Genomic DNA, 72,089 nt, shown 5'->3' with positions numbered 1-72,089 from the left:
TTGGGATCTTTAACGCTTTGGGGATTCTGAATCGAATCGGTCGTTTGCTTAGATATCTAACTATCCTACCTGCTACATCGTCCAATCGCTCGAATACATATCTCTGAACATATTTTTCGCTGATTTTACTCTAAGGTAACATTCGTTAAATAAAGCTCAGTATTGGCTCTGTAGCAAGATCCTATGTTTTTTTGTCTTCCCTCTCATTGCTAATACATTGATGGGCTTCTCCATCGCTAATCTCTTTCGTTCCCTCTTCAAATCTAGGCTAATTCTTGCGCTTAGAAACCTCTTGTCCCTGCATCACATTTTTCCGATAATATCTAAGTGCTGCACAATTAAAGAGGAAGAGCACAATACAAAGCCGATTTCATTTTGTCCCCCAGTTATGGCATTTACATGCATAATTCCGGTTCTTCAGTTTGTGGAAGCATGTTTTCGCGATCCTTAAGTTACTGTGCTCTGGAAACTTAATGCATAAATCCCATCTTCTCTGCTATTCCCAGAAGCAATGCCAATGTGAACCACTGCCTGGTCTCCTACCTAATTGGTTATCCCGACATCCAATCCGCCCGTCAGTACAGTACCCTTCGTTTTTGCGTTTTCTAATGCCGATCATATATATTCGTAGAAGCTTTTGACCGACTGACCCTCATCACCTAGCATAAGGCATATACAACCATAACTCTATGCAGTTTTCTAATTTCTATTACGATGGCTGCTAGCCACTCATTAAGGCTATGAAATTCATCTATGCTGCCCGATATATGCATATTGACAATGAACTGTACTCATAGAGTCAGATACAGGATATGAAAAAAACAAAACAGCATTCAAATGACCCCCCTCCAGCCAATAACATCGCTTCAAATATGTGACGCCGCGGCACACACGGGGAACGAAAAAAAAACAACACAATGTGTTCTTCTGAGCTCTCGGTCTCGCGGACTTTTACAAAAATTGCCGCCTGCGGTTGTCGCGTCCGTCCGTCGTTGTGGCCAGATAGATGTTCAGGTATTCCAACGTTAGTGCTGTGTAGGAATATCAGAGCCACATAGGGCTGTAGTAGCTGTAACTACTGTTGCCAAATGCACACTGTTCATCAATATCTCGCAGCAACACATTTACCATCCATGCTTTTCAGAATTTAAGCTATAGGTTCAAACGTACATTTTAACGCCGTGGGAAAAGTAAAAGCTAAAATCCTAGGCTAAGACATCAAACAGGCGTTTCACATAATGAGCCCTGGAGTCAGCGATTCATCATTTATGGAGGCTGTTACGTTTTCCAAAGATTTGCCGCGACTTGCATCCTAGAGTCCAGGTGTGATGGTTATTCACGCTGCGACATAAGGAGTACGTAGCGGAACTTAACTGCACAGAAGTGTTGTAGAGTGCGCACAGTATCAATGTGGCTCTGGTTTTCGAGCAAGGGTACGGAAGGAAAAATACTGCTGTGGTGCTCATTCGAACGTTATTAAAACTAATTTAAAGTGATTCGAGAACTATGTATCATATTTGATTTTGTTGCACTTAATGTGTAAACGGACAAATTCCTTCGAATAATCGGTGGCAAGGACATCTAGTTCCTATACAAGGGTTCCACAGATCAGCTCACATTAACATAAAAGTGATCAACCTGATAAGGCAGTAGACATAAGAGACGGCGAATGGGTTGTTCACACCTGCCTCACGCAGGTGTGAACAACAACCGTGCCCATGCACGTTTCGAAAGTTACGCTTGTGAGGTGAACTACTGCTTTATGTGGGCCTACCTAGGGCACATGTACAAGCAAAAAAGCCCATATAAAGCTCCGCTTTTATCAAGCCTTATGATCCTGCCTGCGTAGCATAGGCGAATTACTGCGATTGTATTTTTCGGAAAAAAAAACCACCATCGTTTCCTAACAATTGCGTAAACAAATGTACCTCTAATGGATTACTACATGCGCCATGAGTGGGGTAAATAGGAGGAGGAGGAGCAAGATGAGGAGGAAAGGCAGGAAGGGTAACCCGTAATGTCGCTGCAAAACGCTATGGCCACCCAGGCATCGCAGCCTACCCGCTCTGTCGCCGCGTGCCTCTATAGGTCACACGTAATCATATGACTTCCAAGCAATCATCTATTGCCTTGAAGCCTACCGGATGGAGCGATCCAGTAGCATTTAACCATCTCTCGTGGGGACGGCGTGCACCGCTGGAAATGGCTCACGGTTCTCTTTTCATACGCCTTGGAGGCCTTCTATTGTGACTTTTCTTTCATGTTTTGCTTGTCACCCATGCCATCCTAGCCAATACGACGGGGTGTGCCGCTCCGGATTGAACAAACCGCACGGATAGAGGCAAACTACTTTATTCAATACCGTGCAGAATATTTGTGGTTCCCCGCCATCTTTAATGGCTGCTATGCATTTGTTGCGAAAATCTCATTTGCAGAGGCGTAAGAATATGTCAAGTAACAGCTTATTACTTTGTTGCTTCTAAAATGACATGCAGAATATAATGCATTAGAAAGTAGAATACCGCATTGCAATTTGTAACATTACAACGCCGAGCGAGAACAAAATGAGACATGTTGCTTGAGGCTTCCCTTGATTTGGGTTCACCGAAGCAAAATAACTTGGCGCACTGTATGAAGGAAAGTAGCCAACAGTCGGCGAGGCCAAGGAGAGCATTTGGGATTGTTCTTTATGTTTTTTTTACTCGGTAATCACATAAATTAGTAATGTAATCTGTTTAGGGGTAAGATAAATAAACACAAAGTAGAAGGAACAACAACGTGCCGATGGCGGGAACCGAACCCACGACCTCCGAATATCGCGTCCGGTACTCTACCAACTGAGCTACATCGGCCGCTGTCCCCCCTGCTACTTTCTTGGGTATTATTGTTGTCTGTATACGAACCTTGAGAGTGTTCACCAGCGCCACCCTCAACCATAGTGGTGGACGTGGAACGTCCTGTGTTACCGCCAGCGTCACGTAGAACGTGATCAAGAGCGAGCGGGAAAGCTGTGCTACAACCCTCTTACGCTACCTATGGTTTAAAGACTGCCAGAACCGAGACCCCCGTAAGCTACAAGCAGATAAATGAAGGGGAAAATGAGGGTGCTCGTTAAATTACATGAAGGAAAGTAGCCAACAGTCGGCGAGGCCAAGGAGAGCATTTGGGATTGTTCTTTATGTTTTTTTTACTCCATAATCACATAATTTAGTAATGTATTCTGTTTAGGGGAAAGATAATTAAACATAAAGTAGAAGAAAAAACAACGTGCCGATGGTGGGAACCGAACCACGACCTCCGAATATCACGTCCGGTGCTCTTCCAACTGAGCTACATGGGCCGCTGTCCCCCCTGCTACTTTCTTGGGCATTAATGTTGTCTGTATACGAACCTTGACAGTTTTCACTAGCGCCACCGTCAACCATAGCGGTGGACGTGGAACGTCCTGTGTTACCGCCAGCGTCACGTAGAACGTGATCAATAGCGAGGGCGAAAGCTGTGCTACAACCCTCTTAGGCTACCTATGGCTTCAAGACTGCCAGAACCGAGACCCCCGTAAGCTACAAGCATATAAATGAAGCGGAAAAGGAGGGTGCTCGTTAAGTTACATGAAGGAAAGTAGCCAACAGTCGGCGAGGCCAAGGAGAGCATTTGGAATTGTTCTTTACGTTTTTTTTTTACTCGGTAATCACTTAAATTAGTAATGTAATCTGTTTAGGGGAAAGATAATTAAACACAAAGTAGAAGGAAAAACAACGTGCCGATGGTGGGAACCGATCCCACGACCTCCGAATACCACGTCCAGTGGTCTTCCAACTGAGCTACATCGGCCGCTGTCCCCCCTGCTACTTTCTTGGGTATTTATGTCGTCTGTATACGAACCTTGAGTGTTCACCAGCGCCACCCTCAACCATAGGGGCGGACGTGGAACTTCCTGTTTCATCTGCATACATCTGCATACATAAAGACTTTTCAAAATTGAACGGCCTGCGATAGGTTGTTCACGAAAATAGAAAACAAAACAGGACCCAATACAGATCCTTGCGGGACCCCGCAAGTCACGGGCAGTAGTGGGGAAGGTCTGTCACTCAGCACTACTTTTTGTTTTCTGGCAGAAAAATAGCTATCAAAGAACTGGAGAAAGGCATTATTAATACCACATGCTTTATTTTTTCCAATAACTCTCAGTGGCAGACGCACTCGAATGCCCTTTTCATGTCCAGGAATATTACTATTGCAATTTGATTTTTGTGAAGAGCAGTGTTAATATGGTGAGGAAGTGATGTGACAGCAGTGGTTGTTGATTTGACTGAGATAAAGCCATGCTGCTCAGCACAGAATGCATTATTATCAAGCAGAAACTTGTAAAATTATAAGGATATTAATTTGTAAAAAACAGTATTTATTATACTATGCACAGATATGGGTCTGTAACTACTGGGGTCATTGGGATCTCCTGTCTAGTATACTGGCACAACTTTCGCAGTGGGCTATTAAGTTTATTCAAACAGTAATTATGTTTCCTAGCTTTATAACATTAAACGATATAGTTTGCTATGAATTGTACCACATGCTCATTCTTTAATTCTCTTCAGGACTAGGACGGTCTGTTTAAAATGTTGTCACTACTCAAGCCACAGGCAGCCGCGAAGGTACACGTAGAGGAGAACCCGACAATAAGGTCAGCGTCTAGTTCCGATAACACAGTCCAGCACCAGCGCGCCTCTCGAGCTAACAACCACTTCGTCGTCGTCAACACCAAGCACAGCAGTCGCGCGGAATAGGCACGGGGCAATATTTAAGACAATGAGGTTGCAGGACTGACTATCAGGGACAGGGAACCAGGAAACATGTTATTATGGAGACTGGCAACAAAGTTAACAAGCACCAGAACTCAAAGACAATATCTCCTTACCCTTTTTGCTAAAATTTATAATTGCTAAAATTATAAGGTGTCCCCTTATCCGATGACAAGAACGTTTTCTTGGCTATATTGGAGTCTTGAAGCACAAATAACCTAGAACAAGGTTAATGTTACACGCACATGTTTCCGTGAAACATACACTGCACTGTTCTGTGTGGAAGTCCAAAGGAAACTTTCCACAACTAAATGTTTTAGGAAGTTGGAATGGATATAGAAAGGCTTAGAAAGCGTAAACTGCGCTGCGAAAGGTGATAAAAAAGAAAAGAAAGGGCAAGTGCAAATAATAATGAATTCTATTTAAAAATTAAACCGGTAATATAATCACAAAACAGAACGAGGAGCACATGCACTCTCCCCACAAATTGAACACAAAATAATAAAGCCCGGATTCTCGATATCAAATTTCACTGTCATGTATAGTTACTGAAAGTGTGCTTGTACACGCGTTGCTGCTCATGTGATAATAATAGGCTTCACAAAATGCCTTTGCCAATAGGCATCGATATCTCAACCTATTATACCTAGCCCTAATAAAACGAGGAGAGCATACATTTTATTTCACACATTTGACACATTAGTTTTGTTAAGTGGACATTCTCTACAAAGACTATCTTAATAAACGAAATATGTTAAATGTGTCTGATTGCATGATTGTTGTCTTGGTTATTTATTGTTTTAATACATAATTTTTTGAGCGTTTACGAGACAAATATGGTGTGCTTGAGAGAAATAGATGATAGAGAAACAGGATAATTCTGGATATAGCAACCTACCTCAAAAGACGGGTGGCCTTATCATAGAACACCGCAGAAAGAGATCATTTACATTTGAATATACCAGAGCCGGGATTGTTGCAAAGTGTAAATATTACCGACCATTCCCCGGTGCCCCTATTCATGTTTCCGACGGTTCGCCATCCGCTCAAGCATGACACTCCCGTTGTCCTCTTCCTTGCCGTAATTCTTCACCGTCGTATCCCGCTTACTTATCCGAAATGCAGCCAATGAAGCTAGAGGTGCGCACGGGCCAAAATTTCGAGCTCGAGCTCTGCACGGGCCCGAACGCTACAGACCCGAGCCCGGCCCGGCCCGACTCTGAAAGGAAGTCCGGCCTGACCCGGATTATCATGCCATATTTGCAGTGGGAGCTCTGAAGAATAAAAAAATAATTTCGGGGTTATAAGTTTTAACCAAAGTCTTGGAATGTTGAGTGCTCATGTTTGAAATGGCAAATTTGCTGCATACTTAGAGGCACAGCACGTAGGTAGAATTAACTTACTGTTCAAAAACAACAAGTTATGCACTGAAATGAGGCATATGCGGCGCCCTTGGATAATGCACCCAACGGTAGCGCCGAAGTTTCTATGGGTGCCACTGGTGGCGGGAATAACTAACAGATTCTTTGACAGAAAAGCAAGATTTCGGTAAGCAGCTTGTTTGCTTCTCCAAAAGTGCGCTAGCTTTGAATTTAAACACAATTTTGGTTTTGTGCTCAATTACTCGATGAAGTTAACTGGCGCACCGTGAGCCTTTCACGTGAACTTTTCGCAACAAGAGACACAAGAGCAAATTCTTGAACCGCACTTGCTTTTAGCTGTGTCCCGATTTAAACGAGGTCAAGTCGCAGTAGACGTGAACGATAGCACATCGACAGCATGGCGCGGATCTTGCAACGAATACCTAAACATCAGTGCCGATGGTGCCAAAGTGGAGAGGAGAAAATAGAAACTAAGTAGCCCACAAACAGCCTCTCTGCTCGGTCATTGACTCCTACCGATTATCTCTTCGCGTCGAGGAGGTAGGGAGGAAAGGCGGGTCGACGGCGGGAAGGAACTCGGAAGCTCTCGCTAAGGAACATGCGGAAAAATGCGGTGAATTCTAGACGCTTATCGCACTATGCCCGTATTCGCACTTTCACAAAACCTTTATGTGTTCATGATCGTCGTGTCTGGCCCAGCACGGCCCGCCCGAGACAAATACACCTTGGACCGGGCCTGGACCGAGTCCGAGGGAAAGGGCTTTCGAGCTGCCCGAGACCAGCCCGCGGCCATACCGGGTATGGGCTTTCCGGTCGGCCCGAGCCCATGAACAGCTCTAAATGCAGCTCCCGAAGGAGACACTGGATTTGTGACCCGAACTGAAAAGCCTCTGATTACCGCACTACTACTAAATAAATACATATATATTCGTGATGGAGTGTAGTTTATGCTCTTATTGATACCCGAGGTCCAACTATCTGTCTTCAGCTCATTTTACCATCGCTTCAAGAATGTTCTTACCCCAGCCATCGCGTCCACAGTTACGTCGCCAATGGCAAGCCTGCTGCAATGGTTGACATGTGCACTGCACGAGGTACCACTGCGGGACATCACGCCCCAGTGTTCTTCACCGTCCACCAAGGATGCCATCATGACGTAATCCTTAGGGCTGACATCTTAGCAGCCTACTCTTCCCTTATCGACTGCTTTACCAGCCTAATTTGCTTGCACCTTACGCTCTACTCTAAAAATCCTGCTTGCTCACACCGCCTTCGCTCAGCACAGTTCCTCCGCCTTCCTTCTGAAGCTGCTGTTTACATCACTATATAGCCTTTCCCACCCGTCTCACATAGCGACTACCTCGCGTATCATTTGCTGATGTCATCCTGCAGCAGAACGTTGCGCTTCATTATCTAATTGTACATATGTCCCAGAATCGCACCAATCTCCCTGTCCCTAACTTCAGCTTGTCAACCCGAGTTCTGCACGAAGGAATTCCATTAGCTGCCCTGTCCCCGCCAACCAATTGTACCCTTTCATCTCAGACTACAGACCATCCATATGTTGTAATTGAAGTCCCTTTCTCTCCCTCCACGTGTCGCCCCGTTAAAGGGGTCCTGATAGCTAACAAATTACCATTTCTTTTCTCGCACGGTAAAGTATAAATCCTCGGCATTTGAGCTTATTCCGGGCTGTAGTTAGATTTAAAATTAATTGATATTAATAATATTGGAATCAACTTTCTGTTCTGGCAACTATATTTCGCTGACGTCACAGCGAGATATCACCCCGTGTCATCTGCTATTTGCGCTGTCAGCTGTAATCTTGCGTGCACGTCGTGGATGGTGGTCACTGAGAATTTGTTTCTTAAGCTGTCTACCGAGCAGGAGGACGTAGCATCCAGAGCGCTTATTGCAGCGCTCTTGTAGTTTGTGAATAAATAAAGGAGTAACCTATGCGAAAGAAGTGGATAGTTTTGGTATTGCTAGCTGAGCTTGCATTTTCGCCGTACGAACAAGCAGCATACATCCAGTCATTGCAAAAGCTATGTGAATAAACACGCTGGAGCGCAGTCGAGTCCCCTTTTCTTGGGGACTGGAACAAATTGATGCTTTATCAGAGTTTATTGCTGTTGTGTATACGCCACTCATCTCGTCCCATTTCAACCCAACTGCCCCTACTGAACTCCACACGGACGCAATAGAACAAGGCATTGGCACTATACTCGCTCTGCGACAATTGCCTATAGCAGCCACCTCCTATCTACGTTTGAGCAAATTATTCTTTCAGACAGCGAGATTGACTGGCGCTTGTCTGGGCTATTACAAAAGTTCGACCTTTTTATTTTGGCCGCTCCTTTAATGTTACAGTGACCATCATGCTTTGTTTCGGAGTTCCTCCATCAAAGACCTTACAGGCCGTTTAGGATGCCATCTGCTACGATCATAAGAATACATCTTTTTCTCGTCTGCAAGTGCGATGCAGACTGCTTGTCCCGTGTTGCTGTCGACCCACACAGCCTTTCAGTCGGTATGAAGAAATTCGATTTCCTCTGAGTCTACCTCTCATTGAATACGCCTCGAAGAGTGAATACTGAAGGTTATTATGATCATTACTATTTTTATGGCAATTCCGCTTCCTCTATTCTATTTACTTATATTTGTTTCTGATGAAATTTATGTGTGAACTGATTTGAGGAAGCTAGGAGAAGGAAAAAAAAACTGCGGGCCGATTGTGCAGGCCCAGAACAAATGATAACTAAGTGTGCTAACCTTTATGTGTCCAGCTTTGTTCCGAGTTTTGTGCAATGCATAATATTAAGCATGCAGGTTAATTATCTCACATTATGTGAAAGCTCGCGCTCAACACACACACACACACACATATATATATATATATATATATATATATATATATATATATATATATATATATATATATATATATATATATACAAAGCACCACATAAACCAAGCAGTGTCAATGTAACTGCTTGGCCGCCAAGCAGTAGAATGTCCTAGTTGAGTCAAAAGGCGCTGGTTGGCTCGGTTGACATTTAAAAAGCGCTTTCCCTGCCGGAAATTCTGGGTGGCATGTGCTATCGTTTACGTCAAACAAAGTGACGACTAAATAATTCATTCTGTATAGCTCACGCCCTCCATAGGGCGACGCTGTGCAAGCAATGTCACAGGCTGGCTTAGACATGCCAGAAGGGTGCTGAGTAGTGTGTCACTACTGGGGAGCACACAAAAAAGGTAGAGGATAGACAATCCTTGAAGCACGTTTAACGAGCTTTATTAATCAGCCGTAGTTGCTCCTACCACTTCGATATTGGGTCATTGATTCTCTTGTTTTCTTTTTTCATTGTTGTTTGCTTTCGTTCGTTCTCTCCTACCTTTCGGCCTATATAAGATGTTGCATTCTGTCAGTAAAGTCAGTTGATAGTTAGCGCCTGTGTGGTTGTCGGCTCTCTTGTCTTTGTCTTTGCGCTTAAAAGCCCTATATCAAGTTGAAGGGGTTTATTTTATTTTCAAGAATTGGAGGCTAAACAAAAACAAACAACGAAAATGGGCCTGATATCGACCTAATCATGAATAATTGAGTGCTCAGCCCTGTCTCAGTTCGGGTGGTGGACATTATTATGGTGCTGGCGAAAGACTACTTTCTTCCTCGATGTTTCTTGTTCAAACCATTTCTTCATTCAGGGATCAAAAGCGTATTTTATTGTCATAGCTGCAGTATACAGATGTCTTGGGCTCACCTCCTGGACTGGGGCTGTGGCGTACCTGGGTTATCTCAACCAGCTCTAAAATCTACTGAGTATTTCCCGTAAAATTATTTCAAAAAGGAAAAAGCTGGGCTTGTTGATGTCGCAAGAATAATTATAGTAGCTTTATTAGTTTAAGCTGTGAACAAAAGCGCTTTCTTGGTGGTGAGATCTGAACAAAAGGGGGAAAACCTGTTTTGTATATAAGAGAAATGCGCAACAACTTCAACAGGACACAGGAAGAAACACACAAAACAGAACACAAAACAGTTCACGAGCGCTCGTGAACTGTTTTGTGTTCTGTTTTGTGTGTTTCTTCCTGTGTCCTGTTGAAGTTGTTGCGCATTTCTCTTATATACTATGCACAACCAACTAGCCCGACAACACGCTCTTCTGAAAACCTGTTTTATCGCTGGGTTTCTCAGCATATCCTGTACGGGCTCTAAGCTGTACTGGGTAAACGTTCTTCAAGTTACAAATAACACTCGTGTGTCAGATTTGAGCCCTACATCAAATTCAGGAAATCTTGTTTGTACCTGAAAAAACCTTACCGCAGGGAGGAGGCCTGCATGTAAACTCCTCGTTCTTTTAAAATTCTATATCACTGAATACTAGATTGTTTGCACAAATTATGTTGATAGCTATGTAGCAGCTTGCCCAAAGAAGTCATCGCCCTCTCGGCTTCAAGACAGTGCACCGTATAGCTTAATGTTACACAACAAAATGGCGGAACAAATCCACTCCAAAAATTTCTTCATTATCCCCTTATACGTTTGTGGCATCGTGCGATGTCACTGCTAATTCATTTTTACTAGTGTCACAGCAACTAACGAAAAACATTGATTTACACTGAGATGACTCAGCTGGGAACCTTGTTAATACCGGTAAAACCTTTTTCCAATTAGTAGTAACGTTTCCTCTACCAATATTTCTGCCAAAAATAATATACATGATTCGATATTCCAGCACAGTACACAACATTACACAGCATGGATCATCATGAAATTGGGTGTAGCTGTCGCACAAAATCGTCCTGAATGAGTTGGAAACATTGCTGCCAAGAGAACTTAATGGATACCACATGAAACTATAGTTCAAGGTTTTAGATATTAACACTGCAACAATTAGGAAACTCAAAGGCAAACAATTAAAACCACGTTAGCCCTAGGATTCTAACTACCGTTCTTCAGACATTAGCTCATGCACAATGTATGCTGCGTATATAATACTGCTGTCTATATGGAAGGCTAAATAACTCCGCGTCTAGACAGCTGACGCGATTGCAATATTGCCTATGGCATCACGGAGACTGACTGAAGTTATTAAACGAATAAAAAATGTTTAATGGAAATGCACTTTGCCTATAGCACATCTGAACTAATTACACGACGGTAGTTTGTTCAATCGCATGAATTAAATTTTTTTGTGAAGTCGTTGAAATAAAAAAAAAAACAAGTGAAGTGGCTGACATATCTTGCGGGCGTTATGTCCGTATAGTTTCTTCTTGTTGGGAAAATTTGTTTGCGCTGAATATGTCAAGAGCCGGATGCAAGTATATTTTACCATGTGGTTTAGTAGTGGAAGCTCTAATACTTAATATGCAAAATCACATTTCGTCTCGCTCCTTCAGAATATATTTAATTTAATACAGATACTGCGTCTTCCTTTTCCTCAAAACAACTTACAAATTTTGACCAGCCCGTTATCATTAGTTCCCCCTAACATCGTGGGGTAGGGCGAAAAAACTTCTCTCTGTTTCTTCTTCACCGATCGAACGTTTATCTGGTTTTGCGCGCTCAGAATATTGATTCAACTGTGGAAAACGTCCAATTCATTCTTCATCAATGACATTGATAGTGGTGGAAGACGTTTATTGACAGATTAACGAAGGTGCTGGGGATGGACTCATTGCAGAACAGGCAGCCAGGACTACATCCCTCGCCCTTCGTTAGCCTCCTCTACTCACCACAGGCGCTCTCACATGTCTTTCCATGAGTCGCTGCGTAGCGCGTGACAATTTCCCCCACTGCAGATGGAGCTCGTCCTCGAGCAAATGACGTGGTACGACGCACCCAGCGCTTAAAACGAGTCACATGGGCTACTTGGGTGGTTCGGGACCGCCGACGGTGGGTGGTAACTATGCCGATCCCATGGTTCACTATTAATTTAAACAGCGCGAACCAAAATACCCAGGACCTGTGTCTTCTGGTTCGCGCTGTTTAAGTTAATAATGGATGCTTACCAACTCGCCCAAAAAAGTATCTTGGTAACACTTAGTTCACTTAGCTTAACCGACTAACCAAGAATAAGAGGCCAGTGTTCCTGAAGAAATACAGGTTCATAAAGGCCTCGCGTTCATAAAGGTGTCCGACGAATCTCCAAGAACACATGGGGCCTCAGCGTCCCACTTGGCATGGCGTTGCTTGGACTGGAGCTGCAAAGACAAATTGCGCAAGCTGGCCAGGTGACTAGCTTCCTCAGTGCAACATATCACCTGATATGTGGATCACCATGAAGTGAGAAGGTGACCGTGATATCTAAAAGCATGCGAGGCATCCTGACGTAGAGCAAACTAAACGGGGGTCTCGTGCTTCGCGGTGTTATATGCGAATGTCAACAATAGCAACACGGTGTCCCTTTTCTGGTGGTCCGATGCGACATGCATGGATAGCATATTGGTGAGGGTGAGGATTTTCCGATCAGTCAGACCGTTGGTCGGTGGGTAGTGAGGAGTGGAGGGGCTGTACTGGGAGTCGCACAGACAAAGTAATTATTTACAATATCAGCAGTGAACTGTTGTCCGCCGTCGCTGATGATAACACAAGGAAAACCATGATGGAGAACAATCATGTAGAGCATAAACGCCGAGACGTCACTTGCCTTGACGGATACAAGCGCTGCAGTCTCCACATACATTGTCAAATATTCTACTATAGATTATAACCAACCGTCCTCCTTCTGCAGACTTGGAAATCGGCCGAGCAAAGCGATGCCAACTTTTACAAAGGGCACAGATGGTGGCCTTACCGGTTGCAGAAGACCTGAAAGGGGAGTAGTACGAGTCTTGAAGCGCTGACATTGGTCATAGACGGATAAATACTGTTTGTGATCTTATACATTTTCGGCCAGTAAAAGGCTGGTGAAGTGAGTGCAACGTACGGAAGAAATCAAGGCGATCCGATGCGATATTACCGTGCATGGCGTACTGCACATAACGAATATAATCCGGAAACACTAAAGGAGGGTCGCATCCTCAGCCGAGTAATTGATATACAGGAGTCCATCTTGCATAATGAATGGTGTAGAAGGTGCTCGTGTGTTGGCCGCAGTAACAAAATTTTGCAACGTGAGGTCATTTTGTTGGTCTGGACGGAAGGTCTCTGTGTTTGGAAATAACGTGGAAGGCGAGGCCAAACATTTCAAAGTCTGCCTCACCTGTAGTTGTTGACAAAGGATGGCACGACAAACATTTTGTATCGACGACAACTTCTGTAGGCTAGAGTAAGGTCATATTCCTGCAGACCTATAGCCCAACGTACCAGACAATCAAATGAATCGCGTGGACCTATAAACCACCACAATGAATTATGATCAACAACGATCGGAAAGGAACTTCCATATAGGTATGGCTGGAACTTCTGGACGGCAAAGACAGCAGCCGAGCATTCCAATTCAGGTACGGTGTAATTGCTCTCTAACGTCGTTAAGGTGCGGCTTCCATACGAAATTACATGCTCGGCACGCTATGAATCTGTACGAGCACCGCTCCAAGGCCGATGCCACAAGCGTCAGTGTAAATATACATGGCTCAGGCACGATCAACGTGGAACAGAAGGGGCACCGAGGTCAGAGCAAATTTTAGCTTGTTGAAAGCAGAATTACAGACTGATATCCTAATAAATTAAACTGCTAGTAGCTGCGCAGAAGGGAAGTTCGATGATATGCATGGTGAACAAAGCCAGAGACAAAGCAGCGGAAATACCACGACTATCCCAGAAAGTACCGAATAATTTCGGCTTACATGGCTTAGTGTCTAACTGCAGCACGCTTCTTCGGATTAGGGCAAAAGCCGTCCTTATCCACGCAAAAACCATGAACAAGAGTTTGGCGTTCCCCAAGGGGCATGTTTTAGAATTTAGGATAAGTCCTTCCTTGCTGCTCTGTTGAGGATGACTAAAACGCGTTCATTGTGCTCTTTAAATGTCTTGTCGCATATGATAACGTCGTTCAAAATGCAAATGAAAATATCCAATTTGAGGTTGCGAGGAACCGTATCTATGACACGCTCGAACGTCGTGGGTGCATTATACAAGCCGAACGGCATTAAACTAAATTCGAACAAGCCGTCAGGAATCATGAATGCAGCCTTGTCTCTGTCGCACGGTCACAGCGGTATTTGCCAATACCCGGAGTGGAGTTTAACAGACGAAAAGTACGACGCTGAGCGCAGACAGTCGACAGCGCCATCAATGCTTGGCAGAAATACGCCACAGCTAGACCACTGCGCATATAGCAGAACGTAGCCAACCGTGGATAGCCGAATTCGAATGGCTACTTGAGAAAGGACCAGCTCAAAGAGGAAACTAAATTGGCACACAGACTCCAAGCGTTCCGACTCGTGTCTACTTCCTCGCACGTGCTAACAGGTACAAGTAGTTTCACGTGACACCATTTAAAGGACGATAATCGACGCAAAATTACCATAAATTTTATTTTGTTCTCGCTATAATTAAGGGTGCGGCCCACGCACCGAAAGACTCCCGAATCACTCTGTTCTGCAATAACTCGAGCGTGATTGTGAATAATTTGGTGCTCAGTTCAGGAGACACGATACTGTTTCTGCCTGATGGTATTGGCATTTCTGGTGTAAACGGAACGTTCCATGTGAAAGCCTCCGACTGAAGAGAAAGTACTTGTCCTTGTAAAGTCAAACAAAGATGCATGAGGCGCTAGAACATCCTGCAGTGCACGTCGATTGGTCTAGAGGATAACGACGTGCTGATATTAGCTCCTAACTCGTCGGAATAGTCGGGCATATTTTGTGAAGTTCGGGGGCAATTAAAGATGGCCGGAATAGCTGGTAGCACATGTCAAAATCGTGCGAGTTTAGACGCAACCGACAGACGCACAGGCTGTGCGAGTAGGTTTAGGGCGCACACGTGCGTGAAACTGTCTTCTGCGACAACAGCCCGCGAGACAAACATATTTTTCTTCAACATATTGCATGTGTCTGATTCAATTACAAGTTAGCAATGCCCCAATTGAATTTAGGACGGCTGCACAGGGAGAAATTCGGCTCTTGGAGACGGACATCCGACTACGGCGAGCAGCATGTGTCATCGCAGAGAAATTTCGCCAGCTTCAGTGCCGAGTGTGCACCACACTCGCGCAAAATGTTGATTCCCAGAAAGACGTCATGCTTGGCACGAGATCCTAGCCCAAAGTCGGTCCTGAGACTTTCGCCACCCAATTCAACGGAGTCCGAGCAAAGGCCGACAGCAGTAAAAGTTTCGTGACCAACGCCGCAAAATGTGTTCGCTGGGTCCCACGCAAGCATAACTCTCTGGTCGAAACAATCTCTAAATCAGTCAGAGACACAGCGGCTCCAGTGTCCACCGAACCAACTGCACTAACATTGATCACAGGCTTTGTTATTGAGTATGGCAAATAGAAAAAAGGTATGGGCGAAAATGACCGCCCTGTGAACTTACCTCCATCCGTCGCAGCTGCTAGTTTCCTATGGGTAGTGGTGGAATGTTGACTGGAGCGGCGAGAAGATGATGGTGAATGTCACGTCCTGATCGGGCGGAGTCCTTCCCTGCTCAAAAGCAGGAGAATCAGCGCAATCGGTGCCTAGTCGAAAAAAACTACAGAACTTTGTCAAAAATACGACAAAATATCCTGTAGTTCTGTCGTAACCATCAGATTGTTTTGTAGTTCTGTAGTACTTTTCTGTAGTTCTGTAGTTTTTCTGTAGTATATTTCTGTTGTCTGTAGTTCTGTAGCACTTTTCTGTTGTAACTACAGAAATTCCTGATGTTACTACAGAATGTTTTGTTGTCACAACAGGTTTCCCGTCAAAAACCGCACAGAAATTCTGTCGTAACATCAGAAAATTTTCTGTAGTGTTTTCCGACTGGGTGCCGGCAAAAGAGGGTTGGACTAAAGAATGAGGCGGCTCCATACCAATCTTAGAGTTATTTCCATTTCATAGTCTGTATCTGCGCTTACTACCTGTCTTAAAATACGTATTCCCCTAGCCTTTCCAGTCCTTCGCTATTTACTGTGAACGACTGTAAACATTGCCTTATTTTTCTTCATATTGATCTTCAAGCCAAACGTTTTGCTTCTCCTTCCTAGGTAATCAGTCATTCTTTCCAGCTCCTTGAGCTACTTGCAAGGTCATCAGCAAAACACTATTACTGAGGTATTCTCCATCAACTTTATCCCAAACTGCTCCCATTCCACGTCTGAATACTTCATCTAAGCAAGCTGTAAATAGTACTGGGGAAGTCGTGTCTCCTTGCCTAGCACCCTTAGTTATGTAAATTTTGCTACCTTCATTATGCAGAACTATGGCTGCTGTGTAGCCACTATAATATTGTTGAGTACTCTGGCATGCGGCACCTCTACGCCCTGGTTTCTCAATGCCTGTATAGCCGCCAAGGTTTCTACTAAGTCGAGCAGTTTTTTGTAATCGATTAATGCTAAATATAAGGGCTGGTTACATATTAAGAATTTCTGTATCACTTGGCTGATGATATGGGTATCATCGATACTTGAGAACCTTTTAAAAAACTGCTCGAGCATTTGCTTGATTAAGTGCAAGCTTCTCCGGAATCTGTTAGCAATTGCCTTAGTAAACAACTTATATGCAACAGATAGTGAACTGATAGGCCTCTAATTTTTCAAATCCTTAGCGCTTCAGATAGTGAACTGATAGGCCTGTAATTTTTCAAATCCTTAGCGCTTCCTTTCTATTAACTACGATAATATTAGTGGATGTGGATGACTCCGGTACTATTCACGACCCCAGGCATTGCGTAACATCGTGGCCACTTTTTCTAGCTTAATATCCCCCGTCCTTCAACAAGTCTGTAGTTACCTATCCTCCCCAGCTGCCTTCCCGCTTTTCATAGTTTATAAAGCTTTCCTAACCTTGTACTTTGTCACACCCAAAGCATCTGACTGCTTTTCACTATTCCCTATCTGATTGCTGTCTTTGCTACAAAGTGGAATTCACAAATAGACACGGACACGACAAGCGCTAAACACCAAATGGGCACACTTCTGAGAATTGACAACAAAAATCATTCTTTTTGCTGCATGCGCATGTTCGAAAATATTGGAAAAGTCAACGCCCACAAAAGCCTGGATACCATGAATATCACGTTAGCCTATTCTTATCTAATCAAACTAAGTATACGACATTCTACACTAAAGTGCACATTATTTCGCAAATGATATTGTGCAAGCGCTAAAAAAGTATATCTGATTTTTTGTCGTTTCGAAGAAGTGTGAGCAGTGGAATATCAGCTCTTGTCTTGTCTGGGTCTATTTGTGAATTCGTCATTTTTAGCACTGTGAAAGAATTCCTTTACCTATAGTGCACCGAGTACCCAGCAATGGTTTTTCTTGACTGCATCTCCTCTGTGCCCCTTTTCGCCTTCTCCGTTCGGCAAATTTTTATCCCTCATCTGTTGTGTGCAACTTTGGTCTCTCTAGCTGCCGTGCAAGATTCATCGGATTATTTGTTCAACGTCGACGCTTACCTCCAGACTTGATTGCTCTGTTTGGTGTATAACAACTAGCATTGGAAATGCGAAATGCATTTGCAAAGCTCTCAGGTCAAAAATTTGGCCACTGGTTAGGGTACTACAAGACTGCTTCACGCTGTCTGCTCCGCTAGCGATCCTGAATGGCTGGTCTGTCAGAAGCTGCGTTCATATAGGCGCCTAACTGCTCAGACGACGGAATTTTGGCGGAGATGACTCTCACTCGAGTGCTTTATATAGTACATGGCAACGAGACAACTACCACTGAGCTAGGAAAGAAACCTGTTCAGTTCAGTTCAGTCGTTCAGTCGTGTCTGATTCTTCGTGACCCTATGGACCTTATCACGCCACGCTTTACGGTCTCTCCCTATCTTCCCAACATCACATAACTTCATATGCAGCGCCTCGAGGATGCCATCTAACCATCGCGTTCGCTGCCTATTCTTCTCCGGTGACCGTCAACCTTTCCCAACATCAAATCTTTCTCCAGCGACTCCTCTCTTCTCATCAGATGACCAAAGTAGCTAAGCTTGAACTTAAGAATTTGACCCTCCAATGAGCAGTCAGGGTTGATGGTGATATCCGTGTAGTGAGAGGACCTGTAGTGATAGATAATTCACGTGTAACAGGTGATGTCACGGGTGGGCTGAAGAAAGATGCCATACTCTGCGTGCAACCCTGCGCCCCTATCCATGAACTTCCAGCCATCAACAGGCGTGTGGAAAAGACAAATCCGGAAACCAAATACAGATGCCTCATCGATGGCGTTGAGAGATTGCAAAACAGTTCCAAGAGGTGGTAGTCGACCGCAAAGAGTGCCTGTAGGAGGAGGTGTGTACTACTAAAAAGGCAAGGACATAAACTTAATGCGAGCTAACGAGGACAGAAGCTTTGTAATTACGGCAAAGAGACTGTACAACGAAAAGACTATACAAGCGGTAGGAAAGAACTTTGTAAATGTCAAAATTACAGCTAAATATGTTAAACATAGCGCTGTTGAATTATGCACTTCATTAATAATGGGAATCTGCGAAAGCCATCACAATCCAAATACAGCTTATTTAAGGTTTTTTTTTTTTTTACGCTCAGACTCAGGAACTCGACGTACCACTCTACACTATTGTGAGTGAGCGGCGCATGACAGCAGGTATTCAGCCGTTTCTTGCCTAGACAGTTAGACACGCTGTTAGTAGATGATCTCATTCCCACAAGAAACTTTACTGAGGTCTCTGAGGTTTTGCAGATAAATGCTGCAGATTTAGACTATGCTGTCTCCGTAGATGCTTTAAACATTTTCTACTATATTGCTCATCACCTGCTGTACTCATGTGTGAAAGTCTCCTTCGTTGCATGAATTTAGTTGTTGCTTTGGGTGGGTCCTAGTAATTTTGATTTCCTGCTATTGTGCCTGCAGTGTTTCTGCGAGTTCCTCAACCTTGCTTCGCGTTCGTTTTGTTTCAGTCAAGCGAGTTCAAGCTCGTGTCTGAGCGGATCCCTGTTGTACTCCTCTGAGCCGGCCGGGAAACGAGGTGGGAAGAAATTTTACCTGTATCGGCTTCTCGATGTATCTCTCTATGATCTGAGCTATCGCTTGCGTACTCGCCCTCGTTGGTCAATTCGTCCGGTTTTTCAGCTGAGTATTCGCCTCTCCAAAACCGACGGGGTGGGCCTCGCTGCATATTAAGTACCACTTCAACTTGTGTCCCACATCTGGCACTATTGTATGCGGACTGTGCGGAGTTCAAACTCCTACAAAAAGACCATGTATGCCAACATAGAGCACTCTATTTTAACATTTGTTTACAATGCTGTGTTAAAATTATTTATATTTAGTGCCGAGTGTTGTAATCTTTATTCGTGTTGTGTATGTGTTTTGCGAAAATGTGTTCGTTTGAGACCGCATATAAAAGAAACCTTTGCCAAGAGAGCAGAAGCTCGAGACACTAAGGAATCTAAGGAAGTAGGTCCATTGGGTTGAATTCTTTACATTGCTCTTGAATACCAATATAGGTCTGCTGGCTAGAGGTTCTGGGAAAAGAATAATAATAACAGTTAATTAACAAAAAGAGAAAGTGTGGTATCTGACACACTTGTTCTTTGGACATGAACATCTTACAGCGCCTTAAGCGAAGGGTGGAAGGTGAGACTGAAAGTGAAAATAGGAACCATAGTGGAAGGCTACAGAGTAATTTCGACCACCTACTGATATTTGAAGTGCGCTAACGCCGAACGGCCATGTCTTAGTTTTGAAAACAGGGCATTTTGAAACTACTGGGCACCAAGATATAGCCTAGAAAAGATTTTCAATATGCAGTCCTGGACAAAAGGAGTATACTCCACGCGATCCGCAAGGATTGCACATTATTAGTATAAAAAAAAATATGCCATACAAAATTGCTTGGATAAGATGAAAAGTATATCAAGGAGGGTACGTTATGCATATCTCAACAATAACTGCTTCTCTATCAGAAAACGCTGGTGGGCAGATTTCTACGAGCGCGGAGAGTATACCACTTTTTTCCATGGGGGTACTATGTAAGCATGGGTCTTCAGACTGCTAGTTGTGGTTTGCGTGGTTTTGAACTGAGGGAATTGAATAGAATAGGATAGAATAAAATAATATACATACAATAGAATGAAATAGGATAGAATAGAATATAATAGAATGGAATAGATTAAGAATAGTGCAAGTAAGAACGCAAAATATGCCTAGGAGAATACCCCTTGGTACTGCCTGTGTGTCTGAATGATCCAATAGAACTAATTCATGAGTTGTATCATATCCGGCAACTGCCTCCACAACGCAGCCGACAGAAACAAATGCTGGGGAGTCTACAGACTGCTAGTTGTGGTTTGCGTGGTTTTGAACTGAGGGAATTGATCGTTGACAGGACATCTGCAGAGATCAAAAGATACAATGTTTGTGATGTACATGGTTATCTGTCTGAGAGGACAAGGCTACGAAAACCGCAGAAAACACACAAGTAATAAAAGCTGCAGAATGCTCATGACCATTAGCATTAGCCGGACTATACCCACAGCAGACGCCCTCTCCCGAATTCATCCAGGTAATCGTGTGCTCTGCTAGCTGCATTCACTTAGCATTGCAAACTTCCTAACCTCATCAGCTTACTTAGCTCTGTGCCGCCTGCTGCTGCAGCACTTTCTTTTTCTTGTACTCTAATTTGTCAGCCAAAAGTGTCCATCGGTTGTCCTCTTTTCGCATTATCTATGCCATTTTTTTTCTTCATTTTCATTATAATCTCATTAGCACGAGATATATGTCTGACCCATTCTGAAGGCTTCTTATCTCTCAATATGAACCTGCTTGTTCAGTTGCATAGCTTGCTGCGCTGTCCTCAACATCCCTGGAACCCTTCTCATTGGCCTCCGCGGTTCAGCTCCATAGGTGAGTTCTGGTTATGCGCAACAGTTATAAGCCGCCCTGCTGAGGGAAACTAGTTAGTCTGTGATAATCTGGGAGTAGTTAGAAATGCGATCCATCCTAATCTATTTCTCATAGTTATTTTTCTCATAGTTATTTCCCTTTCATGGCGCAGATCGGCAGTTACTACTTATCGTAAGTTGACATGTTGTTCTATGACTTCCAGTGTTTTGCTACTTATGTAGAGTGCTGTTCATTTCCGAGGCTGCTGAACAACACCTGAGTGTAATGAATGGGCAATGTTCTACACATTGATTTTTTGTTCTTCGATTCTGCGTTTCTCTCTAGGTATCTTCTAATAATTTGTAATGAACCCCTTTATTATTTAGAAAATTGAGACAAGCACCAAGCCGGTTAGTTGTTGTGTCAGACTAGCAATGTACCTGTGTCTCGGCATCGCATTCTGTCATACATTTGTGACCTCAGACACATATCCAATCTCAGCTTATTCCTTTCCGAAGACTATCTTTGCGGAAATAATTCCACGCACAAATGGCAAATCATATGTCTTAACTGCTGCCACGCTTGCTTGGGCAATAGGGAAGCCGCGAAGCATGCCCCGTTGATTGTTCTGCAGCCGCCGCTAGATGGTTTTCAGTAGCGTCCCTATAGACGATAAGAGAAGCGCATATGCTCATGGATGGGCGCAGAGAGATTCGGTCCGCAAAGATTGGCACACCATCCCGGTCGAGGCATGACTTATTATTGAGTAAAAGAATGGTTGTAACAAGTAGCGGGTGAAAAAAAGTCTCTATCCACAAAAGTTTTTATTTGGATAGAGTAACAAATAAGTATTTGGAGACAAACAGTTATTTTGGCGTTGAAATAGCGAAAGGACGTCGATTTTGTGTGCAGGCTTTAAACAGTCATGCACGTCGAAATTGTGCAAATAACATAACAACTCTGTAAAAAAACGCGAAAAAACGTTGCAGAGCTTTGACCCCAGTCCTCGTCATTGCGTTGAAATATCGAAAACAGTCAAGAGAAAACAAGAGAAAAAAGGAATAAGAGTAGAGACCATAAAAACATTAAAAGAGATTGAATTAAAAAGAAAAAAGAAAAAGGCGCTATAAAGAAAAACATACGCATATGAGCAGAATTGCGACAATTCAGTGCCCAGTCGCGCGAAACGCTTCGATTACCGACCGCACTTACGAGTGATACAAGCGACTCCGCCAAACTTCTTTCTCTGGGGCCAAGTATTTATTAGGGAAATTTTACTTTTCATTTGGCACCTATTTTGCATGTTTCTGTTTTAGACATAATAATACTAATAATTGGTTGACAGAAAAGGAAAGGTACAGAATCTGTCAAAAGTTCTGTGGACACCTGACCCGCACCATGAAGAAATGTATGAAGATTGTTATGAAAGTGGAGAGAAAGAGATGTGGTAGTGGAGCACTGCTGATCAATTTCTACCACCTGAGACTTTTGGACGTGCACTGACAACTTACAGCACACGGACACCTCTCTCTTGAGCCACCATCGAAGCGAAGGTATCGATGGTTGGGTTCGAACCAGGGTTATTCGGGCGTAGTATTTGGGCATCTATCATCATCATCATCATCATCATCATCAGCCTGATTATACCAACTGCAGGGCGAAGGCCTCTCCCATATTTCTCCACTCAACCCGGTTCTGTGCTAGCTGCATCCACTTGACCCCTGCGAACTTCTTAATCTCATCCGGCCACCTAACTTTCTGTTCCCCCTGCTACGCTTTCCTTCCCTTGGAATCCAGTTTGTTACCCTCAGCGACCATCGGTTATCCTCTCTTCGCACTACATGTCCTGCCCATGTCCATTTCTTGGGTCGGTAACTTGAGTTATCTGTAGTCTTGGGCATCTGTATCACTGCTCTAATTGCTAGGGCAGAGACGCGCTCAATTTTATTTCAGTTAACTTTTTTTTTGCTTTACAGTGAAAAAATGTTTTCCTATCACCATGAGCGCATTATAGTTGAAGCCGTGCATTATACACTTGCTTGATCAATTGATTATTCCTTGCTAACTGAAGGTATCAAAACATTACTTGCGATCTCATTATCGCTTGCTTACATACTAAAATTAGACCGACCTGGTTATTATCTTTCCACAGATACTCTATTATTGTCAGCAGAAGAGCGACCAATACAGTTATCATTTCTATGGCAATTTCCAAACAAATGAACATCAAAGTACCATTGCAGACAGTTCAGTGTACATGTAGAAGTTTTGCTACAAAAAAGTATAATTATAAAACCTTAGGGAACTGGGATTACAGTCTTCGTATGTCATCAAGCCTGAGTAAGCAGATGTGCCGTGCTTTGGGGGCTGTTTTATTCTGAGTATTTTTCAAAAGTGATCAGGCCGTTTTCTTATCATCGTACTTGAAAGGGGTTTAAAATGAAACGAATTCCTGAAGCAGTCAGACGGCTGCTGGAATCTCTTCAGCGTCGCAGGTGATCGATGAAACCTGAAACCTAATTCAATCAAATTGTGAGTCGCAGCGCTGTCGTAAATAGAATTCCGAGGTGAAAACTGTGCCTATCGACACGAAAGTTCTTGGTTAAGGTTGCGATGAACATTTGTTAATAAGCAAAGAGCAATAGACCGGCAACATCGCAATGCTTTTACTTCCCGCACTGAAACAGAATCCTGAACTACAGCTGCACAAAATGAGTTGCTACCGAGAACTCTGTTTTGATTTCGTCGCTGTGATGTGAGGAATATCAAATAAATTGATCGAGAGCAGCGGCAACAGCTGTATCATGGCGCTTTTTCGGTGCGTTTTATTTTAGATGCCTATAAAACAGCACATTGGAAATGACACATGAAGTATAATGTGCACAGAACATGAAATGTGAAATGAAATGATCTGCTAATGTATCAAATTATGCAGATTTATAAAGCTATTTATTATGCATACGATATAACTTCAAGGCTTTCGAGCTTTAAGAGGCATTTTAGTCCACCACCTTGGGTTTTGATCCAGAGAGGCTAAAAACCTGGGGCCGCAGCACTCGCTTATAATGGTTGGAAGCAAGAGACGGCTATATGTTTATCCTCCAATGTTTCACGATAAGTGGTGCCTTACATTGTATGCTAACGAGTGTGTCTGTGTGTAAGATACAGAAACGATGCTCTGCCGTCATGCCTCATCCTAATTGGCTTCCTAATTTCTATTACTATGCATTTGTTAATGTGTTTTATCTGGTTCTGTATTCGATGGAAGCAAATTGTGGCAAATCAAGGGAACTGCGAAATTGGCAAAAAAGTGTATTGCTATTCATGGCAGACAAAAGAACTAGTAAATAAAAAAATTCGATAACTGCAGTGTCACGTCCAGTCATATTTTCTTAACACAGAATATGCGCCGTGAGGTTCTCAGATATCATTTCTCTCAATCTTTTACTAGGCCGCTGCTAAAATGCCTGACCTGTCAACATACCCAGAACGGACAGTCACCTCAATATTTCCCAGTTCCTGCCAGGCTTAGTTTTGTATTTTCGCCTCTTTGGGCCAACAGGTTTAAAGTGATAAATGTATGGAATAAGCCATTTATAGTTTAAGCGGTATTACTTAGCTTCCAATTTATATATGCATGAAGTTAAGTACCTTACACTTTCAAAATTACAGGCTTTCCAACACTTAATATTTAAAAATATGTTTCAAATATTGTCGGTGGCTTGCCATGAACATGATTTAAACGTTGTTGACAATTTAAATATATAAACTTTATTTATTTTATAATTTAGAAGATTTCGTAGAATAGTATTGCAATACATTAGAGGAATGCATTTTTATTCCCAATGTCTCGCTGAACGTCTTTAAAATAGGTAACGCATAAAAGGAGAAATGTGTCTGACATATTTGAGGGACCAGCATTCACCGAGGTTTCAGAAAAGTTGGACCACGTCATGCTATTTATCTCACTGAGCAGCTATCTACTAACGGCGGTAGTCATTGTTGCTGCAATTCACTATGAGGACCACCCAAGGAACTCTAACCGTCACCACGCAAGGCTTGTGAGGCATTACATGTTTTGACATTATTCGGTTGAAGCGGTGCAAAGCACAGCAGAGAACCAAAAAGGCATGCTGTTTCATATATACTATTTATAGTGACAGGACCCAGCTTGAATTATGGCCGTCACAGTTAAAAAAATGATCTTTTGTTTTTAACAGCAATTTTTGTTGAGCTGATTTGGATATTTTATATTACCTTCTTCTATGATCTATGGTTACGAAGATGAAAATTTGCGTGTGGCACGCGGGAGGAATTAATCTATTACATGGAAACACTGGTCACGTGCCAACTTTTTATATTCATGGCTATGCTTAGGAATATTCACTTAGCCCATGCTTCAAGATCACTAGCGTTGCTGAAACCCTTTTCGTAAAGAAGCAGAGCAGAACCGAAGCATTGGTACCACATTCTCCTTGCCAAGCGCTAACAAAGATACGAGAAGCACGTCGTGGACTATTCCAATACTATATATACTACGTGAAGCCGCGAACGAATCACCTGTAAGTCGGCAATTTTTTTCCTTTTTGTTTTATAGTTGCTTCCATAAGCATAACTTTTCTTTTTATTCTTTTTATCGTCGATGTAGGCGGAGCTGTTTCCGCCATAATTCAGTGACAACCGAATGCCAAACTTATATGCTCTACAGCGCATTTTCCTAATTCCATTTTACTTTACATTTATTTTTCAGTATTCCGAGGCGAAAATGTCGGAGGACCCGCAACTTTTACCGCTAGTACAGATACGTCTGTAACTGCGCGACCAATGCGCCCAGCTGTTTCGGTTTTTCCTATCTGGTTGCGGGCCTTCTGGTGCTCCTAGAGTTTGCGCGCAAACCAGCTAGTATAGTTGACATCATCAAACGCTCATACGCTGCGGTAGTGTCTCGGCACGCCGATGTTATTGGTGTTGTGTCAGTAATTGTGTATACCCTCAGCTTGGTCATATGCATTGCGGAACCTTTTTCACTGTCTCATATAAAACCTCTCATATAAAACAACGTTCGGCAGAGGCCGGCTCACTACTTCAAGTAGCTGAAATCGCACAGAGAGGAGTGCAATACGATGCCTGGCTGGAAATTGCCAGTGCGCTGAGCCAAAGCTGTAAGTGGTTTTTCAATCCCTTTTATCATGTGCGAACAAGCTCTCAACAAGCAAGCGCTTCCTCTAGTTTAGAAAAGGAAGGTGTTGAAGGCGGGGGATGCCGCTTCATCCCAGTGCGTCTCGCAGCACATTAGCTTCGTTGACCAGTGAGGGAAAAGTTGACCTGCAGCGAAAGGCCGAAGCAGGGCTACTTTGCGGTCTGGCCACAGAACGGCATTGGTGAGGTCTCATCGAAGTTTGAAAGAAGCTCACTGTAAAAGAGGAAAAGGAAACAGCGTCTTCAGAGGGGGGACGAGGTTCCGCAAACATTTCCGTGTCTATCGCGCGCGTCCCAGCTCATTGTTTGGAGTCAGTAGTACGCCCTTTTGAGCCATCGCTCCGAACCGTCTCCAAGATCGCTCCGGGGCACTGGTGAACTGAACATTGCAAGCAGGGATGCAGGCGGACCGCACAACGGAGCTATGCGTGAGCGGAAGGCCGTTGCAGGAAAACAAGTGCAGCCTCACTCCTTTGATCGAGGTTGCGGTGTGGCGGCATCAGCACGGGGCGAAAGCTGGCGTGAAATTCCAGTATCGGACGACGCGGACAGGCATGCGCTATTGAAGAGGATTTGATAAACCGAAATTCTTCTATAATTCCTCCGTCTGCGTACGTTGAGTGCACACACGAGGCTAAGCTCATTTTGAGCGGGAAGAGCCCCAATCTTCACTATCAGTTGCTTGGTAACCGGCGCCATGTTGAGAATTGCGAGACCCTGTTGGCGCAGACCGGTGATTGGCTAGTCATAAAGAACTTATCTTAACAAGCAGCCCAGTGTGAACATGCGCGGTCGCAAGGTACGTAAACGGGAGTTCCAGCAGCTATGCCCACTGCAATAACTACGACACTTAGGACAGATACGGCTGTAGTCTGAACGCGGCTTAAGCTGACAGCCCACATATCACTTCGGCCCAGTCGTATGAACATGCCTGTGTGTCATGGGGGTAACGTAGATGCAGGGATCCTGCAAGACTTATTCTGAGACCACCCTTTAAAATAAAGTTCGCATGAAAGGACTGACCTGATTTGGAAACTTCGCCAAACCTAGGTATATAAATATATAAATTACCGTATGCCGACTCAGTGCGCGGATCTGTCAGCTTCCAGCAACCGCCTGTCAGCTCTATGTTCGTGATTTTCGCTCACAGCGAAGACGACCGACGCCGTATTTTCGTGATTTGAGTCTGAATTACTATCGCGTTAAAACTTTAAGAATTTAAGCTATATCCTCGTTTATTTTGTTCAACAAGCAGTATTAATTACATACCAGGGAATAATTTACCCTCACTGCACTCAGACTTGGTTAACGTTAACAGCGGTTCGTAGGACTGCACTCATAAGTCTTATGTGTACTACCGATCCTATGGTTCCCCTATTTCAAATTTATGTGAAAGAGAAAAAAAATGCTTCCGTTATAAACAGGAAGCATTAAAAAAGCTCTGTGTTCACCAACTCTCCAAACCACTCCCGCTGAAGACCTCTTAGTATTTTGACTTGTAGGCGGCACAATCCCATCCCAGAGCAGTATGGTTGCCACTTCCTGCAATGCAGGTGTTCCTAGCTGAGTCTGGTCACATCGGCCATTCCAAAATAGATAAGAATGGTATTTTTCCCCTTCATTAGCATGTGTTTTGTATTCTACGCGTAAAACATCGGAGAGTGTGAAGCGTAATCCGTGAACAACTCTCCGATTTCCTCCGCGTATAAACCCTAAAACAGCTCGCGCAAGCGTACCACTGCCCTTTCACGGTCATCTGAATTTTGCGTCGAGGAAACATTTAGACTGCACTAATACTATTTTCGTCATTCACAATGATACAATGACGTCAGCAGATTGCTCATAGGCTTCGGCAAGGATATTCCAGCACTCTTGGTTGATGTTCCGCCCCACAGCGACAACAAATATGTGAGAACTGTAATGGTATTTGCAGACAAGCGTACACTCATAGTGGTATATCGTAATCCATGCTAGACGTTTGACACCTTGAGTATCGAAAATATGACAAAAAAGACACCGCTTCACACATTATTCTGGAGGCTTTAATTTTCACAACTAGATTTGGGGCAGCTTCTACACGTGTTCCCTAATTTCCAAGGTTGCAGCTCTTCTCAAAAGCAATATTTTCAGCCATAAATTACTGCATCATAAACTAAGTGCGAGGCCATACGACTGCCAGCAGCATCGTAATGACGTTTGTAACTTGTGAGTTTCCGGCAATTTGGCAGCCGCGCCGACCTTGAAATACAAAGATGTGGCCTTTACCAAGTCGTCATATCAGCTTTCCGAGCGTAAATGACAGATTTTTTTATAGACGCTACAGAGTGCGACGTACACAAATACGCTGCAAATATATGATTTACAGCCGCAACACGGATTTAGAAATTATTACTGGCAATGGCTCATTTCCTGAGAGAGGGCACACTAATTACAGGTTAATATAGCAATTTATCTTCAAATGATGCGATATTCTCTGCCCTATTCACAGGCGGGTTGAACGGGAACTTCGCGAATAAAAAACATTCAAGACATTTGTGTCTGCCGACTGGAGCAACGCCACTTTCGATGCTGCCTAGATAAATTCAGTAAGCAAAGATGCCATAATTTTGCTCAGGGCCCGATACGTGTAACAAAATCGACAAATCTATGGAGCTATCCACTCGAGCTTCCCTCCTTCATTGCTACCTCTGCAAGAAAGAAAATTCTTAAAATAGAGTTCAGAAGAATACTGTAGACCACTGTGTAGGGGCTATGGGGCCACGCACTCCCCACAAATGATCACTCAGGCATCACTCAGGCGGCAGTTACATCTATGACCTGATTTCACAATAGTGGAGATATCTACGGAGGTGGTATCCAAATAAAATCCCATCTCCGGGCCATAATGATGGGTCCTATGATTTCTTCGCATAGCTGCCCAATAGAACCCGTCTTCTACTTACGGAATATTACAAATCTTCCTGGACATCTAGTGATGTCATCACATAGTGGAATGGGGAGAAACTTGTACCCGTTTTAAAACCTCAACTTGAGCCAATCAACCAATGCACGCTTTAGTTCATTGCTCTTTGTAACAAAGCTTAAGCGGTGTAAGTAAGTTTATGGAGAAAGTTATCTTCAAGTGTACCACTTGGTTCTACTAAATCCGGAATGATTATCCACGTGAAATGAATGGGTATCACCGAAATAACTACGCGACTGATAATGCCGAAGCCCTTGCCTCACCACGTGAAGATTACTTCCATTCTGAGTGCATTCGGCTAGCCCTCTTCCTTGACATCAAACTCGCTTTTGACTCTTTTTTATCATACGAGTCTCGCAACCTTTCTATTCTTGTGCTTGAAGGAAAGCTGTACAATGCCGATTGAACGCAGTCTACAAGAGTGGCCAATTTTTAGGAGCTCTCCAGACGACCACTCTTACGCAGTGTAATAGGGCGTACCTCAAGGAGCTGCGCTGAGTCCTCTATTGTTCAATAGATCCCTTACAGATATATCAAAAACATTCTCCAAGAGTACGCGTCATTATTTATGAAGATATCTGCACTTGAAGCATGTCGCGTTCGCGCTATAGTGCCCACCAACATAGTCAGTTAGAGTTACTGTGCATTCCCAAGCAGCATTGGCCGACTGCCGACCTATGGCCGGTCATCGGCAGCTGCTCGGCAGCCGACCTGCCGGCATTCGGGGCTCGGTCGAATGACGGCCCATGGTTGGCCATGTGCCAGGTAGGGCGGAAGTCGGCCATCAAGCAAGGCCCAAGCTTGAGCACCCGACTGAACGCCGACCAATTTGGCCATGGTAGCTCGGCCATTGGGCGGCCCATGATCGGCCATGTACTAGGTTGGGCAGAAGTCGGCCAGCAACCATGGCCCGAGCTTGTAACCCCAACTGAATGCCGACCTGTTTGGCAACGGTTGCTCGGGCATTTGGCAGCCCACGGTCGGGCGCGTGCCATGTGGGCCAGGAAGCCGGCTAGCACTCCCGACCCAATATGCTTGTAGTGGATGCCGATTACATCCCTGGATCTACTTAACCTCTAGTACAAATCCAGTTGTTAGTGAGAACGCGCATAAAAAACGAATCCATGTTGTCATAGCACGATTATGTGACATTAAATTATGATTAGAAGGTAGCTTTTTCATTGCCGAGAAATAAAACTTTGCCGCAAGTTGATCGAACAAATGACCGTTTTCTCAGCCATTTTTTGTCCTAGTGCTTTTGCATTATCCATAAGGAACTACGCGCAGCATCGTCTGTTTACCTGGCGAAAGGAACGAATACGATGTGTGTACTTTCTAGACGCAATCCCTGGAAAATGAAAAGCCGGAAGACTCGAGTTTGCCATTGTAGTTTTGGGCATTCACACGGTGGTAAAAAAAAAAGAAAAAATGACAGTTTTTCGCACAGACTGCGAGCATGACAAGCCCCGGTACATTTATATGGCGCGCAACATATATATCGGCAATAAATAACAAGTTAGTTTGTTCCGCCTATTAGTTTAGAGTCCGATCATTCTAACCGCACTAGGCGGTGGAAAAGGAAGAATAAAATAGTAGAATGTTTCCACGTAAGAAAAAAAAAGATTGTCGGTCGACCTTTCATATTAATTTCCAAACTTTATATAACATTGTCAGATAAATGGAAAGAAGAGATCTGCAATTTGTTTTGCTGCCAAAACATTTTTCTGGCCACACGAAATTAATAATGAAGAGGCGAAGTTTCGCGCTTATCTTCTCTGCTCTTTTGGACAACTTTGGTTTTGAATTACGCAAAATATGTTACAGTTAACTGAAAATTATCGGACTAAATATATGCATGTTTTTATTTGTATTCAGTTATTTTTCGCTTTTCAAGGTGGTGTAGATGTTTTTATAAATTTTCACAAAATCGGCTGAAGAAACGAAATTTTTCTACTTTGCAGACCCAAATTATTTCAAAAAAGGTTTATGGCAGAGCATCAAAAAATCCACACTATGTTCTCAGCATAGATATGTATTAAACAGCTAAAGCTTATATTTATATAACTTTTCAATACACAGATACGATCGCGCTAATTTAAAGAAAACAGCGAACATTGAACATTTCTTAGGAAAGTAAAAATAGTTTAAACATTGTTTAAACTTTTACTACGTATTCTCCACTATACCCCAGCTTTCGAAATCATTAAAACACCTTACATAATTTTGTTGCGCAAGTAATTACGGCCACTTCAATAAGGCCCTGGTGCAAGGCGTAGCGCACCACGCAGATCTGAAGATTCTACGAAATTTGTGAATCGCCCACGACCTCATGAGACGATGCTTCCTGAGGAGGGGGGCAAATGACACATAGAAGGCGAAGCAAAAGATGACATATGAGACGACAAGAGCGAGCCTGGAAGAGAAAGAAGCTTGAACGCAAGACTCGCTCTGGTCGACCATCCAAACCATCTATCGCTAGGCCCTCCTTGGCGTTCTACCGACACGTGACAATATTATTGTAACAGGGAAAAATATATTTACAAAAAAGGAATAAAGATAAATAGAATGAGAGAGCCAAGGAGCTAGGCAATGAGGGCCCCCCGTTCGACGCACTTTTTTCTTAATCTTACGCCACTTCGTCTTCATCATTCTCATCATCATCCAGTAACGTTTTGTCTCGACATTGCAAACTAACTCTGATAGACACAGCAAAGAATGGTTCGAACTCGGGGCAACTGCACAGTGCAGCACAACAGCAGCGGAACAGCGCACGCGTGCGAGTCACGGCAGCAGCGTCGCCGTCTTTGTCAAAGCGATCGCGCTTCTTGCTCGGGCGCTACAATATATATTTATTTGCTGTCACGAAGAAACGCAACGTAAAAACACGTGTAACGGAATCCATAAAAGTAATATGACAACAGTTCAAACCCTGAAACGCGAAAAGGAGGAAAAATGCAAACTCGACTAAATAAGTGAATAAGCATCAATATCTATAAATTACAGGCAGTAATAGCGAGATTATATATCTAGACAAAAAAACAAAAAGAAAACAAACGCACTCGGAGAGAGAACATAAAGGGACTACGGCGAAAGCGAAAGGTTCGGCGATTGTCCACATCGTGCGAGCTCGAAAGCGGCGCGCCCAGTACGATGAAACGCGCTCCTCGGCGCCTGTAATTTGGCCTCAACGCGCCCACAGAGTAAACATCCACCTTCTTCCTCCGCCTGTTTTCGACCGACCGTGCTGGCGCGTCTCACATGCGCTGTTGGCTTGCGCACGCTCTGCGCAGACTACCGGTGAACAGCAGGGAGGCGAGAGAGGCTGATAGTGGCAAGAACCTCCTTCGGTTTCACGCTCCAGCTTTAGTTCCCAGCATTGAACCAACACGTACAGCTTCGAGCAAACCGCTACGATTGCTTTTTTTTTATTTTATACAAAACAATGCGCCAGACAAAATTGTTTGGGCAAGATGGCAAGTACATTTAGGAGAGTACCTTAAACAGATATAACTGCTTCACCGTCAGAAAAGGCGGACGTGCAGACTTTTCAAAGCGCGTGGCCTCTCCACTTTTTCTCGTAGGTGTGCTTACCTCGCTAACACACGTCTCAAAATGAAGGTCGTTTTTGTCGGCCTGTGGCCACAAAAGTCTCGTAAATTGCCTCTGCTCAACTGTTTTTAATGCCTCTGCTCAGTTGGTCCGTCGCTTCCAGAGTGAGGCCTATTGAGCCTTAGGAAGAACGGCGAGAAATTCCGCCTATGCATGCGCGCTATCGCTTTCGGGACCCATGATAAGTAGAACACTCGCCCACAAGGATTCCGCAAAATGTCTACAAAATTGATATCCGAATCTGAAGCGTATAAGGCGTGATGGCTCAGTGGTTACGCTCGAGTTCTGAATACAAGTGCGAAGGTACTTGTATTCAGCCAAGGGGCCAGGCAATGAGTTCGACGCACTTCTTTTTTTTTTTATTCTTCCACAAACGAGCGCGCCACTTCGTCCTCATCATCCTCTGTCATTTTTTGTCTCGACGTTGCAAACTAGCTGTAACAGACACAGCAATGAATGAATCGGAGTCAGCTTTGTATGCGTAGAGTTCCTGATGCGCTGTGGCATAGGGAAGCCCACAGACGTTTTTCGCAATCACCTTCACCATTATTACAATGAAAATTTCTGAGGAGAATAAAAAAACCATTTATGATATCTTTTAAACTTTGTTCACGTATTTTTCTCTACATCAATTTGCAATGTCAATAAAAACACATTGCACAATATTGGTGCACTAGTAGTTACGACCAGTCCAATAAGACCCTTAAACAGGAATTTGCAATTGCTCTAGGTCTGACTTCTTGGCCACTAAGCGAATAAAATGCAAGCAGGATTGCAATTCAGGTTCTAAAAATATGCCCAACAGTAGGGAAAAGATGTCGACGGAAATGAGGACAGTAATGTTGAGATGTTGAGATGACTGGAGCGGCGATGAGCGCGGGGGTGTGCTCACCCTAGACGTTCGTTTTAAGAGGCGGTGCAGTGAGAGCTCGTTTTTGCGTCTTCAGACCGACAGACTTCGATACATATATTATGGTGAAGCTACCCAAAACTTGGTTTCCGATTGAGAAAGGGGTGAGGCAAGGCTGCATACTGTCGCCCTGCCTATTTAACCTATATGCAGAGTGCATCATGAGGAAGGCCGGTCTGGACGAGTCTTCAGCTGGAGTGAAGATTGCTGGAAAACGTATCAACAACCTTAGATATGCGGATGATACCACTTTAATGGCAGAAAGTGAAGTGGAACTCAAGAGACTTCTGATGCGCGTACAAGAAGAGAGTGAGAAGTTTGGGCTTAAACTGAACATTAAAAAGACGAAGATCATGGCGTCTTGCCCTATCAAGTCCTGGAGCATCAATGGACAAGAAGTGGAAGCTGTGACAGATTTTCTGTTCTTGGGCGCCAAGATTACCTCGGAAGGAGACTGCAGCCATGAAATTAGGAGACGCCTGCTTCTGGGAAAGAGAGCAATGGTTAGCCTTGACCGCCTAGTAAAGAGCAGAGACATTAGTCTGCCAACCAAGATCCGTATAACCCGTGCTATGGTCTTTCCAGTTGTGATGTATGGATGCGAGAGTTGGACTGTGAAAAAGGCTGACCGCCGAAGAATTGACGCGTTTGAATTGTGGTGCTGGCGAAGACTCTTAAGAGTTCCTTGGACTGCCAGAAGATCAAATCAGTCGATATTGTCGACCATAAACCCTGACTGCTCATTGGAGGGTCAAATTCTAAAGTTAAAGCTCAGCTACTTTGGTCATCTGATGAGAAGAGAGGAGTCGCTGGAGAAAGATTTGATGTTGGGAAAGGTTGAGGGTCGCCGGAGAAGGGGTAGGCAGCGAACGCGATGGTTAGATGGCATTCTCGAGGCATTGCAGATGAAGCTATGTGATGTTAAGAAGATAGTGAGAGACCGGAAAGCGTGGCGTGACATGGTCCATAGGGTCACGAAAAGTCGGACACGACTGAACGCCTGAACTGAACTGAACTGAACCCAAAACTAATAAAAAATACTTCCTTGTAGCAGTTCAACGCATCGGCACTAGAGCTTCACTATTCTATCCGCCTGTTTTTCGCACCGCAACCGGGCGCCAATAACATGGGGTGAAGTTAATGAGATGCGACCACTGTCGGGAAGCCCGCTTCACGAGCGCGGGCGACAGCCTCTCCCGCATGAGAAACTGCTGCGCCAGATGCGATCGGTGGAAAGCATAACTGGTGCTGCAGTGGCAAAGGAAGGTATCGAATGCTAAAAAAAAGAAAAAAAAACAATTGGTAACCGGATGCTCGTGCCTCTCTCAGATGACGGCATCCAGACGGCCTGAAATGGGCCTTTTGCCGCGCGTTCGATCTGCTGATCACATTTCATGCAGGCACGCTAGCCAGGACTGCATGGAAGAAACTGTACAGGAATGAAAATAATGTGCGCTGTCGAGTCATTCGAAAAAAAAAACGGATGCAGCCCAGAAACACTATGTTTTACTGAGGCAGTTTTCCATGCCCTTCACAATTTTTCCATTCTACTAAAATGATTTGGAATACGTTGCTTGCTCATTGAACGTTCTCGTCTCCTTCTGTAATTCGCGTTAAGGTGAAGGTGATTGCGAAAAACGTCTGTGTGATGCCCGATGCCACAGCGCATCAGGAATTCGACGCGTACAAAACTGATTCTGAATCATTCATTGCTGTGTCTGTCACCGTCAATTTGCGAAGTCGAGACAAACAATAACCGAAGAAATACTTTTATAGCTGGAGAATGATGAGGACGAAGTGGCGCGCTCGTTTGGGGTAGATTAAGAAAAAGAAGTGCGCCGAACTGGGCCCTCATTGCCTGGCTCCTTGGCTGTTTCTCAATGCATATATCTTTAATCCTCTTTTATAAATGTATTTCTCCCTGTTACAATAATATGCCAAAATTTAAAAACCTTGAACGATTCACAAATTCCGGAGAACTTCAGATCTGCGCGGTGCGCTATAATTGAACAAAAGCCTTATCAAAGTGGCCATAATTACTAGCGCAACAAAATTATGCGCGGTGTTTTAATGATTTTGAAAGCTGAGGTAGTGTAGAATAGGCGGAAGAAGTTTAAACAGTGTTAAAACAGTTTTTTTTATTTTATTTTCCTAAAAAATTATTAATGTTCGCTGTTTTCTGTAAGTTAGCGCGATCGTATCTGTATTCAAATGTCACAAAAATATAAGCTTTACCTGTTTGCGGATAACTATGCTGAGAACATAGTGTGGAATTATTGCTGCTCTACCATGAACCTTTTCTGAAACAAAGGCCTGCAATTTAGGAAAATTTCGTTTCTTGGGCGGAACTTGAGAATTTTTATAAAAACATCTACTCTTACCCGAATAGCGAAAATTAACTGAATACAAATAAAAACATGTATATATTCAGTCAGATAATTTTCAGCTAGCTAACTTGAACATAGTTTGTGTAATCTGTAACTGAATGTGGCCAGAACAGAAGAGAAGCTCGAAACTCCGCCTCTTCGATATTATTAATCAGTCATGATGCAACAATATATAATATTTTGAAGTATATATAAAAGGTCGAACGACCGTCTTTTGTTCGATCATAGGTGGAAGCGGGAGGGGAAAGATGACGTGCGCATTTGTCGATGCACCAACTGTATAGATTTACGCAACGTTGTGGATGGTAGATGGGGAGGCTTTCTATTTTTTTTTAGAAAATGTTATGTCCGCGGTTGGCTTGAAGAAACAATGCTTTTGCGAACAAAAAAAAAAAAACAATTTATTAGACCTCGACTCGAGCGGTGCGCGCTGGCGGCCGCTCATCGGCGCGGTCCAATCTCTGGGCACGGCTGGCCGATGCAGACAGGAGAGGGCTGGGGTAAAGGAGGAATGGAACGTCGAGAAGGTCGTTGGTCCTTCGTTCCCACGCGCAGCCCTTGCGAACACAACACCGCGGCGGGAATCGACGCGCACTGGTTGAGCAGTTCATTGTTCCACCTCGTCTACGAATTCCCCGCTGCGCGGCTGTGCGGCCTCCTCCCGAAGCGTTCATTTCAGAGCTTGATGCAGACGCTACAAGACTTGTCACTGCTTCTTATACCTTTCTTTAATTGCTTCCCTCGTTGATTTTCTTATTCATTGTGCTGTGTATAATTTTTTTTCTTGCGCCTATATACGTTACATGTGCTCCGGTTTGTGCTTGCTACATATCTGTGAATAGTAGAGCTGTGAAATGTCGCCGGAGTACGGACTACAGCAACGGCGGGAAACCATCGGCATTCTCGGACTCAGTGAAAGCCGTCATCTTAGACCGTGAGTATATATCTTTGCAGCATGCCATTGCTTCATAATTGGTTCTATATAATCTCCTACCAGTCCCAAATGTTCTCTTTCCTTATTCTCCTCGAAATAACTGCGCGAAGCATGACTTCAAGAACTAATTTTCGTCCGGGTTACATGCAAGCAAGTGCGTGGACTTATTTACTGGCTGCGATATGAACAACATTTGCGCCGAAAATAGAGAAGCCGTGCATAACAGGTGTGTGTGCCACCAACGCGCGACAGAACACTACCGGCAGCCATTTGCGCAGTTTTTTGACTGCGCAGCGCGCCGCAATCAATTAGTAACCGAATACTACGCGCTCAGCTTTGTACAAATATTTTGGACAGCGTCTTTTCTGCGCGCAGGAAGCCATGTTCGCTCAGTTTTTGGATTTTGTTAAGAGTTAGGGCAGTTTTTGTTTTCAAATGTACAGACGATGCTTTGAAAACTGTCCGTGCGGTCTGTGCAAGCGAATTTTACAGTGGGGCAGACGTTATGTGCGTGATGCCGCTTGATGATTAGGCTATACTTTAGTAATAATGAACCCCCACTTTTATAATGGTTAATATCATAATGAGGAATTGAAAGCCGTGAACAGCGCAAGTGATCCCCTTTTTAAAAGTTTCTTAATCGACGCCCCCCTTCTGAGAACGCACCTTCAGGTGAGGGCGCGCTGTCAGGAAGCGGCGACCATAGGAGAGCGGTTTCGCAGACGCGCTTCGAAGGCTGAGGAAAATAACAAAACAAGCAAAAAGGCGCATCAGCCGTGTGTGCACTGCGCCCCTGTCACTGGAAAGTAAACAACGTGCATGTGGGACACATTGTACAAAAAATTGACGGCCGGTATGAGGCGACCATATCGTCCGAGATATATTGCTCGCGAAGCGCTCGATCACGGCGCGCACTTTAAATGGGACAGGACGTCAGGTCCACCTGTTCAGCAATTATAGCTCTTTGTGCCTCACGTACTGTATGCATGAAGTGCACGTCATAGCCATCGTACAAAAATTTTAAACCGAAGCAGCGACCCACGTATTCTAATTGTATAGGAAATCATTTGGGAGTAGAAAAGGGCAACTTAATAAGATGTGCATGGTTCTTTAATGAACAATATGTATAAATGGACAGTTGAATAGTTACAGTAATGGAGTATTGTGCTAATTCTTTACGGCCGTGACCGCTATAAATATTACTTATATTGCTCTTAGCTTTAAGCTCTGACATTGACAACCATATCCAAAGAACCGACTAGTAGTGACAGGTTGTTTACAGCTGTTGATGAAAAGGTAGGTCATCATGCTAATATTGCAAGCATATTTGCTCCTTTTTGTACCTTTGTTTATTACAAGCAAAACTTAATTTTGTTCCCTATTCCTAGGGACGCTGCACCTCTTACAACACCCACTGTTCAGTCGCTTTCATTCAAGGTACAAAAAGGAGGAAATGAACATGCACTCTGTAGGGCTCGTGGCGCGCCGCGCATTCGAAGGCCGCGCCACTTCCCGATGCTCCCTGCGCGCGGCCTGTTTCCCTTTCCCCGCTTGTTCGGGGATAACCGGTCCCGCGCGAGGGGGCTATAAAAGAAGGCACGCGCCGCCGTCTCGCCCTCGCTTGGTCTCTGGCTCTCTTGGTCTCTGGCTCTCTTGGTATCTGGCTCCTTGGTCCCTGGCTCTTGGTTCCGGCGCTCTCAACGACCCGCAGCCACCCGGACGACGACACCGACTTCGACGATCCCCGATCCCTGTGAGATTAAAGATGTTTATCATACGGCCTACTGTGTGTTTGTCGTGCGCATCCCTCGGGCAGAGGAACCGCCCACAACTCATAGGATAGCCTGTCTTACCGTTAACAGCTGCAAATAACACGCCGCAGCAACCTTGGATGAGGTTTTCAATGGGGTTACCTGAGATGCCTAGCAATTTCTGCAATATTTATACCAACCGCTGCAGTGAAACAAAAAAGGTAACACTGCATCACTGTAACTGCTGCATGCACCTTTAAATGTGCCATAATTTTATTGCCTATTCTTATAGACGCAGGACCTCTTGCTATTTACTTTGTTCAGTAATCAGCCGTCTTTCATTGCTTCAATTTCTATCTCTCCATCACTTTATTGTTGCTCCGGGTGTGATCATTTGATTTTATTGTTCAAATAATATTGTTTTATCATGTGTGAATGATTTAGCTTACACATACATGCTTTCATTTTTTTAGATGTGCATCGGAATGTTTTCTACGTAGAAATGGATCGATTGAGTTGTATCACTGGTGCGAAAACCGACAGTTTGGCACCCCCAGAAGATCTGTGTCCTGTGGTTGGAAGGGGAATAAAGAAGAGGATAATCAGCAGCGGAAAAGCCTGCCTAACAAAAGGTAGCACTGCATCCCTGTAACTGCTGCATGCACCTTTAAATGTGCCTTATTTTTATTGCCTATTCTTATAGACGGTGGACCTCTTGCTATTGTCTTTTTGCAGTAAGCAACCGCCTTTCATTGCTTCAATTCCTATCTCTCCACCACTTTCTTGTTGCTTCGAGTGTGATCATTTGATTTTTGTGTTCAAACCATATTATTTTATCACGGGTGAATGATTTCGCCTAAACATACATGCTTTCATTTTTTTTAGGTGCGCATCGAGAGTGTCTTCTACGTAGAAATGGTTCGATTAAGTTGTATCACTGGTGCTAAAACCAATAGTTCGGTACCCCCAGAAGATCTGTGTCCTGTGGGTGGCAACGGTATACAGAAGAGGATAATCAGTAGAAAAGCCTGCCTAAAAACTTACAAAGATGACGCAAAAGCGAAATGCTGATCAGGGTGAGTGTCTGATTAGTTCCGTTATCCCACTTCACTTGCGAGGTGATGTGAATATATATGTAGCACCTTAGTATATTTTGTGGTATACTCGCTGAAAATTGTGTAGACATTAAATTTTCCTAGTTCAATTATTTTCAGTAACGCACGAATTGGAATAAAGCGAAGTCATCCACGCATCTAATGCCCATAGACATTAGATGCGTGAATGAGTTCATTAATTGTGTTCCTATGTTAACATGCAATAGTTTGTCCAATATATTAATATGGTAAAAGTCGAGTTTTTTTACTTTTAACCGGAGTAATACATATGCTCCGTATCATAGCCTTATTTGCCTATAGTTTGTGACTGCTCTTTCTTAAATTGTATTCTGCAGAGTACACGTGTGTCAGCCCGTACGCCTATTTAACTCGCGAACAATTTGCAATTGAATTCCTTTTGTGATGCTGTTCCAGCTACAAATAACGAATGACAGTTGTGACAATATAGGTAGCTTTGGGTACAACGTGTAGCGCGGAAATCTTTAATATATATGATAATATTTTTATTCACCGCATTGCCTAAACCAGCCTGTTTGAACAGACGAAATGAAAACAAATATGGATGTCTTTGGACAGGAACAGTAATCGTGGAGTCATGACCATTTTGTTTTAATTAAATTTCCCTATGTCGTGGGCTAATCTCTCGACACAAAGGAAAGACCCTAAGGTTTGCAAGATGCGGCGTAGTTTTCTCAGAAAAAAAAAAACGCCTATCACTTAAGCTGGAAAACCCTGTTTTTGTCATTTCAAAATGTTGCACGTTTGGAGGCCTGCTGCTTGCGCACTAAAATTTTGTTATCCATTGTTTTTTACTCACCACATCAACATAACTTTTATTTGTATAAGAAGTATTGAAAGCTTGTTTCATTGATGCAGTTGATTTAGTAAAATATTGCAAACTTTGCTGAAGCGCAATGCGCTACAAAAATGTTTATTTTCAACCTTACATACTGGCGTGATGCGTTACGTTGTTTGCACTAAAATATTCTGTCTTTATTACGCAGGTTATCTTGTTAATTTTAGGCAGAATCTGGAGATCTAAGCTGCTATGTGTGTTCTCTGTAACGCTGGAAAGCAATTTACTTATGATTGCATTATAAAAAATTACACATTTAAAAACTATCTTCAAAAATATAGTATTGTTAGTTATGGTCAAAGCTGAGAAATGGAATAATATATTAATAGACTAGATTGAATACTGCTGCACCTAGAAATAAAAAAGAATGAAAGACAGAGAAAACGTGCAGCCTTCACTTGCGTTCTGCCATGAAATTGACAGAAACAGCGAATTAATACCATTTTAAGCTAGATTATGTCCTTGCTGACAAGCAGAAAAAGGCTTTATTAGCGCTGACAAGGCTTTAAATTTTACTTACAGTAAAATGTAACTAAATTCAGCAAACCCTAAATTGAAGTTTTGATGCCTATTCTATAAGGGGGAGTCATATAAGCAAATCTATAGATTAAAAACAGGCATTTTTATATTTCTAATTTTACATTTTGCAGAATTCAATATATTTACTGACTCATATTAACAAAGTACTTTGCATTGTTTCCAGAGATTTCGATAAAAATCGATGTTGCTGCATTTTCTTCAGTCCTAATCAGTTTTCCTTATTTTACCATTCTTTTTAAATTTTGGCCAATTTAAAAATTATATGTAGAAAAAAACAAACCTAGAGCTTCAAGTTTTTCCAGAAATAAAGAATAGAACCTAGATAATGCAGAGAAATAGTTTCAGAGCCAGGATAATATTAGATCTTGCAAGAATGCAGGCTGAATTTGGCCATTATCAGGACAAGCACTTGGTTTAATATCTAATGTTATATTTTTAAACAATATAACGCAACACTTTTTAGTCCGCGATATTGCTGAGGTACTGAAGATTCTTGAGAGGTATTTGAAGATCGAAGATCTTTTTTTAATCGCAGCAAATTTACCCTTTACTGCTGTTTTCGAATTTTGGGCAATTTTGATGCGTTGTGTAGAACACACCTAGCTGTCTGGAGCTCCAAATATTGCCTGGAATTAAGAACATGCGTTAGGAAGTGGAAACAAATTTAGTGCAACCGACCTAATGCATCACATTCCAGTATACAAGGTTGAAAATGCATATTTTTGCAGCGCATCGGTCCTGAACCAAAGTTTGCGATTTTTTAATAACTCAACTGCAAACACAAAACGGGTTCCTAATACTGTTTGTAAATGTAAAACCTGCATATATTTAGTGAGTAAAAAATAGTAGATGACAAAATCATGGTATCCAAATTTGCAACATTTTGAAATGGCAAAAGCAGCGTTTTCTACCTCGAAAGATATACCGTAATATTTTTTTTTTGTTTTCGAAGAAACTACGCCGTATCTTGCAAAACTAGGGTTAATTCCTTTGTGTCTAGATATTTGCCCACCACATATAAAAATTTCATATGAAACGAAAGATGGTCATGGGACCTCTATTATGTTTCTTATTAAGGCACCCATATGCGCTGTGAGAAAGGCACTATCAAGGGCTTATTTTTAAAATTACATATTTCGAACGGTTGGGCCATCTAAGAAAATTTGAAAGCTAGGCACACCTTCGGTGTCGCCAGCCCTCACTTTCTGTTACAGCTGCACTTGCGAAGCTGAATTAATACGTTGAGTACTTTATTTTAGCCACGAATACTGGCGTCAATTTTAAAGAAAGACCGCAGTGACGCGATTCTCGTAATATTTGTAAGTGAAATCTGTAAAGCTTACAAATATACCTATATGTATGATCTCATGCAGGTTTTATTCAAGTTACATTACACCTGCTGTGCTTGATAGCTTGAGCCAAGGGTTAGAAATAAACCATTAGAAACAGGCGATGGAAACCGATGACGCATTGCCGGCAGCCTCTTAGGACAGCACAGTAAAGTTTAATTTCATACGTAGGGAAGTGAGGTTATTCGCTGCAAGTACTAAATGTTCACTTTAAACAATGAATACGACTTACAGAGTCGGTGAACACGTTCTGAAACCTCTGTTTCGATATTTGCGTTTAGAAACCTCATGTGTACCTTTTTTTTTCTATCTGCAGTGTTATGTAGATACCGGTTATGTAGATACCGAAACCGTTACCAGCCCATTCGCACACCTCAATTTTGCTGCTCTCAACATGATTTTGAGCGGACGAAACAACCTGCCGCTATGATGGCTGGTCCCATGCATGAGTAAGGGTGATATGCTGGCGATGGTTGCCTCGCGTCAGCCCTTTGGCGCACATGAAGGCACGAGTTACACTGAGCGTGCTGAACTTTGCAGTGCGGATAATTACTACAAAGCGGTAAGGATACAAATGAGTGGAACATTATTTTTCAACTGTAAAGTATAAATACGGTCTTGTTGAACGGTTGGGCTGGCGCGGACAAACAAACCATAGGCAACTTATAGGTCTAACGCTACACAGGGCTGTCGAGCCAAGCCAAGGCCTCAATTGTATTGTCCGGCAATCTGATTTTTGTATTTTCGGGGTTTCCTATTGTATCTGGGGAACGAAATGCAGACGTGATGGTTCTTTATCGCTAATAATGAAACTTGTTTTGTGCCGGTACTCTTCATAGTAGCAACACCATTTATTGTGTAAGTCATTAATCAGTAATTTAGGTAAATAATATCAATTAAGGATTCCAAACAAAACCTTTTCTGTGGCGCTCAAGGTAGCTTCCAGCAATATGTATCTGGTTTCCTTCCCCTGCCTCGGAAATGTCTTTTTTATCCCTTGGATCAAATTTGCTTGGACAAGCAGTATATGTGTAAAAATAGTGCCCATCATATTTCAAATGACTTCAGATATCTTCGGATGACTACATCACTACTGATACCACTGAAGGTCCTTATAATTGCTTGAGTGACAGCCTTTTGTCATTTTAACAGGCTAGGAAACTCATATGAATACGGAATGAAGGCTGATATTTTCTTTCGTATATTTTCTAGGATGCCTGAGGAGAGGCAGCATGTACCTGAGTGACGCGCTCTCCAGGAAGACCACGGCAGCAATCAAGCGATGGCTCGTGACAGCGAAGTAATAGGACGGCGGGCACAACGAGCAGGGAAACGTGACATCTTCAACTCAGTCTAGAAGCTGAAAGCCAGAATAAATTGATGTGAAGCCTCACAAACTTAGCTGTAAGTGCCATTTCTTTATTAGCAGGGCTTTGAGCATGTTTCGAATATTCAAGAAAAGCCAATAAAATTGCTGTTTAAACCTACATTTGCCGATGCTCAGGCTTTTTTGAGCTACATACGTATGGGTCGCTTTTTACCTGCCCGGAGAACACCATTACTGATGCCACAAAGTTAGAGCCCGCTTGGAGAAGGTGCGCATCTCAAAATACTGCCGCAGCGCTAATTTTCCATGCGTAATTGAACTGCAGACATTTTAATGGGTACACCATAGGCCATGGATGAGTAGACCACTAATTATACATGGATAAACCACCGGGCAGCATGTACCGCCGAAGTGGTTGGGCCATGTGTGGGTAAGCCATGACCCATATGTATGACCCTAGCGCGGCAGTAGGCTGGCCAAGTCGGCCATACTCGTTGGCCCGAGGTCCACTGCCGACGGTGGATAAACCACCGGCCAGCGAGTGCCGCTGAAGTGGTTGGGCCATGTGTGGGTAAGCCATGGCCCATTCATGACCCTAGCGCGGCAGTAGGCTGGTCAAGTCAGCAAGCCAGGGCCCATGCATGACCCTAGCGCGGCAATAGGCTGGCCAAGTCGGCCGTACTCGTCGGCCCGAGGTCGACTGCCGATGATCGGCCGTTCTTAGGCCATTGTCAATCCCCGACCTCGGGCTGAGGTAGGTGGCCTAGGTCGGCCCGGTGAGTTTCAGTCGGCCATATTGGCAAGGGCCGAGTACGGGCCGACCATAGGATTGCCGCTTGGGTTCTCATGTACGTGGGGGTCTTTGTCTTTCACCAGAAAAGCGTGTTGTGGTGACTTTCATAATCAAAAACGACTCGATATCCGCTCTTAAGAGGATGGTCACATATGTACGATGCCTGCGATTCCTTGGTGTTATCGTAGACGTAATTTCTCTTGGACACCTCAGGAATAATATCCGTGATATGATGACAGCAGCGACAAATGTTTTCAGATTCATGCCGGAAACATGGCGGGGCAGCAACTGCCCATCAATAGTACTACATAAAAAGGGTACATTTAAAGTACCCTGCGCTACATCTGCCGGTCCTTCAAGGGGTACTTCAAACCAGCAAAAGTTTTTTACAGTCGCGCGCAACAACTGGTGGCGGATATGCCTTTGAATATTAAAGTGTTCTTCTGCATAAGTAACAGTAGCAGAAGCAGGACGCCTCCCGCTGGACGTAATTCTCGCACATGAAAATACATACGCCTTCCCGTCTCCTAAATGTATCCCAAGCGAAGAGTCGGTTCTAAATACTGTCTCAATATAACAATCATAAATCGGCCTTTGAGTCATCTGTGCAGCTCCCGCACGGACTTACTATTAGGCAACCGCAGACACTACCTCTCACAATTCTCCTGTGGACACTCTCGCCTTTAAAGGTGAAGTTTGTTCTATGCGTAAATGCAGAGCAGCATACCACAGGCAACGCTTCTGCAAGCTATGCTCGCCTAATTAACGTAGAAAAGACGCTAAACACCCACATATCGTGCAAGTGCTCAACAAGCTTATAACTGAGGCCTTTATACACCCCCAACAAGCCCCGTCATTGCTTATCGACGGAAGCGGATAACAATCCCTACAAATAACGAGCATCATGCAATAAAGTAGTTCTTGCCTATGTCTTGCGTCGAAGCCTTAGTAAATGGGTAATCACTTCCGACTCGAATGCATATTTGAAAATACTCTTCGCCGTGATCAAGAAAAGTAGTAACCAACCTGTTTCACCTAAAATTGGATATTCATGTCATTCGGTCATTGCTATGGACTAGTTGATAACATATTAGTGTATACCAGCTCACCGTGCCATTCTAGCCAATCAAAAAGCATATAAGAAGCCACGTAAAGGCCACAAACATGAGTGTAACCATCGGCCATTTTTCATAAGATGTAAAGCATCGCAACTGCCCTAAGGATTAGTTCTGATGAAACCTATTGACTCTGCTGATTGCCGAAACGTTAGTACCAGTGTCTAGATTCAGTTGATCCACATCTAAAATCCACACTTCCTCAAAGATTTCGTAGATTTCATGGAAAAAGATGGGTTTGTTTATCTTCGGCAGAAGCTCAATGCAGGTTACAGAGTGCGAAACGTTGAAGTCTGTGGTTTTCTTCTTTTCTCTTTCCTCCACTTTGCGATATACATTGACAATAAATTGGGTAGGCATTTCTCGATAGCTTGTGTTAGTCTCATTGTTTATGGCCCCGTCGTTTGCCGCGAACCTAATATTTAGGAGGAATTCATTTTTTGATACCTAATACTAGTTGTATTCTTTTTCAACTCAGGCATACGTTTGTTTCAACACTGGCGACCTCGACAACTCCGAACCATGTTCAGCCCAACGCAGTCACCTATCAGACCGTCGTAGGTAAGTTATGTCTTTGCGCGATAGCAAACTTTGGGGGTATAAATTTTCAGGTTGTCAATGTTACGTGAGGTTTGAAATCAGTAGACATTATTGTCATGGGCGCCGCAAAATATTAGGCCTATGACCATCAGCCAAGAGACCTAACTTTCAAAAAAATTATCACTTCAAGCTAATCATTTTGTGTAGCAGCCAAAATATTATTACTGCAGTAGCGGATATGGTGTCTGAGATGGAAGACCATATTTATCAGTTCAATAGCACCTCTCGTCGATTTATTGTGTTGTAAAAATTATGGGGGTTTAAGCATAGCTTAAACCTAGAGAAAGAGCGAAAGCTTAGTGTTGTAGCGACAGCCTGTTTACCACCCGCTTTTCAATCCCCGGATTTTTTCAAAATATTTATTTAAATTATGTTTGGGGAAATGAAGGAGCCTTATGCTTTCGAATTGGACTCCACGGAATTGCGAACAGCTACACCTAACTAGGTCAAGATTCATATTTTTTTTGTATATTGTACATCTAATCATGTTTTGATGTGTTTTCTTTTATATTGTACATTGCTTTATATAAAAGAAAAGAAAGGCGCAACATATGTCTTTAACCTTCAAGGTTGTTCAAGGTGACTTCGCAGAACCTAGGCATGCCTCACTACTTTTGAATTGGTTCATACGAAAGGAACGTACATTATCTGTAACACTTGTTCTGTGAAGACCTGACCCACGCAATAAAGGAAGGGAGGAAGTCTTGAGTGAAAGTGAAAAGAGCGGTCGCAACTACGGTAGGAATTGGTGCCGCGGCGAACTCGCTGCATCGCGGACAATGAAGTGTTCACTTCAAAATGTTCGTCATAGTAGAAGACAAATGCCTCGTTCGACGTCTCGAGACAGTCCCAAAACAGCTTCTGGGCAGTCATGCGAGTGCTCAGGCTTCCTTTACGGTGTCTGTTCACATCGCAATCCGGATAATTTATCGGAACCCACGCTCAAACGTCGTCGTGTTGCAACGTCCAGATGCAACGATGCAATGCGGACTAAATGTCAACGATATTGCTCTAGATTAGCGCACTGAACGGTAAAGCACGATGCATAGTTAGGGACGGTCTTTCGCAAAGTACAAAATAATACGAAGTTCTAAGCTAAACAATTCGTTTGAGACACTTAGGCCGCTCTTAAGAGCGGATAGGCGGAAGCTTTTTCGGCGACTGCTTTGAATATTTGTTACGTTTCCATACGTTTTCCTTTTTTCTCTACTTTTTTCCTTCCTACACTGCGTCTCCTTATATTTTCTAATTTGCACGCTTTTTTCACAATTCGACGTCCCTGGCTTTTTTAACATAAATGAAATTTTGACCCTAATGGTTTGCTCCACGTGAAAGTAATTTCGCACATACACAGATCCATTTCACGCTCTACCTGGTACAATCATTCTTTGAAACATTAATAAATTACATTCTCATAATTCGCTGTTTGGCAACCTCCGCGGACGCAGACGTCCTGTCTACAGTTATGAGCCTATAAAAACATTCACATTAAATGCGAAAAACATCAAACTGTGCCGTTTTACTCGTGTTTGCACCTCTTCGCCTCTGTTCAGTTGGGCAGTTCTCAACTGCGGGGGGGGGGGGGGGGCAAGCTGTAATCGCGCCGGCGAGCTGCGACAGCACACGGAAGCGCGAGGAGCGCAAATGCATGGTGTTGTTAGGCAACTCTTCACGTACCCTGAAGGCGCATGAGAGTCGCATACCATCCGTACAGAGCTGCGAGCCAAGATGGCTTACGACAGCCACTGGCAACGGAAAAATGCAATAACATTCTTTCTTCGCGTGCACAACGAGACGGAACTGTCAAAAATTAATAAATTTCAAATACCATTATTCAATACGGGTGCGCTGGTAGAAGTGTATCAGATGAGGCCACATCGTACTAGGACGGAACGAGCGCTCCTCCAACCCTAGTGAAAAATCCCTATCAGTCACAATAACCTCATACAAATTCTTATACTGAAATCATACTAATCTCATACATATCTCATACATTCTCATACTAAACTCTTTCATCATATGAGAAATATATGAGAAATAAAAAGATTTGTATGAGTTTAGCATTATCATTATTTCTTCGCATGCACAAAGAAACGGAATTGTCACTATTTAAGAAATTTTAAAGATCATTGTTCAATACTGCGGCGCTGGTAGAAGTGTATCAGACGACGCCACAACGTACTAGGACGGAACGAGCTTTCCTCCAGCTAGAGACTGTGCTACCGGGAAAATATAGAGTGATTGAAGGCAAGATAGACATTCCGAAAGCGTTTCGGTCTACATTTGCAGTAGCTTCGATTTCCAAGAACATACATGATGTCGTTCATTAAGGCAGGCATTTAACATTGGAGAAAGCCTAACTAAACTTGACCAGAACATGAAACCGCCTGAGTAGATTCGAAATACATTGAAATGAAGCAGATGTCATGATGGCCATGATGGATTGCCAGCAAAGAGGAAGATCAACGCCTCGATCGTTACAAAGCTGCACTGGAACTTAAGTCGTGGAGGCCGTTGTTGCTCTAAGCAGGGCGGAGTTCACCAGATACAGCCACTTTGTAGCAATTATGATTGATTCACAAATGCTTGCCAGGGTTCGCCAATGATCGATAGAAGAAAAGTGGCTCCCATACTTAAGTCCGGTGGGCAGAGCTATGAAAACCACCACATACTATGGGCTCCATGGCACGATGAAATTGCCGAGAAACTCCCGGCCTTCAAAACGTTCCAGGTTGCGCAGACCGAGGGAGGTCAGAAGCTGAACAGACTGAGGCGGTGACCCTTGGCTACGGAGTCATTTGGACACCAATTCAGAGGGAACAAACGCTGAATCTCCCGCCTCACAAGATTCTAAATAGGGACCAGTCGATATCATGTCAGCAGCTACAAATTCATATCCATGTGTTTCGATATTGAACATAACAACTCCGAATATATACAGAGAAACACGTCCCTGGTGCAGTAAGAAACCCACACTCAATCACGCAACATAGGCATATACGAAAATAGATCCAGTGCACATAATCCACAGTGACATGCCGGGGCAGTGATAGTCTGTACCTGGATGAAATCGGAAGACCATCTTTGTCTTGTTGAACGGCTAAGTCTGCAACAAAGACCGCGGGACTCCTCGACTGAGGACCCAACCACTACAGCTCTATTTAGTTTTTTAAAAAGAAAATTTTTTCCCTATTGTAAGAGCTGTACTGATTTATTACATTAGTTGTATCTCGTGCCCTTGAGGTTAGTGTTTGCAGTTTGTAGACTACCAGACAGAAGAGGGGCTACCTTATGGTAAAGTTAAGCTTTAAATAGTTTCTCAATCTACAGCCGGCATTTGTTAATTTAAAAATGGAGATTTCTAAAGAAGACAGTAAACAATTCACAATTCTTGAAGCAGTCTCTGCTGCCTTTAAAATTAAAAAAAAAACGCCAACTAGGACATGATGCTTTATCTGCTACTCTTTTGGTTTCACTAGGCTTGGAACGTAATACTTTTATCAGCCTGTTCGCATATGCTCGTGAAAGCTGAGACGCTGTAAAGCTCACATATTTTTCAAAGGTTTCTAAGAAACCCCATAGTATTATATGAATTGGGCATACCACAAAATATTTGCGAACTGAGGCTTCCCCCATCTACCCTTATTCAGTGCTCTTTCATATAAGGTATAGCTGCGAACCTTGTGCGGAAAAGTACTCTAAAATAAGTATCGAAAATTATGATAAAACAGTCACATTAAACTGAATAACAAGTTTTCTTTGCGCTGACTTGCCCAGCAACAGCATTGTTCACTTTCTAATCAAAGTCAGGGATACCAGTTGCAATCTGAGTGCATATGAAAAAGAGTCTTGAATAGAAAATAGCAAGAATTAGGCTAATTATCTTTTAACAACCGTCACAAAGCTTCACCCCAGACACCAGCGGTACTTTCCGTTCAAATTACCTTAATATGCTTTTGTCAAAATGTATTGATAAATATAAATCATCTACTCATATTCAGTCACATGTCGCCATCCTGGTGAGCAGTTGTCTAACATTTCCTAAATCTCTTATTTAACAACCTTTTTGGCTTGCCAGATTGTTTGTTCTAACGGTGAAGACTGAACCCGCGATGAAGAAATTTATGCTGACCTTCCGTGTGCCCATCCTGAAAGAAGTCACAATCCTCATCCTTTTAATGCTCTAGCATCAAAATTAAATACCAGTCTTCGCAAATTATTCTGAAGAAATCCAGTAGAACATTGTTCGTACTCCCGTATATTTGTTATTAAAAGCCACTGTATCCGATAAAGCCATTTATGCTAACACATTTTCAATTTAGCAGGATTTGAAATAAAGAACAAATTTTAAACTCAGCAGACATAAAGAGTCACCTACATTCAGCTTTCCTCGAATCAATGCAGTTCGCATACTCAAACGCCGAAAATTCACGATTTCGACATGAGAACCTACCTTATCTTTAAAAATCTAAACATTTGAGATATGTGATTTTTACTTCTGCCTACATAAAGCATAAAAAAGGTAGGCTTAATAATCATTATGCAGAAGACTAAGGTAATGTTCAAAAGCTTCGGGAAAGAACAGCAGTTTACTTTAGGTAGCGAAGCACTGGAAGTAGTAATCGAGTATATCGACTTAGGACAGTAGTGACCGCAGATCGGACTATGCAAAAGGAATAACAAGAAGAATAAGATTGGGATGGAGCGCATTTGGCATTTACTCGCAGATTATGACTAGCAGCTTACCGGTATCGCTCAAGAGGAAAGTATACAACAGTTGCACCTTACCTGTACTCACCTATGGGCTGAAACGTCGAGGCTAACCAAGAGGGTTCTCTTAAGTTGAGGACAACGCAGGGAGCTATGGAAAGAAAAATGGTAGGGGCAACATTAAGAGATAGGAAGCGTGCAGATTGGGTCAGAGAAATAACTCATGTTACTGACATTCAAGTGGAAATCAAGAATTGGGCATGGGTAGGACATGTAGTGCGAAGAGAAGATAACGGATGGTCGCTTAGGGCAACAAACTGGATTCCAAGGGACGGAAAGCGTAGCAGGGACGGCAGAAAGTTAGGAGGGCGGATGAGGTTAAAAAGTTCGCAGAGGTCAAGTGGATGCACCTAGAGCAGAACCGGGTTAATTGGAGAAATATGGGTGAGGCTTTCGCCCTGCCGTGGGTATAGTCAGGCTGATGATGATGAGGACATAAAGCAAATGACAGTACCTATTTAAGTAAAACGGTAATGAATAATTCCAGTTATTAAGATATGTTATCATTTGCGATATGGCGCGAAGTGGAAAAACGATCTAAACAGCGTCAGCTGTGGCTGTTTTACAGACACCCTCTGCTATAAGAAGTAGCCGTCCACAAAAAGGAATGTGCGAACTTGAAGGCAGGGATTGCGAAGAGTTAATTTAGAGCACCATTATAGCTATCCTTGGGTCGAGTAATAATAGTGACTTTTAAGGCGAAAACCTTTAATGACTCATGCTATCGGCGTTTGATTGGTCACACTATAGCCGTTGATCACACTACGTCATGATGATGTCATCAGAAACATAAAAATCTGGTCTCCGTAGGGATTCGAACCTCCCTCCCTTGGATCCCTAGTCGAGTGCTTCCACCAAGTGCACCACGCCTGGATTTTTTATTTCTTGGCGGTCAACAAAGTACACAAAGGCATAAAAATCTCTAGGCAGGCAGAAGAAACTGGAGGATCTGTGAGGAACAACTTCATTTAAAAGTACATCATTTGTCAGAGATTTTCTGTTTATTCGGCCTGAGCAATCTTAGCGGATGGTTAGGGTCGACAGATGGATCACCATGAAAATTTTTTAATACATTATTTTGGTAAAAGGGTCACCACGTTCCCAATCGTGAAACGCACGTAATTTATCTTGTGTACCTTGAAGAATATAGGTTAACATAAAGAAATCAATCCTCTCTCCACCTGGAATCGCGCCACCATCCTTCCTGTTCCTACCTGAGCGCTTTAATCAACTACGCCACGCCCGACATTTTTTATTCGTTATCACTGGCCAATAATATACATACGGGCTAACATTCGTTGAGCTACCAATGGTAAAAACAGTATAATAACATTTTTCATGTTCAATAATACCTCGCAAGATATGCTCTGGCTTCAACGTGTGCTTGTTTGGGATTTCCTCTTAGTTTTGGACCAAAAGAGCGATTGGCAGGTGCTCAGATATCAGCAACACAACGCTAAACCCTCCTCTCTTTCGCCGCGCAAACGGCGGAAGAAAACGGTGGTTATGCGCCTTTTTATATTTGGAGTGATTTTTTGCTTAACAAGCTAACCCTTATAACGTAAGGGTAGTGTGCCTCTGATTGTACGCTAAATAATACAGTATGAATCCATCGATTTTGTCCTCCTCGACAATGTATAGACGAAGCCTCAAAAAGTTGCGAGGGTCACTAAGGTTGCATATTATAGTGAATGCTTATCAAAGAAAAAAGAATATGCGAATTAAATATTTTTGCTGGCTGAAGGAAAAAAAAGCTGTCAGTACCTGCCGTCCGCGGCGCGCATGCAAGAGCACAGCCGACACCGCGAATAGCAGACGACTTGGGAATCAGGTCTCGTTATGACGTCAGCTCCTTATGGTTTCCATACGAGACAGCTGCTTTCAATATGAATAATAAAACTAATTTGAAGGTTATCTACTGCACCGAACGAGCTTAAATTTCGAGAATTTATAATTTAAAATCTGTGAAGTTGAACGCAATAACTAGTTTATGCTCAAATGTTAGCGGTCGTGACCACTTTAATAATGCTTCATGACTTCTAACTGATGTATCTAATTATGCGGTGCAGCTGCTGCACTACACGACAAAGCCTGAGCGCGAAATCCTATAATTGCTTAGACCGGAACACAGTAGACTTACTCAAAATCGCAAAGTTTTAAAAATATTTGTGCAGTTTTATCGTAAGGGTGCCAGCTTTGGAACGGGCGCGCGATAATGCTTAAATTACGCAGTAGGTTAGGAAAAACTACCACGGACAGTCCACATTCTTGAACCTTGAAATATTCTCTCGTGCGGCTGTTTTAGGAAACGAAATGTGGTTCGATCTTTTAAGAATAAAGTCAAAAAGCTGACAAAGAGGAAGCAAGCGGTTTAGAAAATATTCAAATAGTCTTCAAACTCGCTGCACACAAACGTTTTAATCTTTCTCTGTGTTCCCACTTAAAATCAATGTTTTGTGTAATCTGAACGCAGATTATTGCGCGGATTGACTGAATGTTTTCAGGCAGCTGCGCAATTACGGTTATTAAATTCAGTTTTGTTTAAGGAAATAAATTAAATAGAAAGGGCTCATATAAGTCAGATGCACTGCCTTGTTAGCTCAAAAGTTGACGAAAAATGCTGAAAAGTTAGCATTAACGTAAGTGTTTAGTTTAGAGAGCATAAATTGGATGCTCAAATGCTTAACACCAAAGCTAGCAAGAGATCAAGAATTGCTGGTAAAAATCATATTTTTGCGTTTTATTTCGGATAAGTCAGAAGGTTGTACTTTGCAACATTGTACTGCCTCGTTTTACGCTCTTTCCAAGTCACAAAATGTAGCAAAAACTAGCGCTCACCTTTCTTATCAGCAGATTGCCAGCATTTCCTATTATAATTTTTATGTCCGTAACAAACATAGGTAAGACACAAGGCTTCCGCTTTGCTAAAATGACAAGTTGGTATGTTTTTGGTTTTGACTTTTAGGTGGCCCTGTGAAACAATATAAGGTCTTGTATGCGGATCGGCAGCAGGGCTGCTTCATCCTGGCTACAGTTAGTGTATCGTACGGCAGAGGTAAGTTTTCAGCGAGAAATACTGCTAGGCCTAAACGAATAACTGCTGAGACCTCACCTTTTACCATGTTCTGGAAATCATATGCTCATTCAGCGCTTCTACCATGCAGAAACAAGATTTTGCCACCGCATCCCTAAGATTTAGTTTGCCAATGGGACTAGAAACATGTTAACGTTTCTGCTTCTGTACAAAACTTAGTGAGAAATAATGATTCAAGAAAAAAAGAACACTTAACAGTAAAAAGGGATTTCCTGCTTCACAACAAAGCGTAGACGGGATATATTGCCCGCACTTTCCGGGGTAGTGTGCAGAGAATATCACATCTTTTTTCTTTCCTTGTGATGAGTGAGATTTTAGCGCAATAAACATCTATTACGCCACCGTCAATACTTTATTGGAAGGTCCTAGCATTCAAATCCACTTTATTTTTTACAAACGACCGCTAATGCCTCGTTACAATCTATTATAATATCGTCACGAAATAAACAAGTTATTTCTGCGGGTCCATACAAAATATGAGACGTTATAATCTAGAGATGTGTTTCTATTATTGAATATTCGACTTTCCAACTACATCAGTAACACAGCTACCAGTGCAAAGTAGTAAAACGTATGAGCGATAGCTCCAACCTGTATTTCCTCGTCAGTAGCGACATGTGACTAAACATTCTTGCTCGTGCGCGCTTTATAAGGACTAAGTGGAGCATTTAAAATGAATAGTGTAATTTAAAAAATGCAATCATTTCAAGGTTAAGATAGCACCATTGTTTGATATCTTTAATTGTGCGGGAAACATAAGCATTGTATCATATTTCGATAAATTAAAGATGAGACAGTCACACTGTACCAAAGCTCCGCAAAATTAAGCTGCAAAGCTGGTCCTGCTGTCGCACCAAGGGAAATGAACGGACGGCCTTGGAAACCAGTCGAGATGAACTTGTGAAAATAAATGACACAAACCACAAGGGCATTGCAGCAGATGCCCAAAGGTATTAGTATTTAGTATATTTCAGAAAAATGCATCTGCAAGCAGTTTCTTGGTGTAATTGTTGCTTGCTAGATATTTCTGATTATGGACGTTTGAAGGAATGCTGATAAAGATATTGTACGTTATATAGTTTTTATATATGTAAGTTTACTAAGTGAGCATGAAATTTGCTTGAGTCAGATTGCAGCCTGTTACTCTGCAATGTGTTGTACTATGCACTCGGAAACATCTCACATTTCCAGATTTTCAGCTTTGTGACCTTCAAATCTTTTTCTGAGAATCAACCACTAAGATTTGCGTTGCGGTGAAAAAGCAGGCTGAAATTAGATTTTGGACTAAGCTGGAAATCCAGAGCATCATCAACTATACAGCACAGTAAGATATTGATCAGTTAGGCAAGTAATACACACGCTTATGCTAAAGAGTGGATCTGGGTGCACTAAGCAGCTCCTTGAGAGTAAAAATGCCCTAACTAAAATTTGTTTTTTTTTTTACAAAGGCTGTCGTCTTCTGCAAACAGCCAGCACAGTGAATGGTCAGGTACCACAAGATTGTATGAGAGTATACACGCAATACTGCCCTGAGAACAGCATCGATATCTACATGACAGAGTGCCGGACAATGATACACACTTCCTGACAAGAAGCAAATGACCATTACTTATTGCACTTGATGCCGTCCAAAGGTAATGACGACCAAATAAAATTTACGAATTAGGAATGGACGACCGAATGCTGATTTTGTGAAATTTTTTCTTTCCTGAGGAAACCCAGTATTAATAATATAAATAATAATCACTGAGCATAAATTCATTGCAGTGATGAATAGAGGCATATGTTGCATAAACGAATTAATTTTACACCGTTTCCTTGAGTGTAAAAGCGTAAATTTATATCATCGGTCAGACAGAATTGCGAGCAGCGCAGAGATGTAATATGTCCACAATGCATGGTACTGCTACATTTGTTCTTACACAAGCATCTTCCCTATAGACTTCAATCGATCCTACAGAGTTGCCAACATTACCACCCTTTTCCTGTCCAATGTCACCATATCTTCCGCCAAATCTCCCCTAACGCCCTTAGCAAAGCTATATTTGCTTGTTGATTTGCTTCATGTTTTAGTTACGAACCTGATGCCTATCTTTTATATGTATTAAACGTTGCGCTTTATTTTGTTTATGGTGTTTAACTACCTGAAGAGACTTACGCTGTGAAGGACGACGTAACAGAGTGCCCCGGAATTTCGACATCGGACAGCGCACAGACACCGTACTTTTCGTTTCCATCGAAAAGCGGTACACGAGGCATTGATTGCATATCGAATCCCGCAGTACAACAGTCGGGCATCCTAATCACTGTGCCACCGCAGATAGACAATAACACATTGCACTGAATTTTTATTACTTATATAAGTAACTCACCGATATCTCTCTGCTCCTATGGCGATATTGTCACGTTGCAAAAAGGCGTGCACATATTGCTGCACACTGGTAGCAATGTGTGCACTTGACTATGCTATGCTCGATTTTCCGCCACGAACTGTTTAAAATACAATAATTAAAAGCATTTTTCGAATGAGAAAATCCCACGAGGTTGAAATTTCCGCAGTCCTCCAGAATGGTATTTTCGTAGCCTGAGCCACTACGGGACATTAAACTCTATCAAGAAATAGCACAGGCACCTTCCCAGCTTCAGCACACAAATGTGGGCGCTCCATCTCGTCAGTATCCTCCGCGTCCTATTCCCGAACCTCGTTACTCTCTCCAATTATCTACGCAGTGACTTGTTTCCCCCCCGTCCCCTCCCCCGTTCTTTATTCAAGAAGGCTTTCACACCCTCCAGTTCCGTGTGGCCAGTTTGGAAGTGGTCATTCGCCCACTCAAAAAAGATCTCAACAGTATCGATTGCAGCCTGGATGCTCTTGAGGCTCATAAGGATCACCTTCGCACTATTACCGATTCCAAATTCGCTAACATAGAGACAGCCGTCACAGACTGTCTCCAACACCAGTCTGACCTTGACCACTACCTCCAAAAATATGAGAATGCCTTAACCAAAATTGACGAGAAATTTAGTCGCCTACATACTCACATCAACGTTCAGTTTGAGCGCCTCCTTAATTTTATCCCTACCTTTCAGATTTCCTTGCAAACCAATACAGTTTCTCTCCCCCCTCCCTTGGGGGAGGGGAGAGAGAAACTGTATTGGTTTGATTGCTCTGTGGAAATTCATTGCGTTTCGCAATGAATTTCCATAGAGCAATCAAATTAGTTAGATGTCAATATGGAAGACCTCAATATAAATCAGTGGAAGTGTCGCAACCTAATAAAAACATCACTCTATTACACCAATATCTTCTTACTCTCTGATCTCTGCCCCACTTCCTTTTCCTCCAGAAAACTCGCTGCATCTCTAATATTCCTGGTTACCGGGTATTTAACTGTACAGCTACTAACCTCCTATCTTATATCTACGTTCGCCGTGACCTCACAGTAGCAGCCCTTGACATTTACTCATCGCTCAAAACCTACCTAACTCTACTAGCTTCCTCAGGCGCACTTCAGACGGGCACCATTGCCCTTCTAAACGCCCCCCCCCCCCCCCTGACGCCAAAACATTTCACGGCCCTAGGTAAATACCTTGACACATTGCCCTTTCATATGACTGTACTTCTCTGCACCGACGTCATTGTCCCCCACATACTATGGGGTTATTCGCAGGCCTTTCATACCGGCCGCCTACTCCACTCAATGGCCCAGCAACTTCACCTCACTCTCCTATACACCCCGGAGTACCCACTAAGGCGAGTACATACTCCCAGCGACACATAACCCCTGACTTCGTTCCCTGCTATGGTCCTATATCACCTCAATGGTCAGTCACAGCCGATAACCTTCTTAGTGGCCACTACATTATTTCCATCTCCGTCCCTCTTCGGATACCCGCTCGCAAGTAGGGCGTTCGATATATTAGCGGGCATGCCTTTCGATGTGTCTCCTCTCATCTGCCTCTTTCACGTCCTATGAGGAGTAGACAAATTCCCTTCTACAAACGACTTCGTCCTCTACTCGCGCAGCGAACGCTGCATTGTCCCCGACTCTCATGTCATCTGGCTATCAAAGCATCGCAAAAAGCTTCCCCGAACAGCCAGACTACAACCCCGCTACCTTCAATTGCAGACCTCCAATTCAAAGTGGCGAGACGACATCGTGGCCCATTGTGCTACGTTTAGTGACTCTCGATGCAACACCCTATGCGAAAATGTTGACATAGAGCGCAATAAAAAATTAACCTGCAGTCTTTTTCGAACCCTGCGTCGTATCACCCCGGCCCCCAGTCTTGATAAAGCTCAAGGTACAGTCTCCCAATGAGGTTTTCGCAACCCTTAAAATCCTTATCTCCCACCTACTTTGTCGCCCTTTTACCCTGAATATACAGGTTGTGCAAGTATGACCTCGACTCCCTTTTTACATTGCGCGAGCTTAAAGCTGCACTTTTGCTAACGCTACTCGGTAAGCTCCGGGTGAAGATAAGGTGATTTGCTCCGCTCTTCGCAACCTTCCCGATAACGCATAAGAGCACCTTCTCAACCTTTATAATACCGCCTGGGAAGAAGGCTCTTTTCCATAGCCCTGGACTTCCTCACTTCTTTCTCTCATTCCTAAACCTGATAAGCATCCAACCCTTTTCAATCGCCAGCCCATTTCTCTGACATCGCGTGTCGGCAAAATGATGGAAAGAATTGCGCTCACAAGGCTTAGTCAGTATTTTGAGGCTTAGAACTCGCTTCCTCATACCCTTAATAATTTTCGTCTCCGTGTATCTGCACAGGACTGTTTCCTCATACTTCAGCGTACTTTCTTTATCTGTGGTAGCTCTCAGCCTCACGCTCGGGTCACAGTCGATGTCCGCAAGGCATTCGATTGTGTATCCCATGAACATATTCTTACCTGCCTTTCCAGCACTGACTGCGGCTTCCGCATGTGTAACTACATTCAAACTTTTCTTTCCAATCGCGAGTCCAGATTTCAAGCATTGAACTTCACTTCTACACCCCGCCGCCTCACCTGCGGTACCCCGCAGGGAGCTATGCTTTCATCCACCCTTTTTTATTATCACCATGGCTCCCTTCGCGGTTCAGTTATTGTCTAATCACGATCTTCAGTACTTTTGTTACCCCAACGAGATCACACTTTGGCGATCGCGCGGATCTCCTGATCATGTTCAAGACCCCATTCAGCAGGGATTCGATATCATTTCTTCCTTTTTTGACCATGCAGGCCTGTGCCCTGCCCCCAAGAGGTCAAAACGTCTACTTTTGAGTCTGCCTATCAACGACCTCACAATTCACTGATATCCCTTACCTTAGGCGGCTCCCTAATCCCCAAAGTTTCTCAATGTCGCGTTTTTGCATTCCTTTGCACGCCTGTAAAAATGTCCGGGCTCTCCATGCAGCTGTTGGTACCTGTCAGTCTGTGACCCATCCACTTCGCCGAGTTGTGAGGCGTTCCTCTTGTCTGAGGGAAGCTCACGCCTGTCGACTGCCTCACACTCTGGCTTTTAACAAATTCCTTTACTTCGTAACATATCCCTCATTCAGCCAAAGCCAGCTAGACATACTTCCAACAGCTCTTCATGGCCTTTATAAAGCTGCTCTTCGTGTTCCCATAACCACTTCCACCAATAAGCTTTATGCCACCGGGCTTTTCATCCCTTTCGTATTCTCATTTCCCTTCACCGCGACCGACAGGTAGCGGCCTCTCCGGCACCGTTCATTGATGCTGGCTTCTCAACCTGGCTAATATTTTCCCCATCGAGTCAGACCGTCTGCCAACTCCTTCCCCACCGGAGGCTACTAACCTGCGTGCATCCTCTTCCAGCCAGTATGTCGCTAGTCCCACATGCTGGACGCCGACATACTGCTGCCTCTCATTATAGCCCGCCCTTCAATACCCATAAAGTCGCTTACACGGATGTCTTTTACGTTATTCCTCGCGGGTCTAGAAGCTAGGTCCGCTTTCATCCTCGTCTATCTGCCCTTGCCACTCAAACTAGCGGCCCCTTTCTCCACCCTCCGGGTATTATCTCGTTGAGGCCCTCTCCATCATTCATGCCACCCAGTATCGAGTTTCTGCCACCTTTGCCTAGGTATATTATATACACCGACTCCCAGGTGACAATCCGTGCCATTCAATCTAAAATTCTCACACCTCATCTGTCTACAGAGCTCGAGGCCGCACTTGTTGCACTGCAGCCCTGCTCCGTCTTCCTCCAATGAATACCTGGAAACTCGGGGATTGAGGGCAATGAGCTCGCGAACAAGTTGTCTATGAAACTCGTAACCCAGCACCGTTCATCTCCTGGCCAAGGTCCTTGGAGGGCGGGTCGAGACTGTCTCTAAGCGCCACCAACCGTAAATATTACAATGCAGCTCTCGTAGACCGCTAACTCTACCCCTACCCTCATCCCAATATCTTCGTTCGGGAGGCTGATGTCCTTCGGCAGATATAGCTGAATAGCCTCATAACCCCTTCACGGCTATATCTGTACCAATTCCCTCGTGATCCATCATGCCTACAATGCCCATCCCTATATGCCAACCTTTCCCACTGCCTATTTTTATGCCCGATTGCATTGCAATCGAGTTTCATTCCCACCCCCTCCCACACTATCTTGAGGTGGGTGGACTGGCTTTGTGCTGATGGTTAGAAAGAACAGCGAATGCTCGTTAAGCAGGACATCGATGTATTAAGGGCCTAAGTGTTGCGCTATAATAGTCTTCTAACACAAACAGACACACACACACACACACACACACACATATATATATATATATATATATATATATATATATATATATATATATATATATATATATATATATATATATTGACACATGCCATTCAAAGACGACGAAGGTTTGAACGGGCGATTCGGAAAAGACGACGAAGCAATACGGTGCTGCGCTTTTGTGCTGCCTTGACTGGCTGTTGGTGTTCTTCGGTGCCAGAGTGCCAGAGCGCCTTCTCTGTAACGTTACGTTACAAATCTGGTGGAGGAATAGCCAGGTATCGATCCAGTCCTGCATAATCAACCTGTCAATACGGAGCTTACCCCCGTACATCAACGCCTCGGCCGCCGCCTACGTGGAGAGCCCCCTGAATTTGGACCCCTTCCGGCCGCTACCAGGACGACGCACCCTCAGACGGCCGTAGAACCTGCTGCAATGACATCTGAGAGCAGGCTTCCCACCCACATTCTGTGTCATCAGCCGCGAACACCCCCCTCTTTTCATGGCGACGTGTTCGAGGACGCCGAGGACTGGCTTGAGAACTACGAGCGAGTTGCTTGTTACAACGGGTGGACTGATGAGCGCAAGCTCCACAACGTGTTCTTCGCTCTTGAAGAGTCTGCACGGACATGGTTTGAAAACCATGAGGCTTCCTTCCCATCCTGGGCAGCCTTCTGTCGTGATTTCAAAGCCACGTTTCCTAGCGCCGACCGCCGGGAGCGAGCAGAAGCTGCGCTACACTCACGCATTCAGTGCCAGAACGAGAGCGTGCGTATGTTCTTTGAGGACATGACACGCCTTTTCAACCGTGCAGACCCACAAATGTCAGAAGATAAGAAGCTGCGTCACCTGATGCGGGGCATTAAGCAAGAACTTTTCGCGGGACTGGTGCGCAGTCCACCACGCACTGTGGCGGAGTTTCTCAGCGAGGCAGCGACCATGGAGACAACGCTGCAACACCGAGCCCGTCAGTACAACCGTGACGTGAACATCATTAGGTCCGACGCACCCCCTGTACATGTCGGCAGTGACATGGACTCACTACGCAATCTCATCCGTTCGGTCGTGCGGGAGGAACTGCAAGCGCTCCGGATGCCTTGCAGCACAGCATCTTTTCCTTCATTGGCCGAAGTCGTCCGGGACGAGGTGCGTATGGCAGCTCAGCAAGTTGCTGACGTTGTTCCCCAGCAGCGCGTTCCTCACCAGACGTTTGACGCGAGGCCCACCTACGCGTCCGTCCTGAGTAAGGCTCCCCCGCCAGACCATAGTATCAACGCCGCAGCTCCAGCAATGGAGCCGCAGGGTCCCCGCATGGAGCACCTCGCATGGAGCCGCATGCAGCCTCGCTACTCCCCTCCGCCAATCTACCAGCCACCCCGTAGAAGTCAAGTATGGCAGCCCCGGGATCGTCGGCCCCTGTGCTATCATTGCGGTGAAGCCAGTCACCTTTACCGGGCGTGCCCGTACCGCCGCGTCAACATGCGGGGTTTCGCCTCGGAGGGCCTCTACCCTCGGAATGCAGAACAGCCCACTGAGATTGCAAGCGACCTTGCAGCACGACAGTACCCCGTCACATCCGGTTACCAAGAGCGTCGGTCTACGTCCCCGACGAGCAACCGTTCGACAAGTCCCCACTCTTCCCGACGCCGCTCTCCCAGCCCTGGCCGGGAAAACTAATACCAGCGGCCTTCGGAGGCAGGGTCGCTGATGTCGGGAAATGTGAAGATCCTCCGTCATCGTCAGGCCGACCCGTCGAGATTTCACTTGTGTCAGGTAGCGACAGCATCCGGCATACTACCTCCGATTTGTGTGTAACGATTGATGGAGTGGATGTCACCGCGTTACTCGACACTGGTGCCGATTATTCTGTAATGAGCCGTGGTCTCGCCCGAGTATTGAAGAAAGTTTTGACAAATTGGTCCGGCCCGAAAATTCGTACGGCGGGAAGTCACTTGATTGAACCTGCAGGCAAGTGCACAGCGCGGGTCGGCATCCGTGGTTTTGTGTATGTCGGAGAATTTATCGTGCTTCCTGAGTGTTCGAAAGACTTGATCCTTGGTCTAGACTTCCTGCAGACCAACGGCGCTGTCATTGACCTGAAAGAAGCGCGTGTTTCTTTTTCGACGAAACGAGCCGTGGCGCGCATTGAAAACGAAGATCCGGGTCTGAACGTTTTGCGTATAGTCGACGATGACGTGAGGGTTCCGGCACGTTCTAGTGTGCTGGTTCTTGTAAAGTATGATTTGTTCCACGATTACGAGGGCATCGCCGATGGGCACCTTCCGCTACTACTCGAGAAGGAATTAGCCGTTGCTCGAGGACTCGTACAACTCCAGAACAGTTGTGCTACTGTCCTCCTGACAAATTTTGCTAAGGAGATGCGGCATCTCGCCAAGGACACGGCTGTTGCCGTCCTTCACGATGTTACTGCCTTACCTCATTTATGCACCGCCGGAACGAACCCTAAAGAAGAGGCCGCACCTTGTCATGCTCTGCAAACCGTTAAAATTAGCCCCGACTTGAGGCCCGATCAAAGGAATCTTCTCTCGGCTCTTCTGAGCGATTTCGCAGACTGCTTCGCCACAGGCTCGAAGGTCGGTCGTACTCCTGTCGCCAAGCACCGCATCATCACCGATGAGACCACGTTACCGGTATGCCAGCGCCCGTACCGGGTTTCTCCTAAGGAACGTGACGCCATTAAAACGCAAGTGGATGAAATGCTTGCGGACGACGTGATCCAGCCTTCGACGAGCCCATGGGCGTCGCCAGTGGTCCTTGTCAAAAAGAAAGATGGCACCTTGAGATTCTGTGTCGATTACCGAAAGTTAAATAACGTGACCAAAAAGGACGTCTATCCGCTGCCCAGGATTGATGATGCCCTCGACCGACTACGCGATGCCAGGTACTTCTCCTCATTAGACCTCAAAAGCGGATACTGGCAAATCGAAGTGGATCAGAGAGACAGAGAGAAGACTGCATTTGTGACGCCCGACGGGCTATACGAGTTTAAGGTGCTTCCGTTTGGTCTTTGCTCTGCACCGGCCACGTTCCAACGTATGATGGACACGGTTTTATCAGGTCTGAAGTGGCAATCGTGCTTGGTGTACTTAGATGATGTTGTTATTTTCTCGCCTACTTTCGAGCAACTCTTGGATAGGTTGCGTATCGTGCTTCAAGCACTCAAAGGCGCGCAACTAACGATCAAGCCTGAGAAATGCCACTTTGCTTTCAAAGGACTACGCTTCCTCGGCCATGTTGTCAGTGCACAGGGCGTTCTCCCTGATCCCGAGAAGACTACCGCAGTGTCAAATTTTCCACGTCCCACCGACAAAAAGGCACTTCGACGATTTCTAGGTCTTTGTTCGTACTATCGACGCCTCGTCAAAGATTTTTCTAGATAGCTGAACCACTGACAGCACTAACCAGAGATGACATACCCTTCCTGTGGGGAGACGATCAAGAGCAAGCCTTCCAGGAGCTTAGAAGCCGCCTACACAAACCCCCAATTCTCGCCCATTTCGATGAAGACGCCGCAACAGACGTACATACTGATGCCAGCAACGTTGGCCTCGGCGCGGTACTCATTCAGTGGCAAGGCGGAGTAGAACGGGTTATCGCCTGCGCGAGCCGAACACTCTCACGATCAGAGGCGAACTATTCGACAACGAAGAAGGAGTGCCTTGCGGTAATCTGGGCCATCAGCAAGTTTCGACCATATTTGTACGGACGACCCTTCCGTATTGTCAGCGACCATCATTCCTTGTGCTGGCTGGCAAGCCTTAAAGACCCGTCTGGACGCTTAGCTCGTTGGAGCCTCCGTCTTCAAGAGTATGACGTTACTGTTGTCTATAAGTCGGGACATAAACACCAAGATGCGGATTGCTTGTCACGCGCGCCATTGGACTCCACCGCAGTAGAAAACGCCGACGAGTTTCCCTTTATTGGGGCCATTACTCAATCCCATATGGCTGACCTTCAACGCAAGGACCCGGAGCTGGCGCCGCTCATCGATTATCTGGAAGGACGCGGTGGTAGAGTACCGCTTGTTTTTCGCCGTGGCTTGCAGTCATACGCTCTACGAAGTGGAGTTCTCTACAAGCGCAATTTTGAAAGATCAAGAGAGACATTTCTACTCGTAGTACCTACGCACCTACGGCCTGACATCTTGAGCGCTTGTCACGACGAACCGTCCGCCGGCCACTTGGGAGTTAGTCGTACGCTTGCAAGAATTCGGGAGAAATACTATTGGCCGAAATTATTACCTTCAGTACGATCCTACGTTAAAACCTGCCATGACTGTCAACGCCGAAAGACTCCACCCGTGAAACCAGCTGGATTTCTTCAGCCGATCGCTCCACCGCAAACTCCATTCCAACAAGTGGGAATGGACCTTCTTGGTCCTTTCCCGAAGTCAACTAATGGAAAGCGCTTTATTGTTGTCGCGACAGACTACTTGACCCGATATGCTGAAACCGCGTCGCTCACAAATGGAACTGCCACCGAAGTAGCAGAGTTTTTTGTCCACGACATCGTGTTGCGTCATGGCGCTCCGGCTGTTATCATTACCGACCGCGGGGCAGCTTTTACGGCCCGCCTGACTAAGGCTGTACTGAACCTTACACATACTAGCCATAGACGGGCCACGGCATACCACCCGCAAACTAATGGCTTGGTGGAACGGCTAAACAGAACTCTGGCCGACATGCTGTCTATGTACGTGGATATAGAGCATAAGACCTGGGATCAAATCCTCCCATATGCCACGTTCGCATACAATACGGCACTTCAGGAGACGACGCGGCTCACACCCTTCGAGCTTGTCTTCGGCCGTCGAGTGACCACTCCACTGGATACAATGCTGCCCGTATACACCGACGACGAACATGAGCTTGACCTCGACATTGCTAGTTTTACTCAGCGTGCGGAAGAAGCGCGGCAGCTGGCAAGACAGCGCATATACCTACAACAGCAACTAGACGCTGACCGTTACAACAAGGGACGGCGCTTCGCTGCTTACGAGCCTGGAGACTATGTCTGGATTTGGACGCCCGTTCGCCATCGTGGGCTCTCTGAAAAATTGCTGCGTCGGTACTTCGGCCCATACCGTGTCCTCCGCCGCCTCAGCGACGTTACTTATGAAGTTGAATCCGCGACCCAAGATCCCTCAAGCCGCAGACGACGCAAGTTCACTGATGTTGTGCACGTCGTCCGGATGAAACCCTACCACGATCGCCCCGCTGACTAATCTTGAGACTGATGGCGCCCCATTTTGTGCTGTGGTATCCCATACCAATCTAGCATACTATCTGTCAGCTCATCGCATCAAGCAGCATTTGCAGCATCGAGGCGATGCTGCCAAGAAGGGGGGCAATGACACATGCCATTCAAAGACGACGAAGGTTTGAACGGGCGATTCGGAAAAGACGACGAAGCAATACGGTGCTGCGCTTTTGTGCTGCCTTGACTGGCTGTTGGTGTTCTTCGGTGCCAGAGTGCCAGAGCGCCTTCTCTGTAACGTTACGTTACAATATATATATATATATATATATATATATATATATATATATATATATATATATATATATATATATATATATATATATATATAGGGGAAATGAGGGTGCTCGTTATAATACATGAAGGAAAGAAGCCAACAGTCGGCTAGGCCAAGGAAAGCGTAGGGGATGTTACTTTATATCCTTTTTTTTAATGTTTATTTGGATAATCAAATAAATTAGTAATGTAATCTTGTTTAGGGGAATATAATAAACACAAAGTAGCAGAAAAAACAACGTGCCGATGTTGGGAACCGAACCCACGACCTCCGAATATCGCGTCCGGTGCTCTTCCAACTGAGCTACATCGGCCGCTGTCCCCCCTGCTACTTGCTTGGGTATTTATGTTGCCTGTATACGAACCTTGAGAGTGTTTGTGTTTAATTATCTGCTTTGTGTTTAATTATCCTCCCCTAAACAAGATTACATTACTAATTTCTTTGATTATCCAACTAAACATTAAAAAAAGGATATAAAGTAACATCCCCTACGCTTTCCTTGGCCTCGCCGACTGTTGGCTTCTTTCCTTCACACACACACATGAACAAAGGGCGATTCCTAGTAGCTCCAGGACGAGTGGAGCGGCAGGGCTAAAGCCAAAAGGACGCTCAGTTGTGGATGTGTCGGGAAGCGACCGGAAAGTCCGATGTTGCAAGGAGATATATCACAATGCAACATTGAATGTAAGATCTATGACGCAAGGTAAACTGGATGTCGTCAAGCGAGAAATGCACAGATTGAACAAGATATCTTGGGTATCAGCGAGCTCAAGTGGACCTGAATGGGACAATTTAACTCCGGCGACCATTATGTCTTTTATTGTGGGCACGAATCCAAGCGAAGGAATGGGGTCGCTCTATAGTAAACAGAAGAATGGGCAAAGCAGTGCTAGGGTACTACCCCAAAAACGACCAAATGATTTCACTTCGGATGCAAGGTCACCTTTTCAACATAACAGTTATCCAAGTCTATGCACCGACCACTACTGCTGAAGAAGCTGACGTTGAGAGATTTTATGCGGACCAACAATGCCTTTTAGACCGCACCCCATAATGAGACGTCGTTTTTCTCATAGGCGACTGGAATGCTAAGGTCGGGAGTGAAGAAATATCCGGAATTATAGGCAAGTTTGGTCTTGACGAGCCAAATGAAGTGGGTAGAGGCTAGTAGAGATTTATCAAGAAAACAACCTAACCATAGCGAATACTCATTTTCAACAGCACATGAGGCGCCTGTACACATGGACTTCACCGAACGGTCTGTACAGGAATCAGATCGATTATATTCTTTGCCGGCAGAGATGGAGAAGCGCTATACAAGCAGTAAAAACAAGGCCTGGGGCTGGTTGTGGCACCGATCATCAGCTTCTTGTTGCCAAAATTAAGCTTCGATTGAGAAAAACGCAGAAAACTAGAAGGCCTTTCAGGTATGATCTGGATCAAATTTCATTAGTGGAATCTGGATCAAATTTCATGCTGTGGAAGCGAGGAATCGATTTCAAGAATTAGATCTAGAAGACAAAGAGGCCGAAGAGACGTGGACTGATGTTCGTGATATAATACAAGAAGTTGCTACTAAGGTAGTTCGAAAGCAAAAGAAATGCAAGAAAGCAAATTGGTTATCTGAAGAGGCTTTGCAAATAGCTGAGGAAAGGAGGATGGCAAAAGTTATGGGGGAAACAGAAAGATGCAAGGTTCTCAATGCGGATTTTCAGAAAATAGCAAGGAGAGATAAGAATGCCTTCCTGAACATACAGTGCCAAGCAGATGAGGACAACAGCCAATTAAGGAACACAAGAGCTCTGTATGAGACAATCAAAGATATCAAAGGAAGCTTCTGTGCTAAGCTGGGCGTGGTAAAGGACAAATAAGGCAAGGACCTCACTGAAGCCTCAGAGATAAGGAAGTGGTGGCAGGAATACACAGAAGAACTGTACAAGAAGGACCCGAATGTGCAAACCCAACATAAGACGGTTGTGATTACTGATCTCGAGCCGGGCATCCTGAAGAGTGAAGTTGAATGGGCCTTAGCCAGCCTCGCTAAGAACAAAGCTAGCGGAATTGATGGCATTCCAGCTGTGTTGCTTCAAAACCTCAACCATGACGCTGTTAACATTCTGCATACATTATGTCAGAAGATTTGGACAACCCTGCAGTGGCCGCATTATTGGAGGAGGTCAGTTTACATCCCTATTCCAAAGAAAGGCAGCGCCAAAGATTGTTCCAACTACCGCACGATTGCGCTTATTTCGCATGCTATCAAGGTGATGTTGAGAATCCTCCAAGGTAGGCTGCAGCAGTATGTGGATCGGGAGCTTCCGGACGTGCAAGCTGGGTTTCGCAAGGGCAGACGAACTGGAGACCAAATTGCCAACCTTCGCTGGATCATGGACAAAGCAAGATAGCTCCAGAAACCAATCTACTTCTGCTTTATTGATTATGAGAAAGCGTTTGACTGCGTAGATCGCAGCACATAGTGGCAAGCTCTCCAAAAGATGGCAGTTCCAATTCACCTCATCTGTTTCCTCAGGAACCTGTATGAAGGGCAAGAGGCCACATTCAGAACTGGGCCTGGTCTTACTGATTGGTTTCCGATTGAGAAAGGAGTGAGGCAAGGCTGCATACTGTCGCCCTGCCTATTTAACATATATGCAGAATGCATCATGAGGAAGGCCGGTCTAGACGAGTCTTCAGCTGGAGTGAAGATTGCTGGAAAACGTATCAACAACCTTAGATATGCGGATGATACCACTTTAATGGCAGAAAGTGAAGTGGAACTCAAGAGACTTCTGATGCGCGTAAAGAAGAGAGTGAGAAGTTTGGGCTTAAAGTGAACATTAAAAAGACAATGATCATGGCGTCTTGCCCTATCAAGTCCTGGAGCATCAATGGACAAGAAGTGGAAGCTGTGACAGATTTTCTCTTCTTGGGCTCCAAGATTACCTCGGAAGGAGACTGCAGCCATGAATTTAGGAGACGCCTGCTTCTAGGAAAGAGAGCAATGGTTAGCGTTGACCGCCTAGTAAAGAGCAGAGACATTAGTCTACCAACCAAGATCCGTATAACTCGTGCTATGGTCTTTCCGGTTGTGATGTATGGATGCGAGAGTTGGACTGTGAAAAAGGCTGACCACCGAAGAATTGACGCGTTTGAATTGTGGTACTAGCGAAGACTCTTGAGAGTTCCTTGGACTGCCAGGAGATCAAATCAGCCGATATTGTCGACCATAAACCCTGACTGCTCATTGGAGGGTCAAATTCTAAAGTTAAAGCTCAGCTACTTTGGTCATCTGATGAGAAGAGAGGAGTCGCTGGAGAAAGATTTGATGTTGGGAAAGGTTGAGGGTCGTCGGAGAAGGGGTAGGCAGCGAACGCGATGGTTAGATGGCATCCTCGAGGCACTGCAGATGAAGTCTTGTGATGTTAGGAAGATGGTGAGAGACCGGAAAGCGTGGCGTGACATGGTCCATAGGGTCACGAAGAGTCGGACACGACTGACGACTGCACTGATATATATATATATGGTTGGTTGGTTGGTTTGTGGGGTTTAACGTCCCAAAGCAACTCAGGCTATTAGAGACGCCGTAGTAGAGGACTCCGGAAATTTCGACCACCTGGGGTTCTTTAACGTGCACTGACATCGCACAGCCCACGGGCGCCTTGCTTTTCGCCTCCAGCGAAAAGCGGCCGCCGAGGCCGGGATTCGATCCCGCGTCCTTGGGAACAGTAGTCGAGCGCCATAACCACTGCGCCACCCCGGCGGGGTATATATATATATATATATATATATATATATATATATATATATATATATATATATATATATATATATATATATTATATACATATATACATATATATATATATAAATATATATATATATACATACATACATATATATATATATATATATATATATATATATATATATATATATATATATATGTATATATATATTGTGAAAGAAGGTCAGGTCGAGACGGCATGTTTGTGATGGCAAGGCATGTCGTGATTAGCGATTTATCGGATGGCGAACCCAGGCGCATGCCGAAGCTGGCGCCTTGGGACGATGCGGATGGTGTGTAAAATGTAAGAAGATCCAATGAGGGCTCACACAATCTGTCCGAGAGGTCGAAGCGGCCAGCTAGGCCGCAACCTGAACAATTAATGCACCGCGATGCACAAACTGCTTCAGTGCGCGAGAATGAACACTTTCAGTTCCACGGTGGCATCGATTGGCTGCGAGATCAACAGGTGTGACTTGGTAGTTCAGTGGAGAAGTTTAGTTGATGATCTTGTATGGACCAAGATAGCATCGGTGAAATTTGTCCCTCAAGCTAGGGGTTCGCAGTGATGTATAAAGCAGTACTTATTCCCCAGAACGAAACATGACCACATGATGGGTTGAATCGTAGCGACACTTGCGGTCATCCTGGCACGCTTTTGTCTTGAGGCGGCCAAGATGACGGCAGCTGGCCACACGGGATAAGAATTGAACAGGTGCTGATGAGGAGTAGTCGGGCGTAGAGAAGAAGGAAGTGTCGAGAATTGTAGTGGGAGGACGGCCAAATACGAGGAAAAATAAAGAGTATCCGGTAGTCCGCATGTATTATAGGCAATGTGACGAATGGGAGAATAGTCTCCCAATTTCGATGATCAGGTGTGATGTACATGGATATCATATTCGATAGGGTGCGATGAAATTGCTGTCAGACCGTTAGTCTGGGGATGGTAGCTTGAGGTTGCCTTATAGAGGGTGAATGACACATGAAGAACTTTGGCAACGACTGGTAATAAGAGCTTTGCCGCGGTCACTAGGAGCCCACAAGGAGCCCCATGACGCAAAAGAATTGATTGAAAAAAGAAATGATTACCTCTGGAGCTGAACCAGTCGGTACCTATGCGGTGTCAGCGTAGCGTGAAAGGTAGCCGACAGCTGTTATAACCCAGTGGTTATCCCCGTCGAAGAGAGGTAGGGGACCATATAAGTCGATGCCGACTACTTCGAATGGCATGGCTGGAGAGGAAAGGGTCTGTAAGAGGCCAGCAGGTGAAGAATGCGGCCATTTGCGGCGTTGGCACAGATGGCAGGAAGCGACGTGATTAGCTACGCTGGAAGATAGGCCAGGCCAAAAGAATCATCTTTTCACGCAGTCGCGTGTTTTGTCAAAACCAAGCTGACCGGCAGAAGCTTCATCGTGGAAACCCGCCAGTATACGTGGGCGAATCACATGCAGCACGGCTGGGAGCCAGCGAGTTCCATCAGGGCAATACACGTAGCGGCATAGGATTGCATCCTCGAGCTTGAAATTGCGAAGCTGTCGGCGAAGCCTACTATTTTGCGGGTTCGAAGTGCCGATAAAGCGGTCGAT

At 44.2% G+C, this 72,089-nt stretch overlaps 1 protein-coding gene across 1 annotated transcript; it reads left to right on the top strand.

Annotated features, from left to right (window-relative positions):
* Positions 1 to 25,003: 25,003 nt before the first annotated feature.
* On the top strand, positions 25,004 to 56,102 carry LOC146173938 (uncharacterized). Its single transcript, XM_084583543.1, has 5 exons — positions 25,004 to 25,172; positions 25,489 to 25,673; positions 46,437 to 46,519; positions 54,294 to 54,383; positions 55,871 to 56,102. Exons 1-5 carry the CDS (start codon positions 25,065 to 25,067, stop codon positions 56,008 to 56,010), a joined length of 606 nt encoding a protein of 201 aa, XP_084439669.1. The 5' UTR covers positions 25,004 to 25,064; the 3' UTR covers positions 56,011 to 56,102.
* Positions 56,103 to 72,089: the final 15,987 nt, after the last annotated feature.

This window comes from Amblyomma maculatum, chromosome 11 (assembly GCF_055883805.1).
Source record: "Amblyomma maculatum isolate TAMU_Amacu chromosome 11, ASM5588380v1, whole genome shotgun sequence".
Classification (NCBI taxonomy): Eukaryota; Metazoa; Arthropoda; class Arachnida; order Ixodida; family Ixodidae; genus Amblyomma; species Amblyomma maculatum.
The sequence above is the reverse complement of the archived record's forward strand: the minus strand, read 5'-3'. Positions and strand labels throughout refer to the sequence as shown.

Excerpts from the sequence above, each read along its gene's own strand:
- LOC146173938 (XM_084583543.1), top strand. The coding sequence starts at position 25,065 with ATGCTATTTATCTCACTGAGCAGCTATCTACTAACGGCGGTAGTCATT. Across the intron at positions 25,674-46,436 it reads AAGCCGCGAACGAATCACCT|GCATACGTTTGTTTCAACAC; the intron begins GTAAGTCGGCAA and ends TTTTCAACTCAG. Across the intron at positions 54,384-55,870 it reads TAGTGTATCGTACGGCAGAG|GCTGTCGTCTTCTGCAAACA; the intron begins GTAAGTTTTCAG and ends TTTTTTACAAAG.